We start from the raw sequence: 72089 nt of genomic DNA, 5'->3' as shown, positions 1-72089 counted from the left end.
CAAAATTCAATTTTGCAACATTATTTATAACGTTAAATAATGGGATACATCATTCGCGTAAATTTATTTAAGGCTCTTGTGAGACACACCTTCATTCGTACCTACCTAGCGTACACCGTAAGCCATGTAGTTATAACCAGAGTCTTTTGGAGGGAAATCGAGAATTTGTGTATAGATCTATACGGGGATGACACCTTATACCTGAGCTGCTCACTACAGCTAGATAGGCCAGGCTAGGGTGACAAATGTCTTACCGTAACCGACGCCTGAAGAACGTCATGACGGGCATATCAGTCATATCATGTATGGTTATAGCGACTAACATAGAGAATAACAAGCAAATAAATTTACGGAATACACATACTATACTCATGATATAAAGTACGATATATATAGTTACCCTTCACGTTTAAACTTTCACCACTCAGGTCTTAGGGTTAAGACCACACCTTTTCATTATACAAAAAATATAGGATTTTCTAGGAAACTTTCTTTATACACCATCAAACAAAATCACACATACTCTAATACAAGATTTGAAACAAAACACTCAAATTACTTTTACAGAAAATATAGGATTTTCTGGTGTTTACAAACTTCTACAAAACTTTTCATACAAACATGCTTATGAACTCACCAACATTTTTATATGTTGACGCTTTTCAAAATGACTTGTATTCTCAGGAACATGTTAAAACAGGTTGGCCGATAAGGAATGAAGATTTTTGTTGTGTTTTTGTTTCTCACCCTACTTAATGTTTTAGATGTATTGTTATGAACAAATACAATGATGTAACACTATGATGGTTGGTATAATTTATGTATGGTGATGATGTTGTGTTTGATTCATTTATATACACTATGATGATATTACAAATTGAAGTCACCCGCCCCCGGACGTTTCCGTTGTCCCAATTCGGGGGTGTGACAAGTTTTATTGGATGTATAAGTTTGTCAACCTTATTAAATACATTCAATAGATGTGAATACTCCCCCATAAATATTTGCGACATAAATTTGTAAAAATTATTGATGATAATTATAATCCCTAATCAAAAATTAACAACATGATACCTTTTGAATTCATCAATGTCAGATACCAAAATAAAGTACTCCTCTAAAATAGGTTCTTTAATCAACCGATCATTGAACCATTTCTCTAACTGATATAGAAGAAATACACAGACCACATCCTCGTCCAATAAGTCGTTAAACGAATGATTAAACACATTCATCACATTGTCTAATTTCACAGGAGACATTAATCGCGACCATATGAAACACACGGGAACAGGAGGCAGCATCGAAACCAGAGGCTGGAAAATAATCTCCAAATTGGAAGCTGGTGACAAGACAAAATTCTTTTTTACTAAAAGATAGCTCATAACCCCCAATCTCAAAAACTATTTCTTTACTTTCCTTCTGGGGTCCGTGATAACTTCATGGCAAAACACACAATATAGAAGTAAAGGATCCCTATCTACCTTAGGAATGTCTAATCACCTCCTAAAACATGAATTCAAAAACGTAGTTTGGCATGTCGCTATGTCTTTGAATGCCGCAAGATCATCCGCACTGATTTTGGGTTCTTAAGATAATGCAATGGATGCATCAAAAACCATGTTGTCCTGCAAATAGAAAACTTGTTATAAACCAAATACGAAACGAACATTAACCACCATTCCAGATCATGTTTATGACATTCTAGACATGTTCTTTGTGATGCAGATCAGTTCCTCGAATTCCAGAGCATTTTGGAATGGAATTTTTTGTTATGGAACGTGATCAGTTTATTCCGGAACACTACTTTTTGATTAATAATCACATTATAAACACCTAAACTAGGTTAGGGTTGGTCCTAATGCACTAACATCTTCTTTTGCAACTTTAGAACGTGTTCAGTTCATTCCGGAGTCATTCTTCGGATTCCATAATGCATTTTTTTCCTGAACACTAGTTTTCAATGAATAAAAACAATATATAAACAAATAAACTAGGTTTTGGTTTTTCCTAATGCACTGACATCTTCTATTGGAACTTCGGAACATGGTTAGTTCATTTCGGAAGATGTATATATATATATATATATATACATATATATATATATATATATATATATATATATATATATATAATTAAAATAATAACAATATAAGAGTAAATGAATTATCGTGATCGTCTTCCATATCTTAAGTCGGAGTTCGGAATGCGTATCGGAGATCAAAATCATAAATCCGGAGTGTATCAGAATGCCTGAGAATGGAGTGTGTCGGAGATTGACATCGGAACGGAAAGTCAAAGTGGCATGTCGGAGGTCGAAATCAGAAAATCAGAGTGTATCGAAAAGTCGAGATCCAAAAGGAAATCGAGATCCGTATTTTTTTGTAATATATTCCGGAAAATGAAATTCAAAAGAGAGGTCTGAAATACATACAAATACTCCACAATGGCCATTCCTGAGGATACCTCATGGGTCGGCTCTCCAGAAAACGAGTTTGAATTTGTTTCCGAAATGGTCTATTCTGGAGAAAATTGTTATTTTGCAAAAATTAATTTTAATGAGTTATGTTAAAAATAAAATACACCAAAAAGTGATTAGATTACTAAATTTTCCAATTTTATTTATGATATGTTACTAATATGGTTTTAAATGGTCATTGATCTGTTACTAATACTTCACTATACTAATATAAATAAAAGGGTAAATTACACGGATGGTCCCTATGGTTTAGGTAATCTGTATGTTTGGTCCCTAATAACTTTTTTTAACTCGTTCCGTCCCTATTTTATATTTTTGTTACACGCTTGGCCTCTATCCATTTTAAAAAGACTGATTTACCCTTACTAATATATTTTTACCTTTTTTAAATTATCAATTAATTTAAAAAAACCATTTAATTAGAGTAAATTACACGAATAGTCCCTATGGTTTGGGGTAATTTGCGCGCTTGGTCCATAACTTATTTTTTTAACTTAGAAGGTCCATACTGTTTGTTTTTGTTAGACGTTTGGTCTCTACTATTTTTTTTGTTACGCGCTTGGTCCCTGTCTTATCTAAACAGACTATTATTTAAATAGGAAAAAATGATAGGGTATGTACGGTAAGGTGAGGGGGTGAGTTTGGGGATGTGTTTATTTAATATAAATTAAAAAATCAAGGCCAAAATAGTCTTTTTAGGTAAGATAGGGACCAAGCGCGTAACAAAAACAAACAATAGGGACCTTCTGAGTTAAAAAAAGAAGTTAAGGACCAAATGCACAAAGTATACTAAACCATAGGGACCATTCGTGTAATTACTCAATTAATTATGATTTTGGTCAAATTGGATTTGGTTTGGATTTCACAAAACGTCATCTTCATCCCTTTCCCCTTATCTCAGTCCCAACTTCACACAACATCACTTCACACTCCATTGCGAAGTTCTTCAAGATTATATCCATCGCCTCTCTACAATCACTTTAGGGAAATGCAGGTTCAAAGCCTCTGTAATCGCCGGACATGAGAAAGCGGTGGTAGTCTGACCCTCCTCTCCTCCCCTGCCTCCTTGTGTTTAATAGCCGAAAAATCTCACCTTCTCTTCGAAAAATGTGAGACTCCACCGGAAAACACTAGATTCTACCAGAAAACATCGTACACCGTTGATCTGCAGTCTAAAGCCGCCGATTTGCAATACGACCATCGACACCACCTCTGGAAACCTTCACACAATGTAATCTTCAGAAATGCAGACGGATTGGTGATTGTGGTGGCTACAAGACCCAAGCGGGAAGAAGGTAGGGATCGTATGAGAGCTCGATTGATCAGGGGACAGTTAAGATGTTGATGGTTATCGATCGATTTTGAGGATGGGTTGCATTTGAATCAAATTAAGAAGGATGAAAAGAAAAGGTAGATCGATCGAGAAGAAGAGGTGATATTGGACATTGTAGTTCTCCGTCGTCGGAGATAATAGCCTAGGGCTCCACATCATTGCTTAATCATTGCATCCTCCCGTGATAATTCCATCATAGCCTCCTTCACCCTCTTGTCGTAAACCACCAAACCCTTTCTTCCTTATCATCTGGTAGTCGATTCACTGATCCCACCACCTGAACAGAGATCAAAATAAACTCACCGGTGAGAAAAGAGAGGAACGAAAATAAGAAATTTCTTAACTCCTTTAATTCTCCTCTCGTCTCCGGCAAAATATGTTGAGATCTGATTGTCGGTGGGATGGGTTCGCTCGTCTGAATGTTGCAGTGTGGTCATCGGAGAATGATGTAAAGGTTTCGGGAAAGGGGAACGTGAGAAAAAAGCGTGGGTGAAGATAAAACGGGGATTGGGTGTATTTTATTTCTTTTCATTTCTAAATTAAAAATGATGACAAATATTAGAAAAATCAAAAAAGAAATTATTAAGGGTAAAATAATCTTTTTATGTTTGATAGGACCAAACGTACAACAAAATTCTATCTTAGGGACTGTCCGGGTTAAAAAAGTAGTTAGAGGTCAAATACACATATTACCTTAAACCATAGGGACCATCCGTGTAATTTACCTTAAATAAAAACATTTCGCTTTAAGACGACATGGACCATATATGGTCGCAATCCCTACACATGCCTAAGACTAAAAGGAGTGGACGCTCGCTAAGTAGTCGTTAGGGTCGCTAAGAAGAAGAGAATACCACCCCCTAGTGCTCGCTAGGGGGCTCGCTCAAAACAATTCGTTAAAGATTTGGCGCAAGGAGAGATAAATGAATGAGGCTCTTTGATTAGTCGAGTGCTTTTGATTTGCTTAAATTGGTTGACTTGACTTTAATTCCCCATATACCCAAAGTTAAATTGTCAATTTAATTTCTATCGACTTCTCACAAAAAAAAGGTTTTAAACATTATCATAATTTACGTACACTCTCTTGCCACTTCATTCCATTGTTGATTAATTTCAAAAAATAATTGTTTGTGGTTTAAAAATATAACTTATATTATATTAATTGTATGTGGTTTAAAATAATATAATTTTTATTATATTAATTGTAAGTGATATAAAAAATAAAATTTGTGAAAAAAAATGTTTGTATATTAAAATAAAGTAATTTAATTATATTAGAAAAAGAAAATAAAAAAAAATGTTATGAGTGTTTCCACGCCTTACCAAATGCTAAGATTACATGTTAAATGGTCAAAAATGAGGTGTTACTCAAAAATTTGAGGTGACAAGATGTTAGGAGTGTTACAACTCCCCTTAGCCTAAGACCGGCCGTACCTTCCAACTATTATTTTATTGGTTGTTGATTATATTTTTAGATTAAAACCTTAAACGATTTAATTTATTATTATTATTATTATTATTATTATAATATACAATCCATTTTTAGAAAGCCAAGATTTCCTTTATATAATGTATAGATATTAAGTTTAATGAAAAATGTAAACCAAGGAAATAAAACGTTAATAGGAAATTAATATGATCAATAGGGCGAATGTGTTTAAAAATCAGAGTGGATCGGACTAAAACCAACCGATATGGACTAAAACCGAAATTGAGATATTATAAAAACCGGAAATCAAACCGATTGAATAGGTATACTAACTTTCTTTTATATATACTAGGCAATTGTAATAGATAGTGTTTCTTGATTGGCCGATAAAGGAAGAGTCATTGTTCGTATTAAAGTATTAAAATGTAAAAGAAAGTCATGATTATGTAAGGAGGAGACATTTCTCATTTAGTCTTAGAAAGAAACAATCACTCTTCGTTTAAACCAAAAATTAAAATAAATGAACATGTATTCGCTTTATCAAGAAACTAAAGCACATTAAAAATAAAAACTATGCCATAAAGAAATTGTCTTTAACAATCTGGAAAACATCTCAGGTTTTAATAAGAACTAGTAAGTGATCCCGTAGTAAACTACGGGTCACAATTTTTTTTGTAGGTATTTTTTTTTTCGTTTATATAATTGTCTAATTTATTGCGGTTTGTATTATTATAGGTGATGCAGTCACTTTGATTGTAGGTATTTATTGTTTGTTCTTATCTACGATTTTTATCAATTTTCATAACCGGTGGGGATCATTTATCTTAATATTGTGATTTGTTTAAATTTGTTTCTATAAAATTGTTTATGAATTCTATGCACCGTTATTTTAATAATGGTGAATGTAGTGTAATTTTTTGGGATTGGAAAGGTAAAACTGAAAACGAAGAAATAAAAAGGAGCAACAATAAATGAAAAAGAACGTGTGAAAATAGTAGAAAAAGGAAATCAATACATATGTAGACATTCTATTCGGTAATAAAGGCAGTAGAAATAAAAAACAGATATGCACAAACATGGTGGGCAAAAAAGCAAATATCATCAATGTTATTTAAGTGTAATAGAGATTACTTTGTTGACTAAAATTGATCTTGATAAATATTAAACAAGTAAGGAAGGTGTGGCGTACACACTTGTTTAAGTTTGATCAAGTATTAAAGTATACTGTCATTTAGGGGCGAAGCCCCTGAACAAACGGGGGTCCGGGGGCAGCGCCCCTGGGAGCGGGGTCCAAGGGGCGGCAGCCCCTGGCAGGGTCCAAGTGGCAGAGCCCCTGGCTGGGGTCGAGCTGCCAGGTCAGCGCGGGAAAATTTTATTTGGGTTGTATTGCTATATTAAAAATGCATCAGAAAATCCAAATTTTGAATATTTGACCCGGTTTTGACTTTGAATTAATCTTTATACAAAACCCGGATTTATGACAGTTTTTACTGTTGAGAAAAACTGTTATATGACAGTTTTGACAGTTTTTCGGATAAGACAGGTTTATAACCAATTTTTGTCACTTTTCTGGTACTCACGAAATTACACCATCTCAATCTCTCTTTCTTTTCTCTCTGATTTTATCTGAGTCTTATCCAATTGAGGATTTGTGAGTACCACCCAAATACTTCGATTTGAAAGTGATTATCACGATTCTCAGATTTCCAAATGCCACTAAACCATATTTCTAACACAAACATGGTGACCAATATCGGAACTTGAGAAATATGGTGGCCAATATCTTAAAAGACAAAGTATACTCTTGTTCGGCAATAATAGCGGTAGAAATAAAAAACAGATATGTACAAACATGGTGGGCAAAAGAGAAAATATACACAAACATGGTGACCAATATCGGAACTTGAGAAATATGGTGTCCAATTTCTTAAAAGACAAAGTATACTCTTGATAACTATGTTATGAATTAATATAGTATATTAATAAGGAAAAATGAAAGTCCATTGCTGTAATAAGGATGAAACATAGAGTACATTATTGACCAAAAAAAAATTACAATACATAGTGGAAGCTGAAAACATTTGCAATCGTACTTTTCAAAAGGATTTTTGCTCTATCACATATTCTCCTTATTTGATTACTGTAGTTTGAGCATAACTTGCTTGGGGAACTAATGACAAGGCTTGTGAAAGTTAATTGGCTAACTGGAAGAATGGATGTTGAAGGGCTTCCATAGTAGTTGGCCTCTTTCATGGATTCGTAAAACATAGAGCCTACATCGAACAATGTCGGATATAATTGCATGTTATTGTGAAGTTATGGATCTACGAAATGGACAGATAAACTTATTACTTACACAAATATAATCGACTCCCTCCTTGCTTGTTGATGGTACTAACACAAAAAGATTTCAACCATTTAATGTTGTAATTCCAATACTAGTTTTACTATTTTAAAAAGTACAAAAACAAAACCATAACAATTTTGGTAAATGTTTGAATATTTTAGAAAAAAACCCTCTAATTTCGAGCATCTTATCATCATTTTTCAATCAGCAATGCTCCGGATGATCTAAATTTTTCAAGGCTTAGAAATTAGGTGTATTTTTATGTTCCGTCATGAATTTGAATGAAAATTTTCCATATATCCCATTTATATTTATTTAATTTTTTTTATAACGAATGTTTTAGAAAGTTTCATAATTCCAACTACATCAAAATTCGTATTGTCTAAAACTAACTAATTCCATATTTGACTTATAGTAAGCATGAATCAGAATATATGTTAATGATCTTTACCAAATAACAACAAGAACTTTATTACAATCTAAAATTAATTGTTCTTGATATATCAAGAACAATGTCAAACAGTCTTGAGATGAATAAATGGAATAAATATTACCTAGCATAAATAATATGAACTGGAAGCAGAAGAAGTGGCATTATATTTGCATATGAAAAGAAATCCAGATTGACTGAAACATTAAAAGATAGTAAGCGGGACATCAAGGGTTTTGCAAAAGGTTTGAGGTCAAAGGTTGGACTCACCATGAACAATGATACCAGGCGCTTCATAACTTTATAAGCAAGAATCGATAAAAATAGAGCTAAACATAAATTCTCTTCAATCTGTCTAAGCTAAATCCTTTATCGAGCTTTTGGTTTAGTGTTCTCGATATTCTATTCCGTAGAATTAGGTGATTCTGAAATCAAAACCCCCATAAAACCAAATTAATTGGTAAAGCTTTAATAAACATAGAAAATTCTTAAATATGATTACTTACCACAACATCAAAGATATAGCCAATTGCAAAGATATTTTATCATGGTGGAAAGAGGAGCGGTCTCGTTAGTGGTGTAAAGGCTGGTGTTTCTCCTTCTTCAGAGTATATTGATGTAGGGATGATGGTCGACGATAAAGGACCATCACCTTGATGTCTCCATCTCTGCCACAGTCAAACCCACCGCCGCTTGGTTGAGATGGTCTTTGTCGGAGAAATTAGAGAGAAAAGGGGATACATGTTTTAAGAGAGAAAGAGGAATATGAGAGAAGAATTATGAAATGGATGAGTGTTTTGACATGTTTTTGCAAGAAAACATGTTTTCTTAAACTATGATTTTAAATATACCTCCGCCGTACCAATGGAAATGGGAAACGAATACCCATGTGGTTTTCAAAAAAACATGTTTCCTTATACTATGCTAATCAGTACCTTAATATATACAAAAGCATAGTTTTTTTTTTTTTTTTTTCGTTTTTTTAATTTTTAAGAAGCTATATTTATCAAAAAATGATTTTAAATATACAAAAATTCATTATTTTTTATTCTCTACAAATAGACATCTATATTGATATAGTTTTAAGATTATATATATATATATATATATATATATATATATATATATATATATATATATATATATGTCTATATTTTTTATATTTTCAGCTATTCTTATTCATAAGTGAATAAAAATGCATCACATTTTTGCTACCGTACATTCGTTATCCACTTATGAATAAAAATATATAATTAATTTTTTTATAGTTTAAGTATCATTTATACTACTTATTCATATATGAATAACAAATTAACTGTAACAAAAATCTGATAAATGTTTTATTCATATATTAATATAAAATATGAAGACAACTAATACATGTTTTATTAAAATATAAATAAAATATATGACAAAGATGATGTAACAAATATAATTTAAGTAAGAAAACTTTATTACTTGTCATATTAATATATGAACAATACTTAAACTATAAAAATAGTTAAACATACGTTTTATTCATAAGTGAATAACGAATGTATCGTAATAAAAATCTTGTAGATTTTTCATTTATGAATCACGAGAGCTGAAACTTTAAAAAAATATTTTGTTTATTTTATTTTAAAACTATATCAATACGGATGTCTATTTATAGATAATAAAAAAATTATGAATTTTGATATATTTAAAATAATTTTTCGATAAAAATGGCTTTTCTAAAAATCAAAAAAACAAAAAAATATTTTTGTGTATATTAAGGTAATGATTAACATAGTTTAAGGAAAAATGTTTTGTTGGAAAATACATATTTATCCGTTGTCCATTTCGGTCGGTGCGACTAAGTGTTTTGCGGCAAAATAAATGTGCGGCTGAGAATGATTCCCTCATTCTTAACTTTTTTTTTCTCAATTGAACCCTCTTTTATATATATATATATATATATATATATATATATATATATATATATATATATATATATATATAATGAGGTTCAATAGAGAACCATAATTAACAAGGAACCAATCATGAACGTCATAAATCATAATGATCAACGGCAAAGGAAATAGATGTATACTTGTACATTGCACGCATACACACCGGATTATACCAAAGAATCAACCTCCTTACCAAAAAACTCACTTTTTTTTCGTTTAAAATATTTTTTAGGCCACATTTTTTATCGAAAAAAACCGAATATACCGTTGTTCTCGATTTTTCGAAAAAAACCCACTTCGTTTTGTTAGTTCTTTTAATAATTAAGTTTATTTTTATCAAAAAAAAACTAATTATACAAAAAAATATTAATTTTTTGTAATCTATTAATAAAAATCAACACCGACAAGGAAAAAAAAACCTTGATCAGTATAGATTCACACTGTGAATCTAAACTGTAAATATTTCAATTTTTAACATTCACAATGTGAAAAAGCTCGATTAGTTCAGATTCACTTTGTAAATCTGACTTGCTATTATGCACACTATGAATCTGAAAAGTTCACAAAAAAAACCTCGATCGGTGTAGATTCACACTGTGAATCTAAACTGTAAATATTTCAATTTTTAACATTCACAATGTGAAAAAGCTCGATCAGTTCAGATTCACATTGTGAATCTAACTTACTATTACACACACTATAAATCTGAGAAGGTTCACAATGTGAATTTGAACAAGTTCAAAATATGAATCTAAAAAGGTTCAGAATATGAATCTGAACAAGTTCACAATGTGAATATGAACTAAATATCGTTTTTTTTAACATGGATATGAATGATGCTTAAAAAGTATAAAAAAAACATTAATTTGTATATATATTTATTAATTTTTTTTTATATAAAACAATAGACCTTAACTTTTGAACAAAGAAAATGAAGTGAGTTTTTTTTTTCGAAAAAAGTTCGTTGTTTATATATTATCATAGATCTCTTTGGAAAGAGGATGAAAAATCGTGAACAACGGTATCTCGTTTTTTTTTTTCGATAAAAAACATGGCCTAAAAAAATTTTAAACAAAAAAAAGAAGTGAATTTTTTTTTATAATTCGGTGCATGTGCGTCCATTGTAAAAGTCTACAACCCTTTCTTTTGCCGTTGATCGCTTTAAATTTCGATGTTTTGGATTGATTTCTTGGTTCCTTGATTAATAATGGTTCTCGATTGAAACTTATATATATATATATATATATATATATATATATATATATATATATATATATATATATATATAGATCCCGTAAGAAATTTTTTTTGGTAGAAAGGTAAGAAGTTTTTTTTCTACATATTTTTTTGACGAACAAAAGAAATGAATCACTAGATGATTCATTTGTAAGATGATTCACAAGAAAAAATTCTCAAAAAAACATCTTTATGATTCATTTTTATGTAAATTTAGAAAAAATTCACTTTTGTGACAATTTTAGTGAATAACAACAAAATCATTGTATAAATGAATCATCGAGATGTTTTTTTGAGAATTTTTTCTTGTAAATCATCTTACAAATGAATCATCTAATGAATCATTTTGTTTGTTCGCGAAAAAAATATGTAGAAAAAAAACTTCTTACCTTCCTACCTAAAATTTCCTTCTTATTTGATCTTGACTCTCTCTTTCTCTCTCTCTCTCTCTCTATATATATATATATATATATATATATATATATATATATATATATATATATAATTAGAACCCACCTAAACTTAGGTACTAAACCTTATGAAACTATATCGTTTTATTAGCTAATGATAGAAAAAATACTACATGATTTCCTAATTAATCGTATCCTTTCTCAAACACTACGTGATTTCCTTGAAACAATTTTTTTTCTAAAATATTTTCTTCTCATTATTCATTGTTTGGTACAGAGTTAAAAATTAAACGATAATAAAGAAAAGAAAACGAAAATTGTTAAATGATAATGGAAGAAATAAATGTTATGAGGATGATATTGATGGGTTTTAGCCATAAAAACATCATATGTGCTCATGCAAACCCTAATGCTTGGATCTAGGTTTCTCTATTCTACATGTAATTCATCCAAGACTTTAAACCCTAGATCTAGCATACAATTAATCAAATTAACTTATGAATGGGGTTTAAATCTTACCTTGATTGTTATGTAGCAATAACAATCTCAAATCCTCCTTGTAATGACTTTAGAAAGCTTAGAGTCACCAGTGTCACTCCTCTAATGGCTTACAAACACCAATAGCAAACCCAAATTTGGATGCTTAAGCCCTAAGCAACCCATGGACTCCCTCATTAGAGGCCTAGGACGATTTCTAATGGGTTTCCCCATAGAATTCGTCCACCCCTCTAATATGGAGTCAATTAGCCCAATATTCAACTATCACACAATTGACAGTTCCAGTCCCTTAAGTTTAATTAATGTCTTTTAGCCACAAACTTAATTCTTATTAATTCTTGACTAATACTAATTAAACAATATGATTTCTCCTTTAATATATTATTCTCATAATATATTAATAAATCATAATTAATCATTTCTCTCCATAATTCATCCTATCAAGTTGCTTTGGTGAAGGCAACCCAAAAGGACCATGCATCATCGGGTAAAGTACATACCAAAATAGTTATGGACTTAGACACTAATCCAACAGTCTCCCACTTGGATAAGTCTAATAACTATTCTGCGGATGACTTCAGATCCTGATCTGCAATCGTAGCTTTCCAAAGCCGCTGTCAACTCTGATCTTATCAGATACGCGTGTCCTTTAGATAAGGGATCATATATTCCTCCATTCTAGATATCATATAGATATGAGACATGAACTTAATCATTCTCTCTATACTATTTCTCGACTTCCGATTTATGACGACTGACAACAGACTACAATTGAACCATCAATTTAGTCCCGGCTTGGCCAAGCACTTAGGTGCCATCACTAAATCATCGATAGGCCCAAAGATATCGCTTTTATCCTACTTTGGATAAAAGGAACGGATAAACTTTGATTCAATGCTTGCTTGCACTCACTTACCGAATCACACACAACAATATGTTTTATAACACCAAGTTACTGGTGCGTTTACATATTATCAATGTGCAACCGACTCGCAAGATACAACTCGCACATCTCGGTTTCAAGAATATAAGATGTTATCGTCTCACCAATCACTCGTGATAAAATCCATGAAGTGATCCAAGTGAGCGTGGGTTTAATCCAATGCTCAAATCATATTCATAAGCACTCATGAACGTTGCAGCAAACATTTGCTTATGTCTAATACACTTTAGACAATCCACACACCAATTCACGACAGTCTTCATTCGTACCTACTTCCAACATACGAACAATTGTGGCTCGTTCGAATAATTTGACTGTTCTGAACCAATTAAATTATTCAGGAAGTCAAAACATGCAAAGTGAAAAACAAGAATAATACTAATCCCATATGGCCTCAAACCTTTGAGTATAAATAAAACACCTTTTATTTATCACCATATCGATTACTCATTATTTGTTGTTTCGGGTAATCAACTTCTTACTTGAATTATAACTATACTTGTCCCATGCTCTTAGCATGCACACAATATTTACCTACGGTCCTTACTTTGTGAAATAGGTCAAATGAACACATTTCCAATCACACTCATTTCACAACTCCCTATCACAAGTGTAAGAATATCAAATTCTTGCTACTTATAGAATACACTAGATTCTAACATTTTATGCAATGATCCTTTTGTAATGTCATAGCACAAAAATCACAATGACTATTGCCAATGAAATTACAAAGTTCTCTATTTGAGATTGTTACAATACAATTCCATAGACATGATGTCTCTCACTCAAAGTACATTCCTTTGAACATCCTTTTGTATAACATTTTCTAATCTAGACATAGACTCTCAATATCCAACTCCCAATATGGAAACATTTCCATATTTTCCATATGACAACTTATTCTTAATAGAATCTTATCTATTCATAATAATGTCGATATGATCCATCCAATATCATATTTCCAACTACTCACAAGCGACAAATCATCAGCGAGCTTTGGATCGTCCTTTGATTGTTGTTTAATTATCTTAGTCAAAACCGATTCTTGTCCTTTTTCCCTCTAAATGCGCTAGACATTTGGAAAATTTTAGAATGGTCAAATATTATAGCATTTGCAATCAATCCTATACCCGAAACGTATGGGACACGATGCATAATGTCTTACATAAAGATACGATACTTTATCAATCTTTTGCCATAATATTTTATGTGTCACGTTCTCACAATTCGAACTATGAAGAGGGATGCCATAATCATAATCGAAATTTGAGAATGCACTATGTATCCTTGACTAAATTTATTAACATTCCACAACCTAAGCCTTTAGATTTGAAATGAAGCATAATATTCTCTCCCTTAATTATAGCAAAACAACTTTTCAACCCTTACGACTTTGCAAGGTATAACTCTTGTTTTCTATAATTAATATTGCTAACTTGCAATACTTACCTTAATAATCATACAAGCACAACATTTATGCTCCCACTATGATGATTATTGTCATATAAGCATAACACTTATGCTCCCACCAGCTTTGACATGTATTCATAAACTATCTTAACTTCCAGAAAAACAATACCTATTGAATTTCTTAAGTTCATGTTTCTAATACCTAATGCTTTGATAATTCTTTATCTAAGCTTATACACCTTTGCCTTAGATAGCTCATATGTGTGTCTAAACAATTAAGACTAATTGCCAAATCTCACAATTCGAATCATGGAAAGGGATACCGTAACCATAATCGGATTTGAGAATACAATTTTCACAATCACTATCTTCTTAAAATCTCTCTTAGTGAAAGCATTTCCTCACAGTCATTTTCATGAAGGAGGGAATCTTATGACACTTAGATTTTAATGATGTATGTGTTCCTATCCATGCGAATTTGTCAAAACCAATGTTTGTGAAAAATCCAAACTCATATGGACCGAACCTTCTCAATCTTGATTTCTTGCCTTATGGCAACACACTCCCACCATGTCTTCCAAGTAGTTAAGCAGCTCACCCTTTCCTATCAATGTACTTTCCTTTGATCAAGGTGCTTGACTTTTATGTGCTCAAATGAGAACTCATAGAACTCATATGCATAATTAATTCACTTGGAACGACACAGGAACAAGATAGTGTCAACACGATAGGTCGTAAACCTCAAGTCGTGTGCTAGTGATGATCGATAAGGTTTAATTTTGATTTGTTCTTGAAACCTTTAAAGACCATTAAGACTCCCACTGACTCCGTGACATATAAGATTCTCCTGTCAATAAACATTTCTTGGCAAACAAATATTCAAGAGTTAGTGTAGCTTTTATCAAAACACTTCATAAAATTGGTCCTAGTTGGTCTTTGTCTTATCCAAGACATCACATCTTTCCACATTTGATGAATGTTATAAACCTTCCTAATACTTATCACTTAATGTCACAATCTTAACTTTAAGACTTGTTTTGGAACGAAGTATGATTGACATTTTGATTTAACCATTTCTTCAATTCTTGATTCCTCTTCTCAAACATACAATTATACTAAGACTCACTTAGAGGATCAATTGAGATATGGTTCTTAATCATTAAGACCTATCATAAAACATAATAAAAGGTACTCTCCCTTCTTCTTAGGATAGAGAAACTTTTATCTTTCTGCCTACTTGATTCTTCTTATTCATTTTGCCATATTTAAACTCTTTCAATCAATTCAGAATTATATTTAATCTTATAAGTATAATCATATTTACTAAACTTTTAGTAAATCATGACGAATATCTTTGTTATTCTTGTGGTGGACTTTATCAACACACAACTTTGTGTATTCGATCTCCTAGTCCATCACTTGACACTTTGTCAACGAATTAGTCTAATTTCCAAATATGAAATTTCTCATTCATCGTGCAACCAAGTTGCATACTTCCAAGTTTCTGTCCAATTGAAACTTGGTCGATGAGAAACTCTCCCTATTTGGTAAATTCTCGACATTTCCACAAATAACATAATTAAGAATCAAATCCATTATTGCTAATAATAGAAACATTCAAACATCAATTTTTCATACACGCCATTGCAAGGATAAATAAATAATATAAAATCAAAATTTATTTTATTGCGGAAAAATTTGTCCTTACGATGCAATTCATTGAAAAACTATGCTAATACATATTTCTTAGCAATCTTATTCTAACTCTAAGTAGTAGCTTAAGAATCTAATCTTCAAGTAATGCGATCGAAATCCATTACTTCACAGTTAGATTTTGCTCACTTCTTCCCTTAAGCTTCCTCTCTTTTCTTTGATCCTACAAAACATCAGTTGTAATCTTATCACATTATGTATTAAGAATCTAGAATAGGAGCTTAAAAGAGTTAGTCAATGGATTTTACCTAAAGCAGAGCCATACGTTTTGACTCTCCCATCTCTTAGATCTCTTAGGTAAATAGGACAGCTTCGTCTCTAATGCCCTTTCTCTTGGCAATAAAAGCAAATTGACTCTTTTGGAATAGCACATGGAACTACTTCAGACTTCGCCTTTCTCTTATGATCAAACTCTTCGATCATGGCATGTCTTTCGTTGCCATTGCCTATATCCATAGAGGTCTGGAAGGCAGATTCACCAATCAACTTTGCTTTTCCAATGCGCCAAATCATTGCTGATTCAACAGCAATAAGCATGTAGGTGAGATCTATAAGGGTCACGTCATGGTTCATCATATAGTACTCTCTTACGAACTCACTATACGAGTTAGGAAGTGACTGAAGAACCCAGTCAACAGCTAGCTCCTCACAGACAACGGATCCCAACATTCTTAACCTATCAATGTGTGACTTCATCTCTAGGACGTGTGCACACACCGACTTTCCTTCTTCATGTTTACTTGCCAAAAGGGCTTGAGTGAGCTTGAACTTTTCAAACCTTCGAACTTGTGGGTTAGGGAGAATAATTGGAGGAGGTGGAGGAAGTGAAGCATGATCTCCTGTTCCTCGATCGAATCGTGGAATATCATCTTCATGTGGAAAGCTTGTTCCACGGGATTTGGGAAGACTATAGTTGTCGAACTTTGACATCTACAAAACGGGAGAAAAATAAATTCAAGTTAGTTGATTGATTTAGTCCTCAATAAATCACCCAAATGAGATATTAAGGCTAGGACCCAACACAATATTCCACAACTTGGGAGAGGGATGCCGTAACCCAAATTGCAGAACATTTGAAGGTAAGTGAATGAGGATTCACTAATTTTCCACCATGAAAAACGAAAAACAATTTAAGTTTTTAAATGCTTTGAAAACTCCTAGACCCTTTTAGATTCATTGAACTTTTAAATGACATGTTTAAATCTCGATATGCCCCTCGATTTGTGACTGGGATGCCGAGGATCACAAAACAGGGTGTGAATAACCATGCAAACTTACATGGTGCCCCCACATGTAACAATCACCTATTCAATGTGCCGGTTAACCACACACGCTCCACCGAACTATGACAAACATTGAGTCACCCTTTGCTACCTTTGCTTAGACCCATTTAGTGTGCCGGTTAACCACACACGCTCCACTAACGTCTTCGCAAGGGTACAAAGTGTAATTTCATGGAATTGCATCAATTCACTTTTGCCTAGAGTAACTAAGATTGGGAATTTGTAAAAAAAACATTTAGTTACTTTTGTACTTCATTATACTTATAATGGAAGGTTTCTGTCCTATCCTACCCGTTCGGCTAACGACCCTCCACTAGTCAAGAGTGCGGTGGGTAAGAGTGGATACCCATTCAATCACCATTTTATAGGCAATTTCCTTAAACACCCCTTATAGACCAGCTTCGTGAATGAGGCCTACTAACGGTAAGACTGACTTTTACTCATACATATATATAATGTTAGACTTTTAATGTTATATATAGTATAGGGTGTAATTTACACTTTTTAAAATACTAGGTGGTCAAATTTAATAATTATACTTTTAATTTAATTAAATTGTGAACCAAAACTTTATGGATTTATTAAACCTCCTTTAATTATACACTTTAATTAACTAATAAAACCATAAGGGTGTGATTTGAACTTTTCAAAACAATACTAGGGTTTTAGAATTTAACATTTCTAAATTAAACTTTTAATCAAATTTTAAATTCCAAAACTTGAGGGCAAGTTTTGAAACATTTCAAAACATTAGGGTTTAGAATTTAAATATTTCAATATCAAACCTTTTAATCAAAAATTTAAATTCCAAGACTTGAGGGCAAGTTTGAAACTTTTCAAAACACAAAGGATCAAATAGCAAATAATTTAAATTAAACAATTAATTTAATGATTATCTAAATTTGACCTAAAATCAATTTCTTGCAAGATAAGTTACCCAATTAATACAAATAATCAAACTTTAATCATATAAGGAAGTTATTATTCAAAAGATTTGAAATTATCTTTTGTTTTATGAAGGATAATCATCCAAATACAATAAAAATCGGATTTTATCATAAAAATACGTTTTTGGTATTAATCCTTTAGCAAAACAGCAAGAAATCCCGATATTCCCTCTGTCTGACCCTTGGACTCACCGAGTCAGGGACTGGACTCGCCGAGTTCATCCACTGACTCGCCGAATCAAGTCGGGCAGAGGCCAAAAAATTGATTTTCAGTAAATAATTCAACATAGCATCACATACAATAGAAACCAATCAAGGCTTTGATACCACTGATGGGTTTTAGCCATAAGAACATCCTATGTGCTCATGCAAACCCTAATGTTTGGATCTAGGTTTCTCTATTGTACATGTAATTCATCCAAGACTTTAAACCCTAGATCTAGCATACAATTAATCAAATTAACTTATGAATGGGGTTTAGATCTTACCTTGATTGTTATGTAGCAATAACAATCTCAAATCCTCCTTGTAATGACTTTAGAAAGCTTAGAGTCACAAGTGTCACTCCTCTAATGGCTTACAAACACCAAGAGCAAGAGGATGAAGAATAAGGAGAGAGGAGGCTGCCCAAAACGTGTGAAGACCCTAAGGAACAAGTTCACCCCGTTTTTGAGTCTCAAAGGTCCTTTAAATAGTGAGACTATTAGGTTATATAACAAGGAAACCCTAATTTGGATGCTTAAGCCCTAAGCAACCCATTGACTCACTCCTTAGAGGCCTATGACAATTTCTAATGGGTTTCCCCATAGAATTCGTCCACCCCTCTAATATGGAGTCCATTAGCCCAATATTCAACTATCACACAATTGACAGTTCTAGTCCCTTAAGTTTAATTAATGTCTTTTAGCCACAAACTTAATTCTTATTAATTCTTGAATAATATTAATTAAACAATATGATTTCTCCTTTAATATATTATTCTCATAATATATTAATAAATCATAATTAATCATTTCTCTCCATAATTCATCCTATCAAGTTGCTTTGGTGAAGGCAATCCAAAAGGACCATGCACCATCGGGTCAAGTACATACCAAAATAGTTATGGACTTAGACACTAATCCAACAGATATATTTACCAAATGGAAACCGAACTATATTTTCTAATTTAAAACGACATAATTTAATGTATTAGTACCTAAACTTAGGTGTGGTTGTAATGTATATTCTCTATACCATATATATATATATATATATATATATATATATATATACATATATATGTAATATATATGTAATGCCCGCGTTTCCAGGCTAGGCATTTTCGTTGATGTAATAGTCTAGGTTAACCCTTGTAACTCTTTTGAAGTATTAATGATGAAATATTTGAGTATTATGTGAATTATGTGTTTATTTTCTTAATTATTATGATTTCATGAATTAAGAATAAAATAAGCGTCAAAATTAAAGTATGAGATAAGCCCGATATCTTTGCATAAAGATGTAGTGGTCGAAACAAGGATTCCGAAGATATAAAAAATGCCGAAATCCGAGTTATAACGAAGAAGTTATGACCTGTCGAAGTTTCGCGACAGAACCGACAACGCTGAATGACGTAAAAAGTGAAATTTACGTTAGAGAAATATTTAGCCTTAGTGATCTAAACGAAAGTCATAGAGTTCGTTAAACCGAGAGCGTGCATAAAAAGAACGCCCAAATCTGACTTCGTATGAGGAAGTTATGATTTTTCGAAGTTTTGACTTAGCAGCATGCAGCCCGAATACTCGATTTGAGATCGAACAGTTTTTAGTCTAAACAATCTAAACGAGAATTGAAGATCTCGTTAATTGTAGTGAAACGATGAAAAGATAGGCGAAAATGGACGTCGGATGAAGAAGTTATGATTTTATAACGGAGTTTTCCTGTCCCGGCCTACTAAAAATAAATAATAAAAATAAATTCAAAATTAGCCGACGGTGTCTAAACAAAAGTTGTAGAGCGTAGTCTTACCTACGCGTGGATATAAAGAATGTCGAAAACGGAGTTCGTATGAGGAAGATATGAATTTTTGAAGTTTATTAAATATTTTCGATATTTAATTTAAATATAAATTATCCGATATTATCCAAGGGGGGGAGTCAGCGAGTTGATCCTCATTACGCCCAGCGTAATTTCAGATTACGCCCAACATAAATCGAAGTTCCAGCCCCTATAAAAGGATGTCGAGGGCAGCCGATTCTTTTGCTCATTTCTTCCCTTTCTCTCTCGCGTTTTTGCATCGTTTTTCGTGCAAGAATTATCTCGAAGCCCCAGTATCATTCCCGAGCCCCGAAGCAAGTCCCGAGGTCCCGAAGATCCCGAGAAGTGCAATTCCCGAGCCAAGTCTCTGCCCGCGAGGAGTCCGGTTTTTGTGAAGATCTTCCAGATCTGCCGAAGAATACTACTTCTATAAGCCGTAGTGCTGTCCGATCATCTTCTGATCAAGTGAGTGTGTGGTTACTTTCTTCTAACGCATAATTATGAAGTATTTTATATAAAATACATGTTATGTGTATATTTTGTTGTTATATGTGTGAATGTATATTCACTTTCTTCTATCTCATGGATCTGATTTATTCTCTATGAAATACGTGTTATGTGTATGTGTCTCATCTGTTGTTTGGAATATGTATTGAATGAGAATGCTATACAAGTTTTAAACTATGTATAAAAATATATATTTATCTACTAATATGCTGGGTAGAACATGGGTAGATAGTTGTGTGATAAACAAATGAGAAGCCTCGATGTTGTTTGATTTGGTCATCTAGCGGAGTTTAGATGACGACCACAGACTTTTCTAGACAGTCCTGTGGAACGCTAGCAGGTTTGCCACCTGTAGGTGTTAATGAACTCGGGTGTTCATTCGCTGTACTCCATCCCCCTCATGGTTGCCTTATTTGACACATATTGCCGGGAAACCCCCGAATGCATGTGTTGTCGTCCCGACGAAATATTCTAAGACTAGGTCCCTTGTGTTAGTTGTTTTAGGGACGTAAAGTGAGAATAACGAGAATGGGTAATTGGGTTATTGTTGGTTGGTGGAAATTAAATATAACTATTTATTGTGGGTTGAAAACCCTATATGCTCACCAGGTTCCCAAGCCTGACCCACTAAGTTTTATTTGTATTACAGGAAGTGGCGCAAGGGCATAAGATGGATGAATCATCAAGTTGTTTTGTTTACAAGTTTGTATATGTATATATTTGTTAACTGACTTGTAATGTTATCGTTTATGCTTTATGGTCTGTATCGGAACATGACATCCCGAGTTTTGATTATATAATGAAAATACATTTCTTGATGAAATGCTTTGGTAAATATTATTTTATCATACTTTGTTTTTGGGAACAAATTCTGCAACTCTTTCAAATCAAAAGGATTTACTCTGAAATTATTTTAAAAGCATAAATGAAAATCGGTATTTTCTGGCTGAGATTTTGGGGATATCACAATATATATATATATATATATATATATATATATATATATATATATATATATATATATATATATATATATATATATATATATCGGCGCAAAACGGCGACAATAAATAATATTTTTGGCGAATACTTTACTACATGGAAATAATTATAAGATTATAAATAAAAATTACTACTTTTAAATAAAATACTTATGTTTATACCTTATGTTTATATTGTTTGTTTATATTATTAATGTAAATTAATTATTAGTGGTGTTCAGTTTAAGAAATATAAATTAATTTATATACATGAATTAAATATTTTAAAATTTCATTTTGCTTCAAATTGAATTTCTTAATTACTTTCTTTAATTCAAATATTGAAACTTTTGGCGAGTTATTTATGTATAATTGATATGTACAAAAAGCTTTATAACTTATATATTTTAAAATTTAAGATATGACTAATATGTTTTATAGTGTATATATATATATATATATATATATATATATATATATATATATATATATATATATCGCGTTCAGTTTCGATTCTAATTTGGATTTTCGATCCAAAAACCAAATTAGACCGAATGGATTCGTAATTGAAATAAATCGTAAAGTATTCAATGTAATATATTGGTAATTGCGTCCATGCTTCGCCGTGAGTTTTTACGTGTTTTACAAACATCTAAGAGCTATATTGAAAGTTCAAATGCATTTTGAATTTTATACTATTTTACTTATCGTATGAACATATCATCCTCTTTTTAATGTAATAAGCATTAGCACCTCTCTTCATTTTTCAAATGTACACCCTTTTGTTCGTACTAGAATTTTAGATATCATAGCTTCCAAAAACACCAAAAAGTTAAAAAAAATGTGTTGAGTGATTTATCAAAAGTTAAGAAGAGTTTAAGGACTATCTTTATAAGTTGGATGATATTTGAATAGACCAACATTTACATAAATTACCATCATATAAAAGTAAAGACTAAAAACGACAACAAAAAAACAAGGTCTAAAGTTATACAAAAAGAAGTGTGACCCGACTTTCATTTTGTAACATCCGGATTCCCAGGTATTATATTTTATTCTTTTATTTTTGGAAGTTGTGAGGAGACTCGGCGAGTTGGTGTCTAAACTCGCCGAGTATGGTCGCGGATTCGTATCCGAGTTTACAGCTGGACTCGGCGAGTTCATGAGTCGACTTGGCGAGTCCACGCTGTTTAATGAAACCCTAATTTCTAGGGTTTGAGACTTATTTAAAGGCCCTTAGGGCCGTCATTTGCGGCCACCAACCCCCAGAGAGAAACCCTAAGAGATCTAGAGCGTTTGTGAGGAAGGAGAGGTCATTCTTGATCCTTTTGTTGGTGTTTTTGCAAGAAGGAGGTGACCAAGGCAAGAGGAGGCTGAAGGGGGTGCGATTTTGGTGATTTCTGAGTTCTTAGAGACCATATTGAGGTATTTTGCTCGGACCTTCTTCAGTTTTGGTGTTGATTCTTAGTGTTAGGGTTTTCTAACCCTTTTAGAGGTTGAATAAGTGGAGCATTTGGTCCCTTCTTGAGTCTATGTCTTGGATCTGGACCCAAGAGGTCCAGAGACCTTAACCCTTGGAGCTTTATGAGTCATTTTGGGAGCTATGAGCTTAGGATGCCATTTTTGGGGCTAAATCACCAAGTTAGACCATTTAGATGTTATGTGAGTGTCAAGGTTTGAACTTTACGTGATTATCATGCTAGGGAAGGCCAGATCTATGAATGTATGGAACAGATCTGACCTCAGAAGACCTATGGAGTTTGTGCATGGCATGAACTCACAGAGTCCGAAGAACAGACTCGGCGAGTAGGATGAGGGTTTCCTGTAAATCACTCAGTGAGTAGACTTGCCGAGTTGGGGAATAACTCGGTGAGTCAGGGAGAGTTAGGGGGACTGGAGTTCGAGGCGAAACTCGCCGAGTTGAGTCGGGGTGGCCCCGCGATTCATGCCAGGTGTGACTCGTCGAGTCAGGGGAAGTACTCGACGTGCCAAGAGAGGGACTAAGAGAGTCAGTTGACACGTGTAGACTCGCCGAGTCGCCCTAGTGCACTCGACGAGTCGGGTCAAAGTTTGACCGTTGACTTTTGTTGACTTTTAGGGTTGAGTATAGTGGTATTTATGAGAGTATTTACTTTGTGTGATTAGGCAGAGGCTAGATCACATTTCTACCGAGTCAGAGACTTACCGAGACACCTGAGGTGAGTATTCTCACTATACGTTACCTAGAGTGGTATTATATATGGACCAGAGGGTCTTATGTGTTATGTATGGGATTATGTGCTATGTGTTATATGTATGTTGTATGATGTTATAGACCAAACCGAAGGGTCCAACGATACAGACCGGGCCGGAGGTACCAACGAGCTATGACTGGACCAGAGGGTCCAACGAGCTACGGGACTGGAGGGTCCCGCTGAGACACATCGACCGGAGGATCGTATTTTAGCCTCGAGTAGCGTATGTGTTGTATGCGGTATTTTGGGGAACTCACTAAGCATTTATGCTTACAGTTGTTGTGTTATGTGTTTCAGGTACCAGTGATAAGCGCGGGAAGGCGCCGGCATGATTTGTACACACGCACATCGGAGTTTATATATTCTTATCTTGGGGTTTTGTACTGATACAATGTTGATACAATGTTTTTAAAATGATTGTGAATGATATTTTATGGTTTTTCAAAAGTGAAAAATTATTCAAATTTTACGGTGTTACACATTTAGATAAAAAACGACGTAAACATACACAAGATTTATGTGGAACCGTTAATAAAATCGAATTTATAACCAAATTATGGAAATTTCAAATAGTAAACAAAATAGAATTTATACCAAAACGAAGGAATGTTAAAATAGTAAAAAGCGTATTATATACGACCCAACTTATACATAGGAAACATATATACAAATAAGCATCAAAATAAAAAAAAATTAAATTGAAACGTAGCAAACTCGAATTTGAATACGTCTAAACGTTGACCACCTTTAATATATATATATATATATATATAACAAAAGCAAATAAAAAAAATTAGTCTTTTAAGTTAACGGACCAAATTATTAAAAAAATTCAAATTTTATATATTACGAATAATAAACACGAAAATTTATAAAATGAATGTGATAAAAGTGATATATTATAAAGTTCAAAGTTGATAATGTGAAAGTAACGCTTTAAAACATATAAGGTAAAAAATATATTTTATGAAATAGAGGAAAATTAAGGAGATGAAAATAACATGTACAAAACAAAACGGTTACAATTAACAAATTATATAAAATTGAATGATTAAACTTTAACTTTACAGGTGTGATTGGATACTTATAAAATGGTTTATAAACATGTGTGCTATTTATAATAAGGTTTGTTAAAAAAACATTTATTTTTTGTATTTGATCTTTAAAGATATTTTTATTGGTTGAATCTGTATTGTTTTTCAAAAAAATAACTTATAAATAGTTTGTTATAGATTGACTTTTAATACAATTGTTTATGGAAATAAGTAAAATAAATAAATCATTAATTATTAAGGATGTGAAATCAATATCTTCATTTTTTTTAATATTTAAAGCAATGATCAGAACATGAGCACGAGCAGTGGAATTAAGGGGTCGAAACCAATCCTTCAAAAACATGATTGGATAAATAACTTGAAATTTCTCACAACTATTATATCTTTGATTAAAATAAATTTCTTTAATTTAAATTAAATCTTTTGTTAAAATTGTTTTTTATGGCTTAAAGAATATTTATAGAACTTTTTAGATACTTCCAAGAAAATGATTCGTATGCTTTCTTTATATATTATTATATTAGCATTATTTATATTATAGAAATATGATCATAATAGATCAAAAAAATATTGAGATGATGAAAAAATACAAAATTAAGAAATGAGATATAAAAAGGAAGTGGGTGTAAATCCCACATAGCTGGTGAGATTAAAAATAATGGAAACGTGGTGTTAAAATAAAATAAAAGAAAGGCATCACACCAATTTGCTTAAATAAGATAAATAAAGAGTTTCCTAACTCTAAAAGATGATGTGCTTTGGCTTTTGCTTATAATTGAATTTTTTTAATGAACTACTTATAATATTAAATATGTAATACAGTGCTTAGAGGGAAAAAAAAACAAAGGCCATGGCCCTCCCCTGCCCTCATTGAGTTTCTATTTAGAGTGTCGATCAAAAATGCAATTGAGCCAATATAAATCTATTTGTATGTATCTGTGCTAATTTATAAGAGAATAGAATGGAAGGGAGATTGGATACAAAGAAGATAAGAGTGGATACAGAGGAGATAACAATGAAATAAAGATGAAGAGAAAATTGATATTTGTTTTTATTGTGTTTTTGATTAAATCTGAAATCCAGGAAATTATAAAATCCATTCTTGAACAAGAAATGATATTTGGTGCTGCGCCGTTTCGGTTCTAGTTGGTGTTCAATATGATTTTGTTTTTCGGGCCAAAATGCTCACCCTAGCTAATACCACGAGGTGCGTTTATAATTTGAGGCAACCTAACAATTTGTTCGATCCTTTTTTATTTAGGCTATTTGGATTTAGTTGTATTGGAATTCGACTAGTTTATCTGATTTTTCTGATTCGAACAAGTGCATACTATCAAAGAAATTTCTATTTATACGTTATATGATTGTTGGGCACCTCAATCCAAAGAACTTGAATTTGAATAATCATATCAATAAGTTAAGTGGTTTTATCGGTTGAATTGATAGTTAGATAGCCTGATTGTATAAATGACCCAATTCTAAATCTAAATTAAATTCAAGTTAGAGAAGGAAAACAAAATTTCTCCGGGTCTCAAACCCAAACATTTCAACAAGTCTACACATGAGAGTAAGGAAGAAGAAACAAATTTGAAGGAAGATAGAGATTTTTTAGCTGAGGTACAAGAATTCATTTAATTATTAAGTATTGGTTAGTTTAGTGCAACATGTCATTTCATGTGATTGGCATATAAACAAGATAAAAAAAGATTTTGAGTAACGAATCTAATGTTTTAAACTATGTTTTATCAGATTATTTATTTATTGATTTTAATTTAAATACATTCAAGGTAAAATCAAGTCGTAAAACAACGATGTTTTTGGCAATGTAATATGTATATTATTGTACATATTGTATTATAATAGAAAATTTATAAGTTTTTAGCAAAAGGTTGTTAAAAGAAACTTGTAGTGCACTCCGAGACGCAACTGAGGATATAAAATTTGTCAAAATCCTATTTCATATGAAGCCTACATCGACTTTGCAAAAATAATAAAGCATTAAGTCTGGTTTTTTTTTATAACCAACTCTAACTTCATATATTCACAAATTTTAGCAATTTGCTAAAACTTAAAAAACAAATCAATTACAATAGGCACATAAGTCAAGCATTCCTAACTACATCGAAGTTGGAAGCTCTATTATTCATCCACGAAAAAGACTGTAAACCGATACTATCAAAAAGACTATTTTTTTTTCTAATCTGTGCACCATCAAACATCAAAGAGTTCAGGTATCTCCATATAAACCACTAAGATGTCATTAGTGTAGCTTCTAATTTTAACTTCCTTGCAGTAGACCCGTGACTATTGTCAATCCATGAAAGTCATTCCTTAATCGAAGATGAAGTTGCCATAGGTAGTGGGGGTGTTCAACCTACTCGGTGGTGTAAAGTCGGGTGTTGTTAATCACACCCGAAATTGGGTCAAAACCACTTTATTAAGTAAAGTCAAAACCACTTTCACTTAAAACCCAAATTGATGACTATTAATCTAAATTCAAATGATATTTTCTTTTTTCTTAATTAACACCATATCATTTATTTTTCGTTACATTTCATTTTCCTTTTCTATTATATATATATATATATATATATATATATATATATATATATATATATATATATATATATATATATATATATATATATATATATATATGATTTTCTATTTCATATTTTGAGTAACAAACGTAATATGATGTTTTTCGTAAATACATTATTATATAAGACCGACAGGTTTTAAATAATTATATAAAACATAATTTAATAAAAAAAGAAGTGTTTTTTTAAAATGGCAAACACAAGGTTGTCAAGATCGGGATCCTACGTAGGATCGTTTTTTGTTTTGCAAGATCAGGATCGAGATCCTAAGATCCTACAAAATAAAACATAATTTTAACATGAAAAATATTTGAAACATTCAATTTTTGTTCAATAGTTATAAAAACATCAAAATATTAATTAGTCATATGTCACAACACAAAATGATAAACGGTAATTTGGCAAAGGGTAAAAAACATAAAATGGTAAAAGAATTTCATTTGCAAAACAAAACAATATATATATATATATATATATATATATATATATATATATATATATATATATCAAGGAAAGATAGGATCGGATTAGATCTCAATCATATGATCCTACCTACGATCTTACGATTCTACATGCGTAAAATTATATAAGAGCGTCTTTAAAATAAATTTAAAATATTATTATATTTATGATCAAATCCAAATAATATAACTATAATTACATTTATGGTCATTCGATTTACTTTACATTTATAATAAATACTTTATCTTTATTTCGGTGTAATCAAAATAATATAATTATATTTATATTTATATTTATGGTCATTTAACTTATTCTACATTTACAATAAATAACACATCTTTATTTCGGTGTGATTATAGGCATAATACGTTTTCGCTTCAACAACCTTCAATATTTTATTCATATTCACTTATGAGTGAAATTCTAAATGAATTTCATCCATACGTTACAAACATTGAAGATGTGGAGGGAGATGGAAATTGTGGATTTCGGGCAGTAACTATCTCCCTCGGTTATAGTCAAAATTATTAGGGTTAAATCCGTTCAGAATTATACGAGTTATTAGAAAACTGGGAACAATATGCAATAATTTTTCAGGATTATATAAACAACTTAGATCACACATTGAGTTTCACTGGATTGGGTTCTACATAAAATGAATATTGGATGATTATCCCAGAGATTCCTCATTGCTAGGGATGAACATTAGAACCGTCGAAACCAGAATCGGTAACAAGGTCCGGTTATCGGTTCTCCATTTTAGTAACTTCCTTGCTAAAATTATAAATAGAAATACTTCACAAACCGAAGTTGCCGACAACACAATTATGTTTAGTAACTTTCTTGTTAAATTTAACTTAACATGTATTGATTGTTTTACGTATGGATAAAAATGTCATAATTGATCGATCGTTAAAGTTATACCTTTAAAATGATAAAATACATAATTAACAATTAGTAAAATATAAACTTTATTGAAAGTGGATATAAGTTTAAAGCAATACAAAATATAAAATACTGAACGTTTATAATTTACATTATTTAAAGGTTTTTATTATTGGGATAGTTTTTTAAAATTTGTAATATTTTGGATTTTTATATTTTTATACATTAATACTAATGTACATAATACCAAATAAGAAATATAAAATGTAAATACCCATCAATGGTATAAATTTTAAGATTATCAACATATATTTGTATTTATATATTTCAAATAAATAATCAAGTTATTGAAATATGAAATGAAAATAAAAAATATATGGGTGCGTTTTAAAACTTATATATAAATTAAAGGAGTCCAAATAAAAAAAGTGTAAGAAGAATTGAAATCATGTAAGCAACGCATACGATGAGATTGATTTTTCTTTAAATTGTTCTGATATATTTTTATTATATATTTCAAATAAATAATCAAGTTATTAAATTTGAAGTGAAAATAAAAAATATAAGGATGTGTTTTAAAATTTATATATAAGTTAAAGGAGTTAAAATGAAAAAAAAGTATAAGAATAACTGAAATTATGTTAGCAGCCTTGATTGTCCGGATATCATATCAATTTTTAATAGTTTTTTATATATTAATGATATGCAAATAGTTAATGGCATGACACCATAATAACTAATGGTGGTTTTGACTTACTAAAATGGTTTTCAAAATGGTGCCATTAGAATCCCCCTGTAAAGTCCTGCCTAAAAAATGAGTTAAGATCAATCATTTGTATAACTTCCAATTTTAACTTCTAAGACTACCCCTTATATGCAACATGACACAAAAAAACGGTAAAGACCAATCACCCATTACTGATGAGGAACTGGAAATAATGAGTCGTGTCTAATATGCTTCTACTATAGGATCGGTCATGTATGGCATGACATTCAACTAGTGAAGCAACAAATGAGGCTACATGGTTAAATAACTTCATTGGCGATCTTGGAGTTATACCAAACATAAAAGAACCTATTTAGATCTTTTGTGATAACGAGGGTGCAATTGCGTTGATTAAGTAACATAAGGACCATGGTAACTCAAGACATATACTCGGAAAGTACCATTATGCTTGGAAGAGATTTGAGGACGCGGACATCATCGTGAGTATAGTATCATCCAAGGATAATCCTACTAATGAAATATCTTTATGTCCAATATACATTATAGAATGATATTGCTAAATAATATATAAACTTAAAATGGGTCACATTAACAACAACTTGATGATAATAGTTTGGTTGGTAGCCTCATGTATCTGACAGCTTCAAGACCAGACATTACTTTTGTTGTAAGCCTAATCAATAGATTCATGGAATCTTCGAAGATCAGTCATTGGGAGGCTGCGAAAAGAATTCTAAGATATGCTAATGGGACAATGGATCATGGAATTACTTATGAAAAAGTAGACAAGTTTGAACTCAAAGGTTACAGTGACAGTGACTTTGGAGGAGATCAAGGAGATAGCAAGAGCACCGCTGGATATGTCTACAATTTTGGTTCCGATGCAACTTCATGGCAGTCAAAGAAATAAAGCGTTGTGGCACTCTCCTCTGTAGAAGCCGAGTATACGTCTTTGTCAATTGCTAGATGTCAAGCCTTATGACTAAGGTCAGTTATGATGGAATTAAGTCAACCTCAATGGGAAGCAACTAGCATTTTATGTGACAATAAATCTGCCATTGCTTTATCCAAAAATCTCGTCTTTCATGGAAAAAGTAAGCATATCAGGATCAAGTTTCACTTTATTCGAGAGTTAGTAACGGATCAAGAAATTGAAGTTGAATATTGTTGCTCAAAAGATCAAGTTGCCGATATATTTACAAAGTCTTTTCAAGTTGGAGCATTCAATCATTTAAAGAAGAATGTGGGTGTTGCTAATGTCTAGTTTAAGGGGAAGTGTTAGAATTAAGCTAGTCATTAGAACCGCTAGGAATGAAGTATTTATGGCAGTTAATAGATATAGTTATGGCAGTTTAGTAACTATTGGTATCTGAATAGTTGTAAAGGTTGAAACATATATATATATATATATATATATATATATATATGTCTGTGTGTGTGTGTGTGTGTTACTGTTATAAAAATCCCGACTAGGTCCCGATTAATTCCGATTAATCTTTAAGTGCTACTCGACTGATTAGAGGACGCCTAGTGATTAATGTATGCATACCTAATGAGTGAAACATAATAAAACGAGTAAATTTTAATATTTTGAAAAAGTTTTATCTTAGTGGAAACTATTTTAGGCATGATTAGTGTTGTATTAATCATATGAACTTATTTTGTTATCATATTAGTGGTATTTATGAACTTTGATATGATATTAGTCATATTTAATTTTTTAAAATTCAATAAATTAACAATTAATGGTCCCCGATTAATCTCCGCCTAAACGATTAATTTCTTGATCCCAGTTCACCGACTAGCTAACGTCGAACGTTTTTTTACAACCTTTATATATATATATATATATATATATATATATATATATATATATATATATATATATATATATATATATATAGCGTTAGGATCAAATGTGAACTTCAAATATTGTATGAATGTATACCTAATTCTTGTCTATTGGATTAAAAGAAATGAATGGTTGGGATATGATAGTACATATTATTAACATGTGGTAACATTTACTATATAATTGCATTTATTTAATTATAATAATGGTTACAAAGTAAATATGGAAGGTAAATTTTCATGGGATATCAATTTAAATTTAAAATTTTGTTTTTATTTATGTGTTGCAATCGTTTTTTATACATTGCTCAAAAAACATGAAATGTATTTCTTTCTTTAAAAATTAGATTTTCTTTTTTCACCACCTGTAATATTTGATTTTTTTTCCTGATCATGAAAATAATTAAGAGTTAATTGTTGTGGCTTATTTTATGTCATTTTTGTGCTTGTGAATTACAATCTTTTAACAATTCTTATGGTTGATACAACATTAAGAATCATTTTTTTTAAATAAAACTTTTTATATATCATGAAAAGCGTTAAGAATCGATTTATTAATTAAAACTCCATGCTTGATGATAAGAATGATTTTGAATGACATTTTTTGTTGGAAATTCTTGTAGAATAAGACATTAATTAGATGTCATAGTTTATAGTCTTGAAGAATAATTTAACATTCTTAAAGAATAAGACATTAATTTCAAGTGCGTAACTAACATTCTTGAAATGGTAAAAAAATAGATAATATATTTAAGATTTACATTTGAAATCAAAATTAACATTTCGATCTCTGTTCTCAAAAACCACTTCAATTCTGCTTTCCATTATATAATAATCAGTTTTGTTAAGAGTTTTATTCTTGAAGAACAAATTGTAATTCTACGTCACGTTCAAAAGTTAGTTCTCACTCCACAATTCATTCTTTCAGCATTAATAACAAATTATAAATCAATATTATAGATTTGCAAAAGAAAAAGAAACTAAACATATTCTACAAGAATGCGATTAGATTCTTAAATAATATACAAAAAAAAAAAAATACCACACTAAGAAACAAAATCCCTAAAATTATTATTTTAATTCATAAATTCCTTTTGTTTTTTTTTCTTACTTATGTAAAGGCAAAATAGTTTAGGTTTGTGTAACTTTTATCAATTGACGTTAGTGAAATATAATTTTTTTATATAAACAATTAATAAAGGAAAATAATATATATGAAACCTACTTGATAATTATCGTATGAGTTTTAACCATGAGTATGCTTTTTCCGATTGAATATTGATTTTCATATAGATAATGAAGGAGGACTTTATTTCGCTTCTTAATATGTAACTGATACCTAGAGAGATGGGTAGAAACTAGCTAATTGTACTGGGTGCCTTACCTATCCTACATAAGAGTAATCCACATTAGTAGTGGGGTAGAAAGGTCATCCTGAATATGAAGAAAACAGAAACCGTTGTCTTCCCCTAAAGTAATCGTTCGTGTGAGAATAAGTAGACTAGTGATTCAATTGAAAAAACCTAACTCCCTCATATTCAACATCTCAGTTTCACAAGATTCTCTCTTTAAGAGACATGATTAGAAAGCAGTCATAAGGGGTGGGAAATTAAATGTTTTAATTATTTTCTACAGTTAACTATAACCATATTAATTAATATTTTTTTTTTCTTAAATTGTGATTGGTCCTTACATTCACATAATATTTGTTGGATATATATGAACCTATCTCTCTCTCTCTCTCTCTCTCTATATATATATATATATATATATATATATATATATATATATATATATATATATATATATATATATATAAAAGACAGTAATTAGGTTGTTGTTGAGTATCTATCAAAACAGTGTTTATTTTATTACAAAGAGAATATGTGTGCAAGTGCAACAGGTCACCATTCCAACAAAAAATTCTGATTACCTAGACGGTAATACCCAACAATTCCGATCACCCAAAATTTAACACAGCAGCCGACCATCAACCAAAAATAAAAGATTAATTAGCCGGTAAAAAAATAATTAGTCGTTGAAGAGCAAAAACTCAGCCGGTAAAAATACAATTAGACTATGAAGGGTAAAAACCCAACCGATGAACAGTGTTCAGCCGCCAAAAAAATTACTCAGCCGATTGAGTTACTGTTCACAAGCACACTTGAAAATTGTACGTATAATACATAGTTTAGCTCTATTTGTATTCAGGATTTTAGACCTACACGTTGATTTAACTTAGAGTTCTGCATGTGTGTGTGTTTGTTATGATGTAGGTAACAACGAATTGTGGATCTACATAGCCCCTAGGAGCTGTAAGAATCCCACATGCCTTTGATCTTTAACCTACTATTTAATTTGATAAAACAATATAAATCAATTAATCCTTATTTCGGAACCTAATGAGAAAAGTATGCGACTCCCAACAAAAGTTTCGACTCAAAATATCTGTTCAAATATCATTGTTTTTAAGGTCGATTCTATGGTAACGTTAAGGTCCCGATGTTACATTCCAGCACATTTTCATTTAAAATGTAAGGAGGTTAGATTGATTTTTTTTTTTCTTGATCGGCCGGGAGAAAGAGAGTGGTTTGGTGTTTGGATTGCGACATAATTAAGCAATGGTGGGGTACTACATCAAGAAAATAAATAAATAAATAAGCTATTTGTAAACGTTGGGGAATTATAAGTATATTTTTATTATGAGTAATTAATATTCCTTTTGATAGCGATATATTGCATACGTAGACGTGGATTATTGACACGATAACGATAAAAATTGCCAACAAATTATTAAAAGAATTGGATGGAATATATGCCAAAAGTTGATAAGTACGTAACATACATTTTAGAGTAGAATCATAGTAACAGAGGCATTCGCTAATTAAACCCAGTTACACAAATTCTATAACTCCACCGAAACATTTTATTGTAATGTCGAGAAGAGAAGGAATTTAAAGTCGCAAATAAAACTTGGTCTTCAGTTTATGAACGGGTCATTGTATTCAAGATATGAATCCAACGATGACGATAAAAGCTCATCCATGATCATATCTTGAGAACAAACGGGGTAGAATAAATTAGAAGGTGAAAAAAAGTTATCATCACTTGATGATAGGATGTTATCAATGTCCCATGAAAAAGGCTCCGTCCAAAAATTCCGTTTGTAATCAACAAGTTGTGGTGTAACTTGAGTTGTAGCTCCTGAATCTGATCCATTAAACAAGTATGACGATAAACTACTGCTTGAAGAAGACAATGGTGATTCAGTCAATAAAATTTCCAAGTCGTGCTGAAGTTCTAATTCTGAGTTTTCGACAGGATTTTCTATATCATGATTTGGTTTTTGGTTCCCAACGTGTTCACTTTGCAACATTGTTTGGCCTATTTGGGCTCGTTTTTTCAAATGGGTGTGCCAACGATTCTTTATTTCGTTGTCACTTCTTCCCGGCAAATACGCTGCCATTTCTGACCATCTGCAATTAAATACAAGAATATGATCAATAAACCACTACAAATTAAGTCCAATATTCTGTGCTCAAGTGTTATGTAAATTCGTTTTAAAAAAAAATTAAAACTTACTTGTTGCCAAGCTTGTTATGTAACTCAACGATGATATCTTCTTCTTCTTTTGTAAAATTTCCATGTTTTATGTTTGGGCGGAGATAATTCATCCATCGAAGCCTGCAACTCTTCCCACTTCTAGATAAACCTAACATGAGAAATTAAAAGAACATTAAGTAAGCATGCACATATATATATTTGTGAACTTTCAAGAACATGGTAAGTGGTTAATACCAGCAAACTGGGGAAGTAAACGCCAGTTCCAATGGCCGTATCTTTGGATGTATGCTCTTAGCTTATTGTCTTCATCTTCACTCCATGCACCTTTCTTCACTCCATTTTTGTTAAAACGTGGTGCCTTTGCCATCTTGATCTCTTCCAACTCTCTCTTGATGGCAACTATAAATTATGGACAAAGTTTACGAATGCTAGTATTCTTATATATAATGCTAAATACAGAAATAAGAACGTGTTCCAATGGAATAAAATTCATTCTTTATAGAATATAAAAGGATTGTTATCTGTTGAAGTACAAAATTTTATAAAGTGGAAAACATTGGCTCATTATAGCAAAACGCAAAATGCTCTGTAACTTTGGGATTAAAATATGCATGGAGTGATGGAGGGACCGCAAAAAAGTTATGTGCATCATCTTGAATTAAGCATATTTTAGTGTTCATTTTTCAAGGGACGATAACATGGGCTCAGTCACAAGCAACAAGTTCTATTAAATTTTTACGCTGTAGAGCTGAGCAAATTGGTTTCTGAAACCGACCTGGACTAGGTAAAAATTGGTTGGCTTTTTTTTTTTTTTTTTTTTTTTTAACGCAAACTGCTTCATGTCAAAAGTACTATATGATAATAGAACAACAAAATCCTTCATAGCAAACCAATGAACTAGATCATGCTTCAAAAACACAATACAATTATGGTCATCATTAATAATAATCATCTCATCCACATATAACAACAAAATAAATAATATGTCGTGCACTCATACATCTAACAAATAAAGCCGAATCATGATTGCTCTGGACAAATCTAAGAGAGGTAACCACTATAAAGAATTTCTTAAACCAAACACGATGTGCTTTTTTGAGACGTAAAGCTTTCTGAAACCGAAAAACATCACCTAATTGGTGTAAACGTCTGGGGTAGGAAACATATACCACTACAAACAAAATTATATTTAGTTGCACAAGTTTTTAGTGTCATATTTTGTTTTGTGCCACTGTAATATGTTTTTAGTGACACATATTTGTTTTATGCCACTATAACTAAAGTAAAAATTATAATTTTTCTATTCCTGCTACATATTAAAAGTTTCGTCAACTTGAAAGTTCTAATTTTTCTCATATTCCCGCTGAGATTGAAAAGTTTCGGCCCAACTAGGGTTTTATACCCACTATTAGCAATGCGCCAACACTCAAGATTGAACTTTCATTCTCTAAAAACCAGAAGAAGGAACAAGACCATCTCGACACTCACCTTTTGCAATCGACCATCGTCCATTGTCACCCCCATCCTTCCATCGCTGATATCACCCATCGTCACCTCTTCTGCCGCCTCAATCATCAATAATTTTGTTGTTCGATGATATTTACCATCACAATTTCTATCTCTTGGTCAAAATCAGACACTTACGCGGTTGTTGTCATCGACCATCATCAACCCTTAGGCCTTCGGCCTCCATCTTCGGTTAGTTATGTTTCTCAATCTCTTATTCTGTCATTCTATTTAGATTCTAACTTCTAAGAATGCTTATTAAAAAAAAAAGTATTTTCCATCAAAGTTAGATGATGGATTAGATTGTTTTGAGGTGGTAATGGATTAGATTTACTTCATTTGAATTTAATGAGCTTTATCTCATATATCGTTATTTTTCTGACATGATGTTGTGGATGTCCCCTATATTCTGTTCATTCCATTATACAAATTTAAAATTTTATATATTGACTCCCTATAACGTCCTAAAAATTATAAGGTAAACATTTCATGTTTAATTTGACAATAATCACAATTTATCCCTTTCAATCATTCAAAAGTATATTAGAGTAAAAATAGTTATCAGAGTACAGTCTCAAAATCATAAAGTTGCGGAAACCTGGGTTGATAAGCTGCGATCAAGTCGGACCCTTACCTTTCAAACTGGATGTACCTGAAATCGTAACCATAAAACCGTAAGTATAAAGGTTAGTGAGTTCCCCAAAATACAACATAGCATACATATATGTCAGCTGAAGGCTATACGATGTGTATTTTGCCCCTGGGTCTATTTCAACTCCTATGTCAGCACAAGGTTGTACCAGGTCTATTTCACCCTCGGGTCTATTTCAACTCATATGCCAACACAAGGCTGTATCAGGTCTATTTCACCCCCGAGTCTATTTCACCCTACATACATATAGCAAACAGGCACACAAGCATACATACATATATGAGGAGTCACAAAGACTACAAACACATATATTCTCTTGTGTCCTACATTATAGTGAGCAAACTCACCTCTTAGTCTCAAAGATCGCTGAACATGACACTGCTTCGAATATCAGCTCAACCGGTCACCTATTCATTGGAGCATGGTCAAACATAACTTATAATCAAAATATCCAAAATACCCCTAAGTCAACTGGGTAAAAAACAGGTCGATGTCTAAAAGTCAAAAAGTCAATCGAATCAACTTAGCTGAGTACGCCCAACATACTTATAATCAAAATACCCAAAATACCCCTAAGCCAACGTACGTTTAACCATCATTTCCTTCTATTAAGAGCTTAATCTGTAATGACTCGAAAATCCATCCATAAATGACGTTACTTTTTTGTTTCTTGAGAATTAATAGTTGTAGAGCTATTTTGATCTTAAGAGTATTAAAAAGAAAAAAATATGGTAAAAATCACGACGTTACAAGTTGGTATCAGAGTCATGCTGTGATCGAAATGAACATGGATGTTGGTTTTCAGACTCATAGTGTAGATTGACTAAATTAGGCACTTTAGACCTTTAAGCGGGGGGAGGGTGTGTGTTGAGAGTTATATATTACTTTCTTGTATACTCTTAGGAGTTTTAATGTTCTTGTTTTCGGAACATCATCTATTCTTATTCGCGAGCCTGAGGATCATTGATATATCCTGACGTTAAGGAAGATGCATTCATCTCTAAAGGAAAACATTCGAGGAGTGGCATGAAGTGGTCTAAATGACCAAGAAGGACTGAATCAGGTTGCATTTTCGATGCCTCAAGTTCCTTGGGACCCATAAGCTTAGTTATCCTATAGAATTCATAGTTCGAATAATGTTGCGCGTATCATGGAAAAGGAATATCATATTATAGTGATGGTTTGACTACTCATATTCAAACAACCTTGCAAGCTATTGGTTTATCATGGCCAACGATGGGCTGGGAAGAGAACCATCGTGTTGGACTAAGGATGCTATCAGGTTATGGAATTTAGAATGCAAAATAGGTCTTAAAATCTTTAACCTAAATCAATGAGACGAGAGACTTCGTGGTAATGTCAATACCAAATATATATATATATATATATATATGTATGTATATATATATATGTATATATATATATATATATATCTATATCTATATATATATATATATATATATATATATATATAGGTGTTGACGTTAGTATAGGCCCAATTGATAAAAATTTCCAACTTTATCCATTAGAATGGTCCAAACAACCAAGATCTAGTCTTTAAGTCTCAAAGGGACCAAAAGTGCATATTTTCCATCTTAATCCATTAAATCCAAGCCTCAAACCTATAGATGTGAATCAATATGATGTTTAGATGGATAAAGACATAAAGTTTCAAACTTTATCCATAACAAGGTCACAAGATTTAAACATAATGCACTAAAGTGACCAAAAGCTCATAACACCCAAGACTAGCTATATCTATCAAATGCATCATCAAGATTCAAACTTTATAGCTCCAAAAGCTAAATCAAGATGAACAAGGTCTGCATCTACAAGCTCCAAGGCGACCAACACTTCTGCAAGGTGTTTTTCTTCTTCCAAATGCATCAAAAATCCACCAAATCACTCCTAGGCTCAAATTTCAAAAGAAAACTTTCATTTTTATTTAACCAAAATACTTTCCACAAATCCTGAAATCCCACTACATTTGTTTTCAAATTCGTAATAACAAAAATTTTATTTCAAAACATCAGAGTGTCCCATAATAACGCCTGAGAGAGAGTGCACGCCGCGTCATCAAGCCTTACCCTTGCCCTTTGGCTCGGATGTACCTGGAACAAATCAACAAACTGTAAGCTAATGCTTAGTTAGTTCCCCCGAGCATACCCAACACACAATCCACATAACACATATCATATTAGCAATAAAAGCTACATATATCACATAAGTCATGCATACATACATATAAAGATGCCATGGGCCCCCCGCATGGTCTTATACCAAAGTTTCATGGGCTCCCCCATGGTGTTTAACTGATAAGCCATGTGCTCCCCCACATGGTCTTTCATACGACTGCCATGTGCTCCCCCACATGGTCTTATCCAAGTGTCGTGGGCTCCGTCATGGTCTTCCTTGCAATTATCATATAATCACTAACATGCCACTTAGAATATAGCTAACTATCATACCACATATCTCTATTATTGCTAGTGTACCACATACTAAAAAATTGGCCGGCCTTAGTGCCTTAGACCCATTGGTATGGTGAGGAGACTCAACTCTCGAATGTTGAACTGACAAGCCAAGATTAGATATATCCCACGCACTGCTCCCCCTCAACTGTCTATAATCAACATGTGAATAACTTTTCATAATCCCATAAATACCCTCAAAGTCAACCCAGGTCAAAGTCAAGATCAACAGTCAAGGTCAACAGTCCATGTTGACCTCAACTCGTCAAGTGCATCCTAGCAACTCGTCGAGTTCCTCTTGAGTCCAATCCATTGAATCCCATGTTGGCTCGCTGAGTCACCTAAGTGACTCATTGAGTTTCTCAAATATCCAGAAACTAAGAGTTCATGCAGTCCCAAAACCCTAATCATTCATTGCACTCATTCAGAATCTCGAAAACGAGTAAAACCTAACCAACTCGACGATTCAATTAAGGGACTCGATGAGTTCCTTCAGTCTTTTTTTGTGTTCAACCCTTTTCAGTAGGATCTAACATCCCAAACTCCAAATCCACCCTTCCCTAGTGTAGTTACCATGTAAAGTTGCAAACTTTACGTGCATGTAAGGCCTCACAAGGCTAAAACATCAAAAGTAAGCTTCCTACAAGGTTTTAGTGCATGGAATGGGCCTAAGATGAATAAAGTGAGCAACTTTATGTCATTGAGGACCTAGAGCGGTCCAAATATGGAACCATATCCTTGAGATAAGCCCAAATCCGAGTATGACTCCATTTTGCACCAAGAATGGCCATTTACTTCCAAGAAAAAGGATTTAAGCAACCAAAGCTCAAGGTAACGCCTTTATACCTCAAAATGGTGGCCAATACATTGTAGATGTAGAATCTACTGCATTTCTCCTTGCTCCTTCTTCTTCAAGCTCTAAAATCCTTCACAAACACCAAAATTGCTCACAAAAGCTCTTTTTCTCACTCAAGAAGGTGAAAGGTCCAACTAGGGTTTTCTCTGGCTAATAGGGTGGTGAGGGAGGCCACAAGAGGCGGATTATGTTTTTTAAATAGGGTGCAAACCCTAAAAATTAGGGTTTTCCCATACAGTGCGTACTCGTCGAGTCAGGGCCTTCTGACTCTTCGAGTAAGATTGAAAATCTGGGTCCTCATAATAACTTCTACTTGCCGATTTGGAGCTCTCCAACTCGCCGAGTCCATGCCAAAACCCTATAAATTAGATAAATTGAATAATAATTGGAATAGGTGTTACAAGTATCCCCCACTTGAGCTTCGTCCTCGAAGTCTGTTGGCCCAAATAAGTCTGGGTAGTGATCCCGCATCTTGTCCTCCATCTCTCATGTCCATTTGGAGCCCCTTCAGTGCTGCCATTGCACCTTTACTAACTTCACTTCTTTGTTCTGAAGGATCTTGGTCTTCCTGTCTAGAATCGTAACGGGCCTCTCAATGTTGTTTAGGCTCTTGTATACCTGAATGTTTTCCAAAGATACGACTGCGACATCGTCAGTGACACACTTCTGAAGCTGTGGCACATGGAAGGTGTTGTGAATCTGGCTAAGCTCCTCCAGCAAATCTAAGCGATAGGAAACCTTGCCAATCCAGGCCGTAATCCTGAATGGTCCAATATATCAGGGCCCTAGCTTGCCCCTCTTCCGAAATCTGATGACTTCCTACAATGGCAACACTTTTAGTAACACAAAGTCCCCTACCATGAACTCAAGATCCGATCATTGCCGGTCAGCATAGCTTTTCTGACGGCTCTGCACGACCCGCAGCTGGTCGCGCACCTGATGAATTAGCCCGGTAGCGTTGATCATTACCCCAGTGCTCCCCATGACCCGGCGTCCAACCTCACACCAAGAAACCGGGGTCCTACATCTCCTACCATACAACATCTCAAACGGGGGGTCAATTTATATTGGCATGGTAACTATTGTTGTATAAAAACTATGCCAAAGGGAGGTATGTATCCCAACTTCCTTTAAAATCCAACACGCATGCCTGAAGCATATCCTGAAGTGTCTGGTTCATCCTCTCTCTCTAGCCATCTGTCTGGGGGTGGTACGCCGTGCTAAAGTGCAACCGAGTGCCCAATTCCTCGTGGGACTTCTTCCAGAATCTATATGTAAATCGAACATCTTTGTCAGATACTACCGAGACTGGCACCCCATGTCTAGCCACCACCTCTTGTACATAAATATCCACCAACTTCTCAGCAGATATACTCTCAGAGATTGAAATAAAGAGGGTACTCTTCGTCAGTCGGTCCACAATCACCCATATGGCATCCACACCCCTCGATGTCTTGGGTAACTTCGTGATAAAGTCCATAGTGATCTCCTCCCACTTCCACATGGAAATAGGTAGCGGCTGAACCTTGCCATGAGGCCGCTGATGCTCAGCCTTAACCTTCCTACAGGTCAAGCACCGCTCCACGAACCAAGCGATCTCCCACTTCATGTAGGGCCACCAGTAGGCCAGTATCAGATATCTATACATTTTCGTAGCTCCCTGATGTACATAGAACTTGGACTTGTGTGCCTCCTCCAATATCTTCTGTGTCACTCCTCCAGTCACCGGTACCTACACCTGACCCCACTAGGGTGTCCATTAGGGTTTCAGTCTAAACCCTAATGGACAGCTTAGCCACCAAGCAACCCAAGGAACCTTCTGGAATAAGGCCTTGGACGAAAATATGATGGATACCCATCATAATTTCGTTCCCCCTTAAGTCCATTAGGTTTCCTTAACCCAAAACTCAACTATCATACATTTGACAGTTTATACCCCTTTATTTAATTAATCTCTTTTGATCACCAAATTAACCCCTAATTGATTTATGACCAATACTAATTAAATAAATATGATTTCTCCTTTAATATATTATTCTTATAATATAGTAATAAACCATAATATTCTCTCTTTCTCCTTAAATCACCTTGTCAAGTTGCTTTGGAGAAGGCAACCCAAAAGGACCATGAACAACCGGGTCAAGTACATACCAAATATAGTTACGGACTTAGACACTATTCCAACAGTCCCCACTTGGATAAGTCTAGTAACTATATCTCACATATGACTTCATAATCCGATTAGCAATCGTAGCTCTTATACTTCGTAGTCAACTCTGATCAACTTGTCCTTCAGATAAGGGATTTTATAATCCTCCGTTCTAGATATCATGCTGACAATGCTTATTGCCCAACATTTGTTTCTTGATCTCTGATTTGTTCGACCTAGAATTTAGTTGAACACATCAACTTCATCCTGACCGGGACCGGCATATAAGTCAAACCAAATCATTAAGTGGCCAAATATATCACTCTTATTCTCGTAGAATAAAAGGAATAGATCAACTTCGACTCATATGCATCTATTATTCACTAATTGAATCATGCACAACAATGTGTTTTATAACATCAAGTTACTGATGCGTTTACACATTATCAATATACTCTGATTCACACGTTGAATCAGCTACGATCTCTTGCTTAAAACTTTTCCAAGTCACTGCTCCTCCATTTAGGGTAAAGACCCAGCCTGACTGCGATCGAAAATTATCCCGATCCATCTGAAAACTAGCGTCACTGTACTCTCGTACCCTTAAGTCATCACTCCCACCGAGGACTTGAAACCATTCCTTGGTCCTTCGTAGGTACTTAAGAATATTCTTAACTGCAATCCAATGGGCTCTACCGGGGTTTCCCTGATATCTGTTGACCATGCTCAAAGAGAAGGCCACATCAGGGCGAGTACAAGTCATAGCGTACATGATAGAGCCTACCGCGGAAGCGTAGGGTACTCGGCTCATATCAGCTATCTCTGCCTCTGTACTCGGGCTCTGAGTCTTACTCAGCTTGGTATTGCTTTGGATTGGCAATTCCCCCTTCTTGGAATTTTCCATACTAAAACGTTTCAGTACCTTATCCAAGTATGTATCCTGACTGAGTCCTATCAGTCTCCTTTCCCTGTTTCTTACTATCCTTATTCCCAGAATATAAGCAGCCTCTCCGAGGTCCTTCATAGCGAAACATTTCCCAAGCCAGACCTTGACCTCCTGCAAGGTTGGGACATCGTTTCCTACGAGCAGTATGTCATTGACATACAATACGAGGAAGCTCACTATACTCCCACTGGCTTTGACGTACACACAAGATTCATCTTCGCTTCGCAAAAAGCCAAACTCTTTAACCTTCTCGTCAAAACAAAGATTCCATCTGCGAGACGCTTGTTTCAATCCATAAATGGATTTCTCAAGCTTGCATACTTTATTTGGATGCTTCGCATCGACAAAACCCTCTGGCTGACTCATGTAAACATCCTCAGCCAACTTTCCATTAAGGAAAGCGGTTTTCACGTCCACCTGCCATATTTCATAATCATGAAACGCAGCTATCGCAAGCATTACCCTAATAGACTTTATCTTCGCAACTGGTGAGAAGGTCTCATCATAGTCAACTCCGGGAGTTTGAGTAAAGCCCTTCGCAACCAATCGCGCTTTATAAGTATGCACTTTCCCATCCATGTCCGTCTTCTTCTTGAAGATCCACTTGCACCCGACTGTCTTGCGACCCGATACATTATCAACCAAATTCCAAACTTGGTTGTCGTACATGGACTGAATCTCACTGTCCATCACCTCTTTCCATTTAGCAGACTCTGGGCCTGCCATGGCTTCCTTATAGCTACTAGGTTCATCCAAATTTACTAGTGTACTATCACTAATAAATGTATCCTCTTCAGTAGTGATAAGTTAAAAACTAACTTGAAGATCGATTAGATCTATAAAACAGGTAAAGAAATAAACAATCAAACAGCAAGAAAACAAGAATGGATCAAAGATGTCGAATGATTAATAAACAATCCTCAGAAGAGCTCGATAAAGAACTACTACTGTAGAGGATTAAAGGGTTTACAAGAACGATAAAGAAATCTGTAAACTATCGTAATTGCTATCGTCTTCTAGATCGTTACCCTAACATGCATGCAAGCATATTATTATATAGTAAACCCTACAAGCTCACGGTTGGACAGGCCCAAACCAGAGTGCAAAACTTGGACTATAAACCGAGCCCAATGACGCAATACAAAATAAAGCTAGGCTACCCAACAATCTCCCCCTTTGCGTCAATTGGAGTGAGATCATTACTTCTTGCTTGGGCCAGCAGCAGCAGGAACCTTCTTCTTTACAGTCTGAAACAGACGCGAGATAAGAGCAAGTATCGTCTGTCTGAATCGGATGTACCATTGAATCATATCGTTGAAGTATTTGATATCATCCGCTGTATTCTCTTTACACCGATGGATGATCCCCAGCACATGCTCAAGACAAGGAGTGGTATAAAGATGTTTATCCGCTAAAGCAAAGAGACATTTTTGTCCTTCAGCCCTAGTGAACATGACCGAATTTCGCCTTGGGTCAATTTTTCCCATCTTCATCTGGTTCAGATCACTGGCTGAGCCAACAGGAGATATCTTCGGTTTCTTCTTGAAGACATTGGCAATCTCCTGATCCATCAGGGCTACCTCCATGATATAACATACCAACATTCTCTTGAGATGGTCAATGATTGGACCATATTCAGATTCATTCGTCAAGAGGATGTTGTGCAGAACAATCCAGTCATGGGGGTTAAGGTTCGGTAGATCTGCTAAAGATATGAGATGTTCGGTTTTTGCAGACCCTCGGATCACCCTGAACCGAACATTGATGAATCTCCCTTCAGAATAAGGCTTCAGAACCCGAACGTTGACTATCTTCTGAGCGCTCCAGGTTTGATACTGTGGTTGAGCAGCCTTCAGATAGAACTCGATCAGTTCCCGATCAACCTCCAGATGAGGATGAGGGACTTCGGCAACGCAGGCGAAGGCGTGGAAGATAAACGCCTTTCGGGTTAAGGGCATGTCGAACTGCGAGTCGACAGAGTTGTAGCAGTCGAAGGAGATCACCGGTTCGAGCCATAGGATGCTCGGAGTTTCGATAGCCTCCTTAATCATTCTCTCTCGAGTCCAAGCAGGGAAAAGAGTCTTCCTGCTCTCGAGGAGATCGTGGGCTTCTTTCTTCTTGCGTTCAGCTTCTTCAGCTTCTCGCGCCACACGATTGTTGTCATTATCAACATTGCGACTATTTTTGCGTTTCAGCAAGTCAACAATGGTTTCTTGATCATCTTCATCTTCTTCCTCAGCTATCTTCTTTCCTTTATCCTTGACACCCGAACCCGAGGTTTGACCTGTAGGAGGAGGTTCGGTTGTGTGAGCAGCTTTTGAGGAAGGAGGTGGTTTCGATCCGGACTTCATTTCTCCCCCTTGTTTCGGAGTGGACACGAAACTAGGTAGCCCTTCTATTTTACTGAGCAGGTCTAGGGCAGGAGCGAGTTTTTCAGCAAGGGTTCGCCTCACCAAATGGTTCAGGATCGGATCGTGCGCTTCCAGGATATTGGATATGGCTGAGTGTACATCCGAAACAAACGTCTTGATGACCTCCCATTCGGATCGAAGAGCGTCAAGTTGTTGCTGAGAGTTGGAAAGCTGAGCATTCTTGACCTTGAGGGCGGTGGTTTTGCTTGCAAGAACGTCCATCAACGAGTTTTCTGCAGCGAGATCCTCTTGAAGTTTAGAGAGGCGCTCGTCAATGGAGGCACGAAGGGCCGAGTTGTCGTCACTAATTGATTGGCGAAGGGTAGCGAACGACTTCAACTCCGTGGAGACGAACGTGGCCAATTGTTGAACGATTGGTTCCAACGTTGTCTTAGTGGCATCGACGCTCTCCTGTAAGGACTTTAACAGGGAAGAGGCGTCATAGAATAGTTTATCGACTTTTTCGGTCGCAGCCTCACAAGATTTTGTCGAGGCGTCAATGGCGGCAGTGGCTGAAGCGACGGAATCATGCTGAGCCCGGGAAAAGGCATCAACGATCTTCTGAAGAGCAGCTTCAGAGAGAGAGGATTGAGAATTGGAGGATGAAGCAATAAGCAGGTCAACCTTCTCATGCAGCTCCTTAAGATGTTTCTTCGTTACTGGAGCTTCCTCATCATCGTCGCTTTGCACCTGAAACGGACTGAAATAGACCGAATCAAATTGCATGTTCTCCCCGCCAAGGAAAGGGTTATCTCCGTCAGAAATATGACCTGGAGATGGTGGTGGTGGTGAAGCTGGTGGTGTTGTGGTGTGGGTGGGTTCAGGTTGAGTTTGAGGAGGGGTAGGTTCGGTTGGTGTTTGAGTGGGAGTAGGTTCGGGTGGTTGTTGGGTTTCGGTTGTGTTTATGGGTTCGGTTACTGGTGGTGGTTCGGTTGCATCGGTATGAACCCCCGTATCAGATACGTTGGTTGTAACCTTTGCAGTGGCTATTGTGGTTGTATCAGTGAGAATGGGTGGTGGTATAGGGATAGAGGTTTTAGGAATGTTGGTAGTGGGGGTTATGGTGGGAATGGAAGTGGGAGAGGGAATTGGTGAGTTATGGATTTCCATGTGAGGGGTAGGTGATCTGGGTGGGGTGTTGCCTCTTGGAGGGGTGTTGCCTCTTTGAGAGCCGTCCGAATCTGAACTCTCACCCTCCGACTCACTGGAAGAGGAAGCGATAATGAGCTTTCGCTTGGGTTGAGTCTTTCGCCTCTTCTGCTGCGGGGACTGAGCAGCTTTAGGAGCCTTCCTCTTTTTAGGAGAAGGGCCTTTAGCCCCTTTCACCACTTGTTTCCCTTTATCTGCCTTTTTGCCTCTATGAATAGGCTTATCAGCATCGTGAATTGACTTGAGCATCTCCGGCGTGAGATCCCTCGGACCAGACCGTTTGAACTCCTTGTAGGTCCGGATGATCCTGCTGTCACTTGGAACATCACCGTACATGGTCTCCGGGATGGAACCAATGAAAGAGAACTTCGATGCATCTGAGATGATGATCTTCGTGGTATGGAACGTACCAATCGAAGACATCGATGCACCGGCAACAGTGGGAACATCGTGCTTATCCATCGCCCACTTAGTAATGATCGTCCAAAACCTTGCATATGACACCTCAGAATGTCGTGAAGAGGAAGATAAACTCTGGATGAGTTGTTGCCAGAGAACCAACCCATAATCAAGATTGACTCCGTTGTAAACCCCGTACATGATAGAGAGAAAGAGCCGACTGGAGCCGTCTGAACCGGAGCTCCGTTCTGAAAGACCCTTGAAAAGGACAGTGAACAAGCCGCTCCACTGTGGCGGCAAACACGACTTTTTAAACTTTGCGACGGAGGTGAGCACCTCCGTGTACCCCATATTATAGAACATACTGTAGAGATGACCCAACGGAATGGTCTCCGGATTAACCCTTGAAGGATCAGCTGCAAACCCTAGCAGTAAGCCAAATCGTTGCTTGAAAATCGAGGCTTTGTGATCAGAAACCTCGAAGAAGATTCTATCGACTGCTTTATCATAATGTGCAGTCGCATAGATCTGCGATAAAAGCTCCATGGGCACTGATTCCACCCGTGAAAGTGCAGGTGCTATTGGGGAATACTTCAGGCACTCGATGATTGGGAACATGTAGGAGTCGTACGCCTGAGGGGTTAAATCGATCACCAAACACTGCTGAGGGCGAATGGGAAGGATGTGAGAAGTAGCGTGAACGGACGATGATTCTGCCATTGTTGAAGTTGGGAAGAAGATGATGAACAGTAAGGGTTTTAGGGAATTTTTGCTCTCTTGGATATTTGGACGCAGTAAAGAGGTAAATGGGAGAGGAGGTCGCCTTTTATAGTGGTTTGCAGAAGAGAGAAAAATCTGTTCAAATCTTCCATCGAAATACGAAAGGTTTTCCCCGGAATTTGACTGATGCGTGACAGTTAAGGTAAGCGATGATCACGCATGAGAGAGAATGTCAGATTCCTTGGAACGCGCCGCTCAACAAGCGCCGTTTCTGAAGAAACCGTTTCAAATTCACACGCGCCGTGCTATGCCAGAGAGGAACCACTTCAAATTCGCACACGCGTCCACAATGTCAGTTAAAGAATGGACGTTTCAAATTCGCATGCGTTCCCTTTTTACCGCCGGTTGAAATTCAATCCATAAGACTCCCGCCTGAGTCAGCAACTCTTCATCTTATCCTTGTAACGGCATCTTTTGAATGATACGCCCACGTGGATTCATTTTGACCACGTCTTTATAATTACTCTCCGATCCAATGAAAAAGCCTGTAATTATTAGAACTAGAATTTTGGAAAATCAAAGATTTTCGTGCTAAGGGTGTAAAAAGAAAAGAAATAAAGCAAATCTTTTTAGGAATAAATGTGATGTCAATAATGACACGAAACAAGTGATCCCGGGCACGAATCTCTTCCTTCAAAGTCAAGAGAGACCTTAAAGTTTTAATGTGGTTTCCCGTTGAATAACGATCAAACACTTATTGAGAAGTGTTGAAAGGCTTCTTTTAATTAGGCTCCTGAGGGTGGCTTTAGCTTTGATTCAACAATCCTAATCTCGAAATAAGATAGAAAGTAAACAAAGTACTTGTGAGACCGGTGTAGTCTGTTGAACAAGTAGGTTTGAGATAATTTTAAAGTGGCTTGGAAAATAAAAAATCTCAAAAAAAAAAAAATTAAAACTGGATCCCAAGGGAAGAAATGTTATGGTGTTTAACAATTTCATAGGAATCACACAAAAAAAGCTTGAGATTTCATGAGGATACGTCCGTCAATTTATTAGTGAAAACTTGAGCAAGTTAATTGTTCACCGTCAATTCAGATTTGGTATTGAATGTTGGGTTTCACTCAGCTCGTAGTGGCACGAAACTAAGATCATAAACACAGTTTTTGAGTAACCATAAACCTCAGTGGTAATTTCTGAGAGTCTCAAGGGTTACAGTGATGAAACGAATTGAATGGAGAAAAGTAATGGAGATGGTGTAAGAAAGAAAAGTACCTCTGCTATAAAAGTAGGACCAAGCAGAAAACTCTTATCTCATGTGAGAAGAGAGTTCGGTAGCTCTTGATTAGAATAAATGTGATAGCCTAATTGGGAAGACAAGGTTTGTGTATACCAAGTCATTAAGGCTGTTATTCAGAATCTGATGAGGCTTTGGGCACATACAGCAGCATGCTTCTAGGGACACTTTATTAATCCATCAAACATATCCCCATAAACGAACGAACACACATATAAAAATTAAAGACAAAAAGCAAGTGAAGAACAAAATATTTTTGGAAAAGAAAAGAAAAACAAAAAAAACTTTGGAACCGAATCCGAGCGTTCGGTTGGAGTCGGTTGAGAAAAATTTTGAAAAACCGAAACCGAGCGTTCGGTTGGTTTCGGTTTTGAAAAATTTTGGAAAACCGAACCCGAACCTTCGGTAGGTTTCGGTTTTGAAAATTTTTGAAAAACCGAACCCGAGCGTTCGGTTGGTTTCGGTTTTGAAAAATTTTGGAAAACCGAACCCGAACCTTCGGTAGGTTTCAGTTTTGAAAAATTTTGGAAAACCAAGGAATTTATACTTTCAAAAAGGAAATACTTTTGACAATAAGATAAACAACTTTGTACATGAAATTTACAACCAAGAAAACTACCTTTGAAATGATGAGCGAGTGCAGATGATTCAACCGAACCCGAACGTTCGGTTTATTTCGCTTCTTACGTTTGAGATCGAGAGGTAGTTTGAGGTACTGATTCTGATTCCATCATACCTAGCCCTTGTAGAATTTTGTTGAATGAGGCTTCAGGAAGAGCTTTGGTAAAGACATCAGCCAGTTGATCAGTGGTTCTAACAAAGTGGACTTCAACATTTCCATCTTCCATATGATCTTTGATGAAGTGATACCTCAGTGCTATGTGTTTGGTCTTTGAGTGTTGCACTGGGTTATGACAGATCCTAATTGCACTTTCAGAGTCGCAATATAGTGGGATCTTTTTCATATTGAGTCCATAGTCTCTGAGTTGACTCTGGATCCAAATCACTTGAGAGGTACAGGATGCAGCTGCAATGTATTCTGCTTCAGCTGTGGACAAAGACACACATGTTTGTTTCTTCGATTGCCAGCTAACCAACTTCCCATCAAGGAATTGGCAGCCTCCAGTGGTGCTTTTCCTGTCGAGTCCACAACCTCCAAGGTCTGCATCTGAGTAGGCCTGAACGAAGAAGCCTGAATTGGATGGATACCATAGACCTAAGGAGGTAGTTCGCTTGAGATATCGTAGAATGTTCTTCACTTCAAGCATGTGGGGTTCGCGTGGGTTTGCCTGAAATCTAGCACAGTAACAAACAGAAAACATTATGTCAGGCCTGCTAGCAGTGAGATACATCAGTGAGCCTATCATCTGACGATAAAGCGTAATATCAACAGCCGGTTTGTCTAGGGATGGGGTGAGCTTGGTGCCGAACGCCATTGGAACTTTAACTTTGGAATCTCCCATCATGCCAAATTTTGTAAGGAGAGTCTTCGTATAAGCTTCCTGATTGATAAAGATGCCTTCGGGTCCCTGTCTAATATTTAAACCAAGGAGAAAGTTAATAGGACCCATTGAGCCCATTTCAAATTTAGTCTCCATCAGCTTTCTGAATTCAGCTGTTAGGCTAGGATTCGTTGAGCCAAAGATGATATCATCGACAGAAATTTGAACGATCATAAGGTGATTACCTTCCTTCTTGCGAAAGAAGGTTGGGTCAACCGAACCTTGTTTGAATTTGGACATCTTTAAGAATTTAGTCAGCGTTTCATACCAAGCTCTTGGAGCTTGTTTTAGTCCATACACGGCTTTATTCAAAATATAACAATGATTAGGATACGTTTCATTTACGAAGCCAGGAGGTTGCTCCACATACACAGTTTCTTCGAGTTCACCATTGAGGAATGCACACTTGACGTCCATTTAGTAAACCTCAAAGTTTTTGTGGGCAGCATAGGCTAGAAATATTCTTACTGATTCAAGCCTAGCTACAGGAGCGAAAGTCTCTTCATAGTCAATCCCTTCCTCCTGACAGTATCCTTTTACGACCAGACGAGCTTTGTTTCGAATTACGTTTCATTCCTTGTCCATTTTGTTCCTAAAGACCCATTTAAGACCAACAACCGAGGCATCTGGAGGAGTTGGAATAAGACGCCAGACTTTGTTCCTTTCGAATTCGTTCAGTTCATCTTGCATAGCTTGAACCCAATCTGAGTGATCAAGAGCAGTGTTAACTGTCTTTGGTTCAACTTTTGATACGAATGAGTTAAACATGCAGAATTCGACTTTTGAAAACAAGGAAGTCTATTTTGCCTTAAGTTGTGATCGGGTCAGAACTTTTTCAGATACATCACCCACAACTTGAGAGACTGGATGATCTCTTGTCCATTTGGTGAGAGGAGGGTAGTTTGGATCAAAGATGGGATCTAATTCAGCGTTTATCATTTCTTCTGGTTCGGACTGGCTTTCATAGTCGTAAGACATATCAGCATGCTCCCCCTTGATAGATGAACTTACAGGAATGTCTTGAGAATCTTGAGCTTCAGGGGTTTCTTGTGGTGCTAAGCTTTCGGGCGTTGATGCACCTTCGGATGGTGAGGCACTTTCGGTTGGTGTGGTACTTTCGGTTGGCAAAGTGCTTGGCTCCCCCTCAACTTGTGAGCTTGGCTGGGATGATGATGTTAGATTATCCCCCTCGACTGAAGCATTGGGTGATGGAAAAGCGTCAGAACTCGATCCTCCTTCGTTCATTTTTCTTGCAGCTTCTTCGACAATTTGCTTCATATGATCGACCTTGTTGTCTGCTGCGCCTGCTTCTGAGAGAGTGGCCTTCTTTGGTTCATCAAATAGCTCCATGAACTTCTCGTATAGATTAGCAATCGAGGCTGTGACTTGGCCAGTATGAGGAAAGATTTCCCCAGCTGTGTTTTCGTTGGCCTTTAGCTTTTTGATAAAGCTATCATCAAAAGTCACGTAGTAAGTTTCTTCTATTCTCCTTGAACGCTTGTTTAATACCCTGTACGCTTTAGAAGTGAGAGAATAGCCCAGAAATATTCCTTCGTCGGCTTTGACATCAAACTTGTTTCGGTGTTCTTTGGAATTGAAAATGAAACACCTTGAACCGAACACATGGAAGAACTTCACATTTGGCTTCCTGTTGTTGATAATATCATAAGGAGTGAGCATGAATCACTTGTTGAGATATGACCTATTCTGTGTAAAACAAGCAGCAGAAATAGCATCAGCCCAAAAATAAAGAGGTAAGGAAGCGAAACTTAACATGGTTCGGGCTGCTTCACACAAAGACCGGTTTCGTCTTTCGACAATCCCGTTTTGTTGAGGAGTATAGGGAGCTGAGAAGTTGTGACTAATTCCCTTTTCCGCCAGGAATTCTTTGAATTCTCTATTTTTGAATTCCAGACCATTGTCGCTCCTGATGTTGCGAACGACCTTCTTCAGCTGTACTTCAATCTGCTTGATGAACACTTTTAGCTTGTGAGTCGCTTCAGATTTAAGCTTCAGAAAGAACACCCATGTAAAACGCGAAAAGTCATCAACAATAACAAGAATATACTTGCTACCACCGATGCTTTCGATAGATGATGGACCACACAAATCAACATGAAGTAATTCTAGTGGTTCAACGACTTTAGTGTTTATTATAGATGGATGACTTTGACGACTCTGCTTCCCCATTTCACATGCAGCACACAGATGGTCTCTATCGAACTTGAGTAGGGGAAGACCTCGAACATGAACTCCAGTGACAAGTTTGTTGATGTCCTTAAAGTTAAGATGAGAGAGCCTTCGGTGCCACAACTAGCTTTCGTCAGATTGCGCTTTTGATAACAAGCAGATAGTTGGGTTTCCTTTGATGGGTTTGAGGTTTAGAGGAAACATTTCACCTTTACGCTCCGATTTGAGAATAACTCTTTTCGTCTTCTTCTCAATTATTTCAGAACCCTCATCGTCGAATGAGACTTTGAGACCGGTACCTCCAACAAGCTGAGATACACTGATGAGGTTGTGTTGTAGCCCTTCCACGTATGCAACCTTCCTTATCGTGAAATCACCGTTTGTAATCATTCCATAGCCTTTTATGGTGCCGAAGGAGTTGTTCCCGAACTTGGCGTTTCCACCATTTGAAAGAGACCTGTATTCCCTTAGCTCTTCCTTTCTTCCTGTCATGTGACGCAAGCAGCCACTATCAATGTACCATTCTTCGTCAAACTGCTCGTCACTGATAACCTGCAAAAATTAAGCAGATTTAGGAACCCAAAGTTTCTTGGGTCCTTGTGAGCCTTTCATAGGAACAAGAATAGTAAGAGAGATGTCAACTAAATATGTTCTTTTTATTAGAGTTGTTTCATCTTTCCTTTTGATGGTAAAAACTTTAATTTTATTGGGATTCGATGCTTTTGGTTCAGATTCAGGTTTAACTGATGAAACTTTCTGTTTTCCTTTTTGTTCAGCTGATGATTGAGAATTTTGAGAGGAAACCGAATGGGATTTAGAACGAGGTGGAGATGAATTAGAAGAGTTTGAAGAATTAGAGTAGTTAGAATGAGAGAGCTTAGATTGAGATGAATTCTTGACTGGAGACTCTAGGTGACCCTTTTGCTTTTGATCATTAGTGGGACTGACACTAGAGTTTTGATCTCTTTTGATTTCAGAACCAAACCTTTGCTTTCGGTTGATGTAGTTCTCTGAACCGAACTTCTGCTTTCGGTTGGAATCATTTTCTGAACCGAACCTTTGCTTTCGGTTGATATTTTTCTCCGAACCGAACCTCTGCTTTCGGTTGTTGTTGCTCTTTTGAGATTCAACAGGACTCTTCTCTGACTTTAAGTTCTTGTCTTGATGCGAGAAATAGGCATTCTGAGATTGCCAAAACTGTTTTCTTTCAGAGAGATTCTTCCTGTATCTCTGATTGCTTTGACGTTTTTGATTTCTCATCTGCTTCGGTTGATGATGGATGTTAGCTTTCGGTTTCGGTTTTTCTTTGGCTGGTTCACTCCAAACTAATGATGTTTCACTTGGGGATTTGACTTCTTTTGCAGGAATTTCTTTTTCCTGAGGAATATCTTTCGTACCACTAGTACTTGGCACATCGAAGTTATCAGGTTTATTCAAAGGTTTTGGCACATATCTGCCTTTGCTTTTCCATGAAGTTCTTTCAGACAAACCTACAGTTTCATCAGCATTGTCAATGGGAGCTGACCAGAAGAATTCGTCACAGCCATCAGCATTGTCTTCGTTTACAATAGCTGTGAGTTTAGCAGTCTGATGTTCGGTTACGCCTGTGACCTTGTATACCTGATTTGGAGTGGTTCTAACCTTTTGATATACTACGACCTTCTCTGCAAGAATCGGGGACTTTTGTTGGGACAAACAAGCGAACTCCACTGAATTTTCTGAAATTAGATTCTTGTGGTTTTCAGGTTCGCTTTTTACAAATTCTGAACAGTCAACCGTGTCCTCTACAGAAATTTCACTCATATTGTCGTCTTCATTAAGCTCAGATGCATTTTCAACATCAATTTTATTTTCTGAGCTCAAGTTGGCGTTTAAAGAGTCAAATTTTTGTATGGTTTCGGTTCTTAGTTTCAGTTTATCATTTTCGTCCAAAAGGTTTTTAAGCATGACCTTATGGTCCTTGGACTTAATAAAAGATTCAATTTTGTCCAGTCCATACATGTACGTCGGATTAACGTCCTCAGATGAAATAACACTCTCACAATTATATGCTTCAGCATCAATTTCATCCTCCTTAAACTCAAGGAAGGGTAAAATCATACGATGAATCTTTTGTCCTATTTCACAATCTAAATGAAGCTGAGTAATATTAGTGTAAAGACGTTTGGCAATCAAACAAAAAACATTTCGCTGTTTCAAAAGCTTTAAATTGTCTCTTTGCAAATAAATGTTTTCATCTTTTATTTTGATTAATTCCGACTCCTTCAGTTCGATCCACATGCGCCGTTCCTCACTCTTTGAAGAAACCCTGCTTAATTGGTCAGTTAGGTTAGAATTGGTGACTCGAGTTTGAGTTAGACTACTATCTAAATGAGATATTCTTGAATTGACACTTTTTAATTCTTTTTCATAAGAGCATTGTGGGACTTTAAAAGAGACAAAGACTGATTGTACCTTCTTGATCAGTTCATCAAGCTCGTTGAACTGCACGCTGAGCGGTTTAGCTGTAAAGCACAAATCCTGTTGCTCCTTCGGTTCATCATTCCCACCATTAGTGTTGTATCCCCTCATCTGAGATACGTCAGACACCATTAAGCATCTTCCTCCACTGCTCTCTTCTTTCTCCACATAAGCCTTTCCATGAGTAGGCTTCCTCACTTCATCATCTTCAGAGTCGGTTGACCAGACCTCCACGCCACCGAACTCATCATCAGCAACTGAACCCTGCACAATTAGAGCATTCATAGAAGGGTTAGCGGTGTATTTCTTCTTCCTAATTTCATCCAGCTTTTTCTGTAACAAAGCTTCTGCATCCTTTTCCTCATCCTTTTCTGCCATCTTTTTGAGGACACAATCCTTTGCATAGTGGTTCTTTCCTCCACAATAGTAGCAGCTTACTCCAGAATTACCTTCAGCCTTTGGTTCCTTCTTTGACTCTTCAGCCTTCGGTTCATCTTTAACCCTTTCAGAACTGTAACTTCCCTGCCAATTTCGGTTTTTGTTGGTGGGAAATCTCTTCTTGATGAACCTTTTGGGGTTCGACACCATCATGGCATAATCCTCAGAAGTGAGGTCATAATCCTCCAAGTTGAGGTATTCGTCATCCAACACAGCTTTACTTTTGGACAGGAGAGCCAACGAACCTAGGCTTGAAACCACATTCTTCTCCTGCAACACAATCTTCTCCTGAGATTTCAAGATGCCCACCAGTTTCGCCAAGGAGTAGGATTTAAATTGCTCGTGCGCTTTAACTGTAGACACAACTGCTCTCCACTCGGATCTGAGACCGTTCAAAAATGTAACCTTCTGCTCAATAAGCTTCCTTTCGATGTCATGTTTGATCATCTTGCTAAGAAGATGATTGAAGCGATCGAACATTTGGGTCACAGTTTCTTCGGCTCCTTGTTTGAATTCTCCAAACTCTGACAATAGTAAGGTTTGAATGGAGTGTTTAAGATCTTCGTCAGTCGAGTACAGTTCACGTAACCTGTCCCATATCTCTTTTGCCGTCGTGCATGAACTCACCAGCCTGAAAGTATCGGACTGAAGGGCGAATCTGATCAATCTTAACGCTTTGATATTGCACTGAAATTTATCTTTTTCATCTTGCGCAATATCTTTAACATCTTTCAGAAGATCATTATACTCCTTTTGAGTTTTAATAGTCCTTGAAGTTGTAGAATGAGAAAACGGTCCAGAAATAATTGCTTCCCAGATGAGGTATCCATTATCCTCAGATCCTATAACATAATCTTCAAAGTGATGCGCCCAGACTTCATAATCATGGATGTACAGGATGGGAATCTTCGTTGTTGATCCAATGCTGTTCGAGATATTGATGGGATTCGATTGCGACTCGTCCATATTGATCGAATAACCTGTTCAAAGATCAGACTTGTAATAAATCAAATTAGGGCAAAACAATAAATATCGAGATACGTCAATAATGAGATGAAGGCTTCAATAAATATCAGTAATTGCGGAATAACCCAAATCGAAAACCTTTTTCACAGAAAAGAAGTGTATCGATTACACAGCCTCCTGCTCTGATACCAATTGATAAGTTAAAAACTAACTTGAAGACCGATTAGATCTATAAAACAGGTAAAGAAATAAACAATGAAATAGCAAGAAAACAAGAATGGATCAAAGATGTCGAATGATTAATAAACAATCCTCAGAAGAGCTCGATAAAGAACTACTACTGTAGAGGATTAAAGGGTTTACAAGAACGATAAAGAAATCTATAAACTATCGTAATTGCTATCGTCTTCTAGATCGTTACCCTAACATGCATGCAAGCATATTATTATATAGTAAACCCTACAAGCTCACGGTTGGACAGGCACAAACCGGAGTGCAAAACTTGGACTATAAACCGAGCCCAATGACGCAATACAAAATAAAGCTAGGCTACCCAACAAGTAGTAATATGAAATCCATACAACTAGGGTGGAACACTAGCCCTAGTGAAACGTCGCAGAGGTAAGGACTCGTCAACAGGTTCAACAGGAGTTTCCTCCTAAAGTTGAGTGATAGTGTTAGAGGCTCCTTCATCGCTTTAATCTTGAATCTCTTCAAGTTCAATTTGCCTCCCATTGTCTTCTTGGCTTCTCAATTCCCTTTCTCGAAAAACTCCTCTTCTATCAACGAAGACAACATTGTCACTCGGTCTATAGAAAAGGTAGCCAAAAGACTTCTGCGGATAGCCGATGAAATAACACTTCTTACTACGAGGTTCTAGCTTGTCGTGAGTCCCTCGTCTTATGAAAGCCTCGCAACCCCAAACCTTGATATGTGCCAACGAGGGAGCTTTCCCTGTCCACATCTCGTGAGGAGTCTTGGAAACCTTCTTGGTGGGAACTAAGTTAAGTATATGGGCTGCTGTCTCTAAGGCATACCCCCAGAAGGCTATTGGTAACGAAGTCCGACTCATCATAGAACGAACCACGTCCAACAAGGTCTGATTACGTCTCTCAGACACACCATTCAATTGTGGGGTTCTCGGCGGCGTCAATTGCGAGACAATTCCGCATTCCTTTAGATAGTCGTGAAACTCAAGACTTAGGTACTCTCCTCCTCGGTCCGACCGAAGCATCTTGATTTTCCTGCCTAGCTGATTCTCCACTTCATTCTTAAACTCTTTGAACTTTTCAAAGGTTTCCGACTTTTTCTTGATTAAGTAGATATATCCATATCTGCTATAGTCATCTGTAAAAGTCACGTAGAAGCGACAAGCATCCCTTGTGGTGGATCTAAAGGGCCCACACACATCGGTGTGTATGAGATCCAATAAACCCTCACCCCTTTCACAAGTGCCAGTAAAGGGTGACTTGGTTATCTTCCCAAGTAAAGAAGATTCACACGTGTCATCGTCCCTAAGGTCGAATGACTCCAGCACTCCATCCTGTTGGAGTTGGGCTATGCGTTTCTTGTTGACATGGCCAAGGCGACAATGCCACAAGCATGCTTTGTCTAGACTAGTAGACGAATCAATATTCAAAACATTATTTCCTAAATTATCAAAAATCATCACAGATTCATAAATCCCATTACAAGGTAATGCATTGAAATAAAAGACACCATTCAAATATACGTTAATAGAACCATTACTATTATCAAAAGAGTATCTGAAACCTTGTCTAAACAACCCATGAAATGAAATAATGTTTCTTGCCATATCTGGGGAATAACATCAATTGTCTAAATATATCCCTAACCCATTACTCAACACTAAAGAATAAACACCGACTTTGGTCACATGCGACAATCTTCTGTTTCCCATAATCAGGTTCATCTTCCCATGTTCCACCTCCCTACTTCCTTTTAGGCCCTGCATATCAGAACAAATGTGGTAACCACACCCTGTATCAAGAACCCATGAAGTAGCAAATGATGAGTTATTAGATTTAATAGAATACATACCTGCAAAGGTGGGCTTAATCTTCCCATATCTTATGTCTTGTAGATATTGTGGGCCGCTTCGCTTCCAGTGGCCCTTTTGGTGGCAATAGAAGCACTCTGCTTCTTTGGGATCGGAAGAGGGTTTAGCAGGGCCAGCTTTGGTCCCACTTGAGGACGAACCATCTCGGGGCTTTCCCTTATGGTGGCTCTTGCATGGAGCCTTCCTCTTTTTACCCTTTCCTTGACCTATTGCCATCACAGGAGCGGCCACAACAGGGGACGGTGCAATGGATTTGTCTTTGAGGTTGCTATCAGCAGTCCTCAAGAGTCCTTGAAGCTTGCTTAAGGAGACCTCCTCTTTGTTCATGTGGTAGGTCATCCTAAACTGGTTGTAGCAGGAGGGCAAAGGAGTGGAGGATTATGTCGATAGCCAAATCCTCATCAAACTTAACATTAAGTTTGAGAAGACGATCGACATACCTCTGCATTTTCTTTATATGAGAGGTTAGGGATTCTCCACTCCCCATCTTAGCGGTGATCATGTTAGTAATGATCTGATTGCGCTCTTGCCTCGCGCTCTGGTGATACCTGTCCAGCAAATCCCAATGCATTTCATACGGATACATGTCCTCATAGGACTTTTGGAGTTCTAGGTTCATGGTGGCCAGCATGATGCAGTGAACTTTCATAGCATCACGCTCGTGGGCCTCAAAGGCGACCAACTCTTCAGGAGTAGCAACATCTAGGATGATCTTCTCAAGCTTCTCATTGAGGACATATTCTTTGTCCTCGTAGCGTGTGATCATGCTTATATACCTCATCTACTCGTTGAAGTTTGAACCATCAAATGTCACTTTCTGACACAAGTTCATCAACGAGAATGACCCAGAAGCGTTGTTGTTGTTGTTGTTTGCAGACATCTGAAAATAAGGGAACAAAGTTTGATTAGAAATGAATCCCCAATTAAACACCCAAAATGAGAAATTAGGGCTAGGATCCAACAACATTATTTACAACTTAGAAAGGGATGCCGTACTCTAAAAGTAAATAATTTGATGGTAAGTGAATGATGATTCACTAATTCTCATCATGAAAAACGAAAAGGTAATTTAGGTTTTAAATGTAATGAAAACTCCTAGATCTTTGAGATTCATTGAACTTTTCAATGGCATGTTTAAATCTCGATATGCATTTCAAATTTGCGACTGGGATACCGAGGATCGCAAACAAATTGTGAACAACCATGTGAATCAACCTGGTGCACTCAATGTCTCTATCACCTAATCAATGTGCCGGTAAACCACACATGCTCCATTGATCTATGACAAACATCGAGTCACCTTTCGCTACCAATGTCATCCCCAAATTGACGTGCCGGTTAACCACACGCGCTCCATCAACGTTTGACAAGGGTACGAAGTGTAATTCCATGGATTAGCATCGTTTCACATTTTACCCTAAAGCAACTAAGATTGGGAATTTGAAAAACATGTAGTTACTTTGTATCCTACATTATACTTTTAATGAGGAGAGGGTTGCCCTATCCTACACGTTCGGCTAACGACCCTCCACCAGTCAAGCAAGCGGTTGGTGTGAGTGTACACCCATTAAGCGCCATTTTATAGGCAGCAAACTTATACCCACCTTATAGACTGGCTTCGTGAATGAGGCCTACTAACGGTAAGACTAGCATTTAAGTTATACACACATATATATATATATATATATATATATATATATATTAACTAAGCTTGTAATTATATATAATAGTATAGGTTTGAATTTTAAACTTGTAAAATTCTTAGGGTTTGAAATTTAAATTATTCAAAATTAAACCTTTAATCACAAAATTCAAATTTCAAAACTTGAGGGCAAGTTTTGAACTTTTCAAAACATAAGGGATCAAATAACAAATAATTCAATTAAACAATTAATTTCATAATTATCTATATTTGACGTAATCCTATTTTAGTCATTAGATAATTACCAAATAATTTAAAATAATCCATATTTATCATATAAACAACTAATATTTAAAAGATTTGAAATTATCTATTATTTTGGCAAGGATAATCATTAATTTAAGATAAAAATCGGATTTTAACTTCCAAAAACGAATTAGGCTAAATCCAAGTAAAAACAGCAGCTATATCCCGAAATACCCTCTGTCTGACGCTCGAACTCATCGAGTCAGCATTGAACTTGCCGAGTAGGGGCCAAGTCGCCGAGTCCAGATACTGACTTGCCGAGTTTAGTCGGGCAGAGGCAGAAAACTCGATTTTTAGCAAACAAACAGTTAAGCATCACATACAACTGAAACCAATCAAGGCTCTGATACCACTGATGGGTTTTATGCATAAGAAACATTCCTATGTGCTCATACAAACCCTAATGCTTGGATCTAGGTTTCTCTATTGAACATGCTTTGGTTCCAAGACTTACAAACCCTAATGTAGCATATAAATAACAAAAAACAACATATAGAATCAGATCTAGATGTTTACCTCTTCAAATAATGGTTTAGATCTTCTTCTGTTCTTCTCTTGAGCTTAGAGTCACAAATGTAACTCCTCTAATGGTTCACAAACTCCACAAGCAAGAAGATAATATGAGAGAGGGTGAGAGAAGCTAGAAATCGTCCTAGGTTTCTCTTAGAATCAATTGGTAGCCGATTTCAATGCCCTAGGTGTCTTATTTATAGTTACAGGCTACTAGGGTTTCAGTCTAAACCCTAATGGACAGCTTAGGCACCAAGCAGCCCAAGGAACCTTCTGGAATAAGGCCTTGGACGAAAATATGATGGATACCCATCATAATTTCGTTCCCCCTTAAGTCCATTAGGTTTCCTTAACCCAAAACTCAACTATCATACATTTGACAGTTTATACCCGTTTATTTAATTAATCTCTTTTGATCACCAAATTAACCCCTAATTGATTTATGACCAATACTAATTAAATAAATATGATTTCTCCTTTAATATATTATTCTTATAATATAGTAATAAACCATAATATTCTCTCTTTCTCCTTCAATCACCTTGTCAAGTTGCTTTGGAGAAGGCAACCCAAAAGGACCATGAACAACCGGGTCAAGTACATACCAAATATAGTTACGGACTTAGACACTATTCCAACAGTCCCCACTTGGATAAGTCTAGTAACTATATCTCACATATGACTTCATAATCCGATTAGCAATCGTAGCTCTTATACTTCGTAGTCAACTCTGATCAACTTGTCCTTCAGATAAGGGATTTTATAATCCTCCGTTCTAGATATCATGCTGACAATGCTTATTGCCCAACATTTGTTTCTTGATCTCTGATTTGTTCGACCTAGAATTTAGTTGAACACATCAACTTCATCCTGACCGGGACCGGCACATAAGTCAAACCAAATCATTAAGTGGCCAAATATATCACTCTTATTCTCGTAGAATAAAAGGAATAGATCAACTTCGACTCATATGCATCTATTATTCACTAATTGAATCATGCACAACAATGTGTTTTATAACATCAAGTTACTGATGCGCTTACACATTATCAATATACTCTGATTCGCACGTTGAATCAGCTACGGTCTCTTGCTTAAAACTTTTCCAAGTCACTGCTCCTCCATTTAGGGTAAAGACCCAGCCTGACTGCGATCGAAAATTATCCCGATCCGTCTGAAAACTAGCGTCACTGTACCCTCGTACCCTTAAGTCATCACTCCCACCGAGGACTAGAAACCATTCCTTGGTCCTTCGTAGGTACTTAAGAATATTCTTAACTGCAATCCAATGGGCTCTACCGAGGTTTCACTGATATCTGTTGACCATGCTCAAAGAGAAGGCCACATCAGGGCGAGTACAAGTCATAGCGTACATGATAGAGCCTACCGCGGAAGCGTAGGGTACTCGACTCATATCAGCTATCTCTGCCTCTGTACTCGGGCTCTGAGTCTTACTCAGCTTGGTATTGCTTTGGATTGGCAATTCCCCCTTCTTGGAATTTTCCATACTAAAACGTTTCAGTACCTTATCCAAGTATGTATCCTGACTGAGTCCTATCAGTGTAACGTCCCAAAATTCAAGACCAAAAATTTCTTTTTAATAAAACATCACTTTAAAAAAAGACATCATTCCAAAACATAATCTGAGTATAAATTTTCAAAACACTTGTTTATTATCAGAGTAAACATTCCCAGGCTGACTAATCTATGGTGTGTGCCATGCGATCACCCCGAGCTCCTCCCTCCGCTACCGGAAGTACCTGAAAACAAAACTGAAAACCGTAAGCACGAAGCTTAGTGAGTTCCCCACCTTACCACATACCATGCATAACCACATACTGCACATACTGGGCCACGCCCGCTATCCGGGGCCTCGCCCCCTACTTCGGGTCTCGCCCGCTACAACGGCCCCGCCGCTCCAGGCCCCGCCTGTCTTCGAGCCCCGCTCGGATACAGATTTGTTTCATTTAGGCCTCGCCTGTCACAGGGCCTCGCCCACTAACATATAATAGCACATAAACATATCACATAACATTACGTAAACTAAACATATACTCACAACTCTTTCTCTAAGGCCTCGCCTATCTTTGGGCCCCGCCTATGTCCTGCTACTGATGAGTCATGGAACCTCGTCCATACTCCTACTGTTAGTGAGATACGGGCCCAGCCCACTCTCACTCCTTTCCTAACTTGGGCCTCACCCCTGCTCTTCTGCTACTGAGATGTGGAACACCATCCACACTCTGCTATTGGTGAGATACGGGACCTCGCCCACACTCACCTCCCTACCAGGCACATACAAGTATCACACAGACAACAAGTATAAACTATCACATAAACCGCTCCTTAGGCACCCGCCCTCTATCATTGGACCTCGTCCGAATATCCTACTAGCATACTGTGCCTAGGGCTAACCCCCGGGTCTTCTACTCATAACTACATGGGCCGACATTGTGGCCGTAGACCCATTCATACAAAGGGAAACTCACCTGATACTGCTGAACTGCTGCTGCTAACCCCTTTGACCGCTACCTGACCACTGACTCCGAACTGCTGCTCCGCTTGCTCCCCGAGCTTCAAATGCTCTGAAATGCTTCCCAAACTTCGGATCCAAGACCACTCCTTGATGCTTCAAAGATTCCCACTCCTTCTTCTTCCTTAAAACCACTCAAAAATGGCTAAAAGCTTGAATGAACACAATGGAGGCTTAGGGTGCGGCGTTCTGGGTGTGAGAGACAGTAAAGGAGCCCTAGGAAGAAGATTGAGACGTTTAAATAGGCTCCAAGCCCCGGATTTAGGGTTTTCCTCGCACAGACCAGACTCGCCGAGTCCACTTGGCCGACTCGCCGAGTTGGTCACTTACTCCTCAACCCGGATCCCGCTCCGACTCGCCGAGTCCTTCCTTGGACTCGCCGAGTCCTTCTTAAATTTAGGGTTTCCTTTACTTTCTTGGCTTTCAAAATCTTCGGTGTTACAACTCTCCCCCACTTAAACTGAACTTCGTCCTCGAAGTTTACCATGGCCCACCGCCTGTGATCTGCCTCCAATACCCAACACCAGCCGCCTACCTGCGCTGGTCTTCCACCTGGTCATTCTGACTAACATCAACCTCGCGGGTAAACCTCGGGTCAAACCTGACCCTGAACAACTTAGAAACATAACTTACTCAACCGATAATCCTTCTGGTACTCACCGAGTACTGCAATGAACCCGCAGAGGTTCTCCACTTCTTTCCTTGCGCAATTTCCTTGCCTTCCCAAGGCAAAACCTCATAACCGACTTTCCCTCTAACACTGTGAAGGTCCTGTCCTTCACTAACTCCATCACCCCCCCCCCCCCACTATTCCCAGAACGGGTCATCACCGTCAGTACTCACTGACACTCCTTTCTGCCAACACTTGGTGTCGAGCACCCCTCGACTCAACTAACTGAATTCCACCATACACTGCATACTCGCACTACCACCGACTGGCAATTCTGCTATTCCTCGTCTGACTCCCTGATAAACTAGGACCACCCTGGTCCCTACCAACCTATCAATGACTGGATTACCGGCTCCCACCGGTAGCTAGTCCCAACACCATCACTGGTCGCTCTCAGCGACTTCCATGGAACCTCGACCATCTATAACTGTTCAATCAATCCAGCCATCCAGGAACTACAAACCTGGGATCCCCGATCCCCTAACTTGACACTAAGGTCCCTACCAGGTCCCACCTGCGCTGCTAAAACTCACGGGCCTCGCCCACGGGTCCCACCCGCCTCTATCCTTCTAGCCTCACTAGTCTAGTCACTCTCGCTCGGGCCTCGCCCACGGGTCTCACCCAACTATATCCTGGAGTGGCCTCTCCCAAGGTCTCACCTCTCTAGAGCTATACAGGCAACTCCCTATCATTCTCATCCACTACTCAATCTTGATCCCTACCTGATCACTAGGAGATAAGGGCCTCGCCCAAACTCCACTAACGGAGCTACTAAGGAATGCTACGGCTTACCCATAGTCTTACATCACCAACCATTGCCGACTGCTAGTGAATGCTACGGCTGCCCCGTAGTCTTACAACACTTCCTACCACTGTCGGCTAATACGAAGGCACCCACGTGCCATCAGCTTCTCAAGATCCTTATTCCGACTCCCGCGAGTCCTTCAGGCGATCCACAACCTGAATTCTCAACCATAACTAACCATTACCATCACACGCGCTAGCTGATGTGGAGTTTCTCAAACTCCCAACCCTGAAATCCTCAATCCATCAAACGCTGAACTACTTCTCTTCCCTCTCGGAGGTCTCGTACTCATTCTGGGTCTGCGTGCTCCTCTCTGGGCACACCCGGAGGATTCTCCCCCACTTCGATCCTGCTTACCCCTTGCTGCTCAATACTCAAAGAGATCCCGATCTTTGCTACCATTCCATAACCCATCTACTAAGGAACCCAAGCCCGCCATAGCTAGGGATTTAGCCAATCCATCACAATCACTGCACCACTCTGAACTAGCGAAACGTACCAAATCCCTCCCAAGCATGCTATAGTTACTGCATCCTTCTAAACCTTCTTCAATAGAGCACATCCCCTAACTACCATACAAATATCCGAGGTATGCAGATGGCATATAACTCGATCACAATCAACCAATCCAAATAAAATACTTTCACCGCTAATGATGCAGAACTATAACGATGAAATCATGCACAAATAAAAGAACTGAAAATGGGAAACTGCATACCTGCAACGTCCGGCGTTGCTCGCGTCTCCAAGGTCGTCATTTGAAAAGCCCTGCTCCCTGCTGCAGGTGCCTCTACCCGGCCCTGACGGCCATCTGCGATCCTCAAAGTTGCAGGGGCGGGTGCCATCACCCGTCCTGCCGAAGACAAACTGGGGCACTGGGCCTTCTTGTGGCCCCACTGATTGCAATGAAAACATATCAAGTCTGATCCCTGCGCGGCGGTAACAGTACAATCCCTGCTGAAATGACCAGCCCGACCGCACTTGAAACAACCAGACTCACCACCGCTACCACTCCTGCACGTGCCCCCGTGCGCCCTGCCACACTTTCCGCACCGACTGCGGTCCTGATGATCCCTCGATCTCAAATCCGATCCCTTGGGCCTTTTGCCCGAACCCGTAGCTACCTGAACCTCATCCGGCTTCCTCTTCCGGATCTGCTCCAAATCAATTTCCCTCTCTCTAGCCCGAGAAATCATATCTTCCAGCGTCTTACAGCTGGATCTGCTCACGAACTCCCTGATGTCATCCCTCAACGTCTCATGGTACCGAGCCTTCTTCATCTCCTCATCCGCGACATACTGCGGTACAAGAAGAGCCCTCTCCTTGAACTTGGCGGTGATCTCCGCCACAGTCTCAGTAGTCTGCGTCAAATCCTGAAACTCTCGTGCCAGCTGCTGCACCTCAATAATCGGCGAAAACTCCGCCCTGAACCTGGCCGAGAAATCGCTCCAAGTCATCGCGTCCAACGCGGCATCATCCCCCAAAGCATGACCAATCTCCTCCCACCAATCCCTCGCTCCGTCCTTCAGAAGACAGGAAGCGAGTCTAACCTTGTCCCCCTCGGGACACCTGCTCGTACGAAAAGCGTTGGCTACATCCGCCAACCATCTGCTGCTAGCAATGGGGTCCCGAGCCCCATGATAATCTGGTGCCCCGCAGGCTCTGAACTCTCGAAACGTCAAGGTATGCGCTCCCATCAATGCCATCATCTCAGTACGGAAGGCTCCCAGCCTCTCCTCCAAGATCTCCAGTATACCCTCCTTGACCGTGCCAAAGATCACAGGAGTCTGAGCTAAAATACTGCACGCAACCTCAGCTGATATCAACTCTCTCATCCGCTCCTCGAGCTGCTCGGTCCCTGAACCCGAGCCTGATCCCTCTCCGGCGCCTGATCCGCCCGCTGGTCTCTCTCGCAATGTCACCATGATGAAAATATACCACAACCACTATCAGAATACTCATCACTGATACGAGACCAAACATGCCCTACAAGGTTCCCGGTCTTGTCTCTGCCCTTCCCGAATCGAGTACGGATCCTCTGCTTTCAGTAGTACGGGCCCATACTACCTTCCACATCTATCCGTACTTTCCTCAGGAATTGCTTTGAATCCACCAGGTCCCTTATCCACTACTACTGCTCCCAGCACTATCTCATCCTAGGCTTACCCTAGGGAAACCTCTGACTCAACTCAAACCAGTCCTCAGCTGCTGAAGGTCTCCTTGTGATGCCAATTAGCCATCACCTGGATACCATCACATGCGACGAGGCTCAGATAATCCTTCAAGTAGAAGACTCATCCCTACGACGGTTAGACTCAAACGAGAGCTGCGCAATAGGGCCAATTCTAGTACTCTGAGATTATTCAACCCTGATCACATGTGACGTAACGTATCCATCTAATGGCTAACTCCCATCACTCAAAATACCACAATGCACAAAGCAAGCAGCATTCGGACAAGGGGAAAATCTAACCACAACATACTCAAACAATCATATCCATGTTGCAAGAATCTGAACTAGCATGCATCACAAACTCATAAACTCAGGCATAACCTAAACAGGCTATCCTACTACTGTCTAATCAGCACTATCATGCATCTCAAAAGCACAAATAACAGGCACATAAGGCATCATCTCTAGATCCTTAGTCCTATTCTAGCATGCTGTTCTAACAACTGATAATCATAACATAAACTTGTATGGGTATTTTGGGGTACTTACTTGAGCTCGGTTGATTGCATGCACCACACTTCTTTTCTCTTTTCAAAGTTCTTTTCTTTCTGAATTCTGTTTGCTTTTCTAAAACTTTTTTTCGTCCTCAAAATTCTTTTTACAAAACTGTCTTTTCATTTTTGAAAACTTTTTATCCGACCCCTCAGTTTGAGTTCAGGCACACCCGAGAGTATGCCCGAATCCCTCAAACTAAGACTCTGATACCAACCTGTAACGTCCCAAAATTCAAGACCAAAAATTTCTTTTTAATAAAACATTACTTTAAACAAAGACATCATTCCAAAACATAATCTGAGTATAAGTTTTCAAAACACTTGTTTATTATCAGAGTAAACATTCCCAGGCTGACTAATCTATGGTGTGTGCCATGCGATCACCCCGAGCTCCTCCCTCCGCTACCGGAAGTACCTGAAAACAAAACTGAAAACCGTAAGCACGAAGCTTAGTGAGTTCCCCACCTTACCACATACCATGCATAACCACATACTGCACATACTGGGCCACGCCCGCTATCCGGGGCCTCGCCCCCTACTTCGGGTCTCGCCCGCTACAACGGCCCCGCCGCTCCAGGCCCCGCCTGGCTTCAAGCCCCGCTCGGATACAGATCTGTTTCACTTAGGCCTCGCCTGTCACAGGGCCTCGCCCACTAACATATAATAGCACATAAACATATCACATAACATTACGTAAACTAAACATATACTCACAACTCTTGCTCTAAGGCCTCGCCTATCTTTGGGCCCCGCCCGTGTCCTGCTACTGATGAGTCATGGAACCTCGTCCATACTCCTGCTGTTAGTGAGATACGGGCCCAGCCCACTCTCACTCCTTTCCTAACTTGGGCCTCGCCCCTGCTCTTCTGCTACTGAGATGTGGAACACCATCCACACTCTGCTATTGGTGAGATACGGGACCTCTCCCACACTCACCTCCCTACCAGGCACATACAAGTATCACACAGACAACAAGTATAAACTATCACATAAACCGCTCCTTGGGCACCCTCCCTCTATCATTGGACCTCGTCCGAATATCCTACTAGCATACTGTGCTAGGGCTAACCCCCGGGTCTTCTACTCATAACTACATGGGCCGTCATTGTGGCCTTAGACCCATTCATACAAAGGGAAACTCACCTGATACTGCTGAACTGCTGCTGCTAACCCCTTTGACCGCTACCTGACCACTGACTCCGAACTGCTGCTCCGCTTGCTCCCCGAGCTTCAAATGCTCTGAAATGCTTCCCAAACTTCGGATCCAAGACCACTCCTTGATGCTTCAAAGATTCCCACTCCTTCTTCTTCCTTAAAACCACTCAAAAATGGCTAAAAGCTTGAATGAACACAATGGAGGCTTAGGGTGCGACGTTCTGGGTGTGAGAGACAGTAAAGGAGCCCTAGGAAGAAGATTGAGACGTTTAAATAGGCTCCAAGCCCCGGATTTAGGGTTTTCCTCGCACAGACCAGACTCGCCGAGTCCACTTGGCCGACTCGCCGAGTTGGTCACTTACTCCTCAACCCGGATCCCACTCCGACTCGCCGAGTCCCTCTTAAATTTAGGGTTTCCTTTACTTTCTTGGCTTTCAAAATCTTGGGTGTTACAATCAGTCTCCTTTCCCTGTTTCTTACTATCCTTATTCCCAGAATATAAGCAGCCTCTCCGAGGTCCTTCATAGCGAAACATTTCCCAAGCCAGACCTTGACCTCCTGGAAGGTTGGGACATCGTTTGCTACGAGCAGTATGTCATCGACATACAATACGAGGAAGCTCACTATACTCCCACTGGCTTTGACGTACACACAAGATTCATCTTCGCTTCGCAAAAAGCCAAACTCTTTAACCTTCTCGTCAAAACAAAGATTCCATCTGCGAGACGCTTGTTTCAATCCATAAATGGATTTCTCAAGCTTGCATACTTTATTTGGATGCTTCGCATCGACAAAAACCTCTGGCTGATTCATGTAAACATCCTCAGCCAACTTTCCATTAAGGAAAGCAGTTTTCACGTCCATCTGCCATATTTCATAATCATGAAACGCAGCTATCGCAAGCATTACCCTAACAGAATTTATCTTCGCAACTGGTGAGAAGGTCTCATCATAGTCAACTCCGGGAGTTTGAGTAAAGCCATTCGCAACCAATCGCGCTTTATAAGTATGAACTTTCCCGTCCATGTCCGTCTTCTTCTTGAAGATCCACTTGCACCCAACTGTCTTGCGACCCGGTACATTATCAACCAAATTCCAAATGTGGTTGTCGTACATGGACTGAATCTCGCTGTCCTTCACCTCTTTCCATTTAGCAGACTCTGGGCCTGCCATGGCTTCCTTAATCTTGCTAGGTTCATCCAAATTTACTAGTGTACTATCACTAATAAATGTATCCTCTTCAGTAGTAATATGAAATCCATACAATTGGGGTGGAACACTAGCCCTAGTGGAACGTCGCAGAGGTAAGGACTCGTCAACAGGTTCAACAGGAGTTTCCTCCTCAAGTTGACTTACAGTGTTAGAGGCTCCTTCATCGCTTTGATCTTGAATCTCTTCAAGTTCAATTTGCCTCCCACTGTCTTCTTGGCTTATCAATTCCCTTTCTCGAAAAACTCCTCTTCTAGCAACGAAGACAACATTGTCACTCGGTCTATAGAAAAGGTAGCCAAAAGACTTCTGCGGATAGCCGATGAAATAACACTTCTCACTACGAGGTTCTAGCTTGTCGTGAGTCTCTCGTCTTACGAAAGCCTCGCAACCCCAAACCTTGATATGTGCCAACGAGGGAGCTTTCCATGTCCACATCTCGTGAGGAGTCTTCGAAACCTTCTTGGTGGGAACTAAGTTAAGTATATGGGCTGCTGTCTATAAGGCATACCCCCAGAAGGCTATTGGTAACGAAGTCCGACTCATCATAGAACGAACCATGTCCAACAAGGTCTGATTACGTCTCTCAGACACACCATTCAATTGTGGGGTTCTCGACGGCGTCAATTGCGAGACAATTCCGCATTCCTTTAGATAGTCGTGAAACTCAAGACTTAGGTACTCTCCTCCTCGGTCCGACCGAAGCATCTTGATTTTCCTGCCCAACTGATTCTCCACTTCATTCTTAAACTCTTTGAACTTTTCAAAGGTTTCCGAATTTTGCTTGATTAAGTAGATATATCCATATCTGCTATAGTCATCTGTAAAAGTCACGTAGAAGCGGCAAGCATCCCTTGTGGTGGATCTAAAGGGCCCACACACATCGGTGTGTATGAGATCCAATAAACCCTCACCCCTTTCACAAGTGCCAGTAAAGGGTGACTTGGTTATCTTCCCAAGTAAAGAAGATTCACACGTGTCATCGTCCCTAAGGTCGAATGACTCCAACACTCCATCCTTTTGGAGTTGGGCTATGCGTTTCTTGTTGACATGGCCAAGGCGACAAT

The 72089-nt window shown here is 37.2% G+C and overlaps 1 protein-coding gene across 1 annotated transcript; it reads right to left on the bottom strand.

The window, feature by feature from the left end:
* Positions 1 to 34502: 34502 nt before the first annotated feature.
* Positions 34503 to 35694, bottom strand: LOC145094435 (transcription factor MYB58-like). The gene is made up of 3 exons (XM_079032636.1): positions 35511 to 35694; positions 35295 to 35424; positions 34503 to 35188 (listed from the first exon to the last, which is right to left on the bottom strand). The coding sequence occupies exons 1-3, from the start codon at positions 35641 to 35643 to the stop codon at positions 34693 to 34695; spliced, it is 759 nt and encodes a 252-aa protein (XP_078888762.1). The 5' UTR covers positions 35644 to 35694; the 3' UTR covers positions 34503 to 34692.
* Positions 35695 to 72089: the final 36395 nt, after the last annotated feature.

Source organism: Lactuca serriola, chromosome 3 (genome assembly GCF_051521515.1).
Source record: "Lactuca serriola cultivar US96UC23 chromosome 3, Lser_US96UC23_V15, whole genome shotgun sequence".
Classification (NCBI taxonomy): Eukaryota; Viridiplantae; Streptophyta; class Magnoliopsida; order Asterales; family Asteraceae; genus Lactuca; species Lactuca serriola.
Note: the sequence above shows the minus strand (reverse complement) of the source record. Positions and strands in the feature narration are given on the sequence as shown.

Excerpts from the sequence above, each read along its gene's own strand:
- LOC145094435 (XM_079032636.1), bottom strand. The coding sequence starts at position 35,643 with ATGGCAAAGGCACCACGTTTTAACAAAAATGGAGTGAAGAAAGGTGCA. Across the intron at positions 35,425-35,510 it reads TTTACTTCCCCAGTTTGCTG|GTTTATCTAGAAGTGGGAAG; the intron begins GTATTAACCACT and ends TTCTCATGTTAG. Across the intron at positions 35,189-35,294 it reads CATAACAAGCTTGGCAACAA|ATGGTCAGAAATGGCAGCGT; the intron begins GTAAGTTTTAAT and ends ATTTAATTGCAG.